The sequence below is a fragment of the Vipera ursinii genome (assembly GCF_947247035.1).
Source record: "Vipera ursinii genome assembly, chromosome: Z".
NCBI lineage: Eukaryota > Metazoa > Chordata > Lepidosauria > Squamata > Viperidae > Vipera > Vipera ursinii.
The window spans coordinates 15,643,918-15,698,960 of NC_139517.1; the positions used below are offsets into that span (position 1 = coordinate 15,643,918).

Consider the following 55,043-nt stretch of genomic DNA (forward strand, 5'->3'; position numbering starts at 1 on the left):
AGTCATTTGAGATGGTATAGGTCCTCCTGCTTGAGCAGGGGGCTGGACTAGAAGACCTCCAAGATCCCTTTCAGCTCTATTTCTATTTTATTCTATTCCTATTCCTATGGTAAAGGTAAAGGTTACCCCGCACATGCGTGCTAGTCGTTTCTGACTCTAGGGGCCAGTGCTCATCTCCATTTCAAAGCCGAAGAGCCAGCGCTTGTCCGAGGACGTCTCTGTGGTCATGTGGCCGCATGACTAGCCGCCAAAGGCGCACAGAACACTGTTACCTTCCCACCGTAGTGGTCCCTATTTTTCTACTTGCATTTTTTACCTGCTTTTGAACTGCTAGGTTGGCAGAAGCTGGGACGAGTAACAGGCGCTCACTCTGTTACGCGGCACTCGGGATTCGACCCGCCAAACGGCCAACCTTCTGATCAACAAGCTCAGCGTCCTAACCCACTGGGCCACCGCGTCCTATTCTATTCTAATATTCTAGTAGCCAGCATTGTAAAATCATAATTTAATCTGGCATTTTCCATTGCTTCACAAAGAATCCAACGTGGCTAAGCCATTTTTGCAGGCTTAATCATGCTAGCCAGTATTCAGGAGGTGAAATTCTTTTAGTCTTGTTTTGTTATGTAGCAATATAATCTGTTGTGCAACCCTGTGACCTGAAACCATTATGACCGAATAAGTTCTGAAAACAAAACATCAGTACCTCCAGGAATTGCCAAATGCTTCCTCCAATGGGCAAAGACAAGGAATCAAAACCTTTAGGGAAAGAGTTAAATTTGTAAAAACATCAAATAAAAAATGAAAACAATATTGCTAATAGACTGACCAATGTGAGAATTCTTTAAATATTTAAAATAAAAATCCAGAAACCAGCCACAGATTTACCTAGGGACCTAACAAGTCTTTAAGGCAGATGTAAGGGGACAGGGTCGCGTGTGCTTACTAACAGCGAGGTTTTTGCTCGTTATTCTGTAAATGCAGCCCTGCAGCTCATGCAACAATAGGATTCAGCAAAGCAAGGGGTTATAATTTCACTAGTGAAGTTGGTCTCTCTCTTGGATTATGCCTGTTTTATTTGGATGCTGAGATCCTGCACATATCTCTCAATAGCAGCAAAGTACCTTGACCGAATAAGTTCTGAAAACAAAACATCAGTACCTCCAGGAAATGCCAAATGCTTCCTCCAATGGGCAAAGACAAGGAATCCAAACCTTTAGGGAAAGAGTTAAATTTGTAAAAACATCAAATAAAAAAATGAAAACAATATTGCTAATAGACTGACCAATCTGAGAATTCTTCAAATATTTAAAATAAAAATCCAGAAACCAGCCACAGATTTACCTAGGGACCTAACAAGCAGATGTAAGGGGACAGGGTGGCGTGTGCTTACTAACGGCGAGGTTTTTGCTCGTTATTCTGTAAATGCAGCCCTGCAGCTCATGCAACAATAGGATTCAGCAAAGCAAGGGGTTATAATTTCACTAGTGAAGTTGGTCTCTCTCTCTTGGATTATGCCTGTTTTATTTGGATGCTGAGATCCTGCACATCTCTCTCAATAGCAGCAAAGTGCCTTCATTTTATCAGCTCGTGAACACTGCTGTGCCCGCCTAAATCTGGGACAAGCCTTTTGTGATAGCTGGATAGGAAATGCTGAAATAAATCATTAAACCAAAGCCCGAATAGAATCTCTACCTTGGGGGGGGAAATCGTTCTTTCTTCCCTGATTGGATATTGTGCGTTTAATTGACAGCTTGCCTCTTAAGAGTTTCCTGCAGATTGTCCCGCCCCGACCTCCTTTTACCTTAATGCAGGGGTCTTCAAACTTGGCCCTTTTATGACTTGTGGACTTCAACTCCCAGAATTCCTCAGCCAGCAAAGCTGGCTGAGGAATTCTGGGAGTTGAAGTCCACAAGTCATAAAAGGGCCAAGTTTGAAGACCCCTGCCTTAATGTAACTAGCTTCAAAACGTGCATACCAATACAAAAGGGGAAGGTTCTACGGGGCGGCACAGCCGTCCAATGAGGAGACAACATGTGCAGGCTCGCTTGTTTACAGCCAATGGGGAGACACGGCCTCGACTCTTTCGCGCTCCCCCCTTTTTATTAGTTTCAGCCAAATATCAGCACCAAGCAATGAAATGACAAGGCTGCCATCCAATAGCCTTTCTTCCTCTTGCCAGTATTCGTGTACAGGAAGCGATAGTCAATCAAATAAGAGGGAGATTGGAGGGACAGCTTTGTTACCCATTAGGAGGCAGGCTTTGACGTAAACTCCGCCCTCTCGGCTTGTTTTTTTCGCGGAGTAGTAGGCGTAGCGTAACTGCTCCATCTGCGCCTCTTCAACCAATGGTAGCCCAAAAAGTCCTTTGAAGGACACCACCTCTCGACAAATCGATCCCCTGCATTGCTATCAATGACAGCCGCGGCTGCGCCGCGTCGTCCCACCCTCCCCGTTTCCCCCTTCCGTCCAGTTGCTTATTATCCAATCGGAATGGTCAGAGGCTTGAGGAGCGGGAGGGTCAGCCAATGCAGTTCAGGGGAGGGCGGATCGAGAGAGAGTAGAGGGAGGGGGGAGGCTGCCGCCATCTTGGATGCCGCGGAGCCCGAGAGACGGGGGCGAGAGAAAGAGAGAGGGGAAAAAAGAGGGAGAGAGAGAGAGAGAGAGAGAGACCCGAAGACGCCGGAGCTGCCGGTGAGACAGCGGGAGGGGGCGGGGCCTAACCGAGGGGCGGGGCTTGCAGGTGCCTACGGAGCTCCGTAGGGGGCGGGGCCAAAGTGTTTGTTGGGGGCTCCATAGGGGGCGGACGGTGTTCAGGGCAATGCTGGTCCTATAAGTGTTGGGCAGGGGGTGTCCTATAAGCCAGCGTTTCCCAACCTTAGGAACTTGAAGATGCGTGGACTTCAACTCCCAGAATTCCCCAGCCAGCATAGCTGGCTGGGGAATTCTGGGAGTTGAAGTCCACGCATCTTCAAGTTCCTAAGGTTGGGAAACGCTGCTATAAGCGTGGGAAGGGAGCTCCTCCGGGGGCCTCGAGTTTCATGGGGCGACGATCGGTGGGGCCCCGGAGAGGGGGTTGGCAGGGTTGGGGTTCTAAAGGGGAGCCCCTCACCTGTAAGCATTGGGGCTCCTTTAGAACCCCCCCCCATGGGACAAGGCAGAACCGGTGTGGGCAGCCTGTGGTGGAAAAGCCTTGGGTGGGATGCGGTTGGAGTGTGGGGTTGCTCCAAGTGGGATGTTTTTAATCTTTCCTACTGGTGATGCTGAAGGTGCCCATGGAGGACCTGGAGTCTGTGCAGCGAAATCACACTAAAAGTTGCAACCTTTGTAAGGAGGGTCAAGGCACTCTGTCTGGAAAGAGGATGGTTTCTGAACAATCCCTAACCCATTTCAGTCTTGCATGGAGAAAGAAATCTGTAGGAAGTTTTTTTTTTCTTTCCCCAGAGGGTAGTCTTCCGCGATTGGGGTTAGTTAGGCCCATTAGCCTGTCAAGGCAAAGATCCCTCCTAACTACAAGAAACTCCGGGAGGTAAGAATACCTGTCAGTGGAGTTTCTCTTACATGCTTAGATGATGCAGAATACATAGATAGATCCTTATTTGTTTAGTCCTTCCAGGGCATTCTGCCCTGGTTAAGATTTTAGTGGGCTTTGCCTACATGCTTTACAAAGCCAAGAGCTAGAAATCTTTCTACGGCTCTTTAAGATGCAGAATTCTGCACTCTGCCTGATTTCTGCCTATAAATAATAGTGCTGTAGCCTTTGGATATCCCCCTGCCAGAAATGATTGTGCTTGTTGAAGGTTGATGAAGTTTGAACGCAACTGGAAGATTCCAGACTTCTGGAGACCACCATCATAAATAGAATTTGCCCCTAATGTAGAAAATACTTTATGTTCCTAGTCTCTTTATCATCCTTACAAAATTTATTTCAGAAGGAAAAATGGGGGAAAGTCTCAACAGTGTAGTTACTTAAAAATTAAAGCAATGTTGCAAGATTTTTTTTTTATAACTGGGAGCTGTTTGGTTGATTTTAATCTAAGAAATTCTCTCCCCCTTTGATAGCTCATTAATATTGAACATAATAGCAACAGGGTGGTGCTATACAGACTCAGTGCTAGATTTGCTGAATCCTAGTTTCAAATGCACAGTAGATGCTTTCAGCAAACAAACACACTTTCTTTTCAGGTATTTCTTTTAAATTCTGCTTACCAGCTAATATCCACCCACAAAAGTAGCTTAGGGCAAAATTGTTAAAAACAAACCATGTTCTGTGTTTAAAGAGAAGTAATAATCACTGTCAGTGTGGGAATTGTTTGGACCCCTTGGGTTTCTGTAACTTGGATGCTGCCGTTGCATAGAAAGACTTTTTCATACTATCACCAGCCAGATTTCTGATGAAAATTCATAAGGGATCTGAATGGGTAGATAAGTTCATAATGCCCCAGCATCGATCCCCGCATCATCAAGTTAAAGCAGGAATCTTCAGTCTAGATCTTGTCTGATACTTTTGCTTATAACTCTCATCATTCTTGACTGTTGCCTATCCTAACCATGTTTGGTAGTTTTGGTACAACGGACTGGAGGGATTTGAATTAGGGAAGGTTGAGTAAAAGGATCTCAACATGGGAAATGCAGAAGGACCATCAGTTGAGGCTAGAGATAACCAATGCCATCTGGAAAAGACAGGCAGGCCAATATAGTAGTCTCATTTCATATAAGGTAGATTAAATACAGTGTGTTTGATAGTAGCAGACAGGAAAAGTTCAATATACTGAGTTGCCTGTGAGGATACACAAAGCCTTAACTGTGGTGGGATTTGAATTCCCAGGTTGACTGGACCATTTGCTATAACTTAATGGTGGCTTGTATTTTTACCCAGAAAGTTGGGCTACACTTCAAAATATAGTCAATAAAAAACTTACATGATTTGATTTCCTTGAGGAGGAAAGCATACTTCCAAATGGTTACGCTATCAAATCATAAGATCCCAATGATATCATTTGAAGTTACAGTGTTGGTACAGGAAAGTACCGTAACACTTTTTCCACACACAAAACATACAGCTAAGGAAAATGTCATATTTCCTTTCCACGCAGCATGTTAGTTACATTTGTGTCTTGAATGTAGAAACACTTCTAAAATGCTGTGTAGCACTTTGCCCATTGTACGATCCTATAAATGTACCTCCACCCTGTGCTACAATGAAAGTTATTCTTTGGCTGTGAAATCTTTAGAGATCCTTCATAGAAAATAAGGTTGCGGGGGATTATTTAGACCAGGGGTAGGCAACCTTGGCTCTTTTATGACTCGTGGACTTCAACTCCCAGAATTCCTGAGCCAGTCTGGGAGTTGAAGTCCACAAGTCAAAAAGAGCCAAGGTTGCCTACCCCTGGTTTAAACAGTTGAATCCAGCAAGATTTAGCAATTGAGATTTAAGCATCGGCAACAAATGCCTATCCAGCCTCTGCTTGGACAACCTGAAAGCCTGTGAATACATTAGGATCACATCTGTACAGTTTTGGTCAGCACAATACAAAAAAAATTCTGAGACCCTAGAAAGTGTGCAGAGAAGAGCAACAAAGACAATAAAGGGTCTGGAAGCTAAACTGTATGACGAATAATTGAGAGGGAGCTAGCCTTAATGAAGAGAAGGATTAGGGGAGACATGATAACTGTCTTTCTGTACTTGTGGGGCTGTCACAGAGAAGAGGTGATTGACTTATTCTCCAAAGCACCTGAGGGCAGGACAAGAAGTAATGGGTGGAAGCTTGTTAAAGAGAGATCCATCCTAGAAGTAAAGAGAAACTTTCTGGCAGTTAATGAGTGGAATAGTTTGCCTGCCAGAACTGTGAGTGCCCCATTACTAGAGATTTTCAAAAACAAACTGGACAGCTATTTGACCAGAATGTTATAATGCAAGGGTCTTCAAAAGTGGCCCTTTTATGGCTTGTGGACTTCAACTCCCAGAACTCCTCAGCCAGCGTGGCTGGCTGAGGAATTCTGGGAGTTGAAGTCCACAAGTCATAAAAGGGCCAAGTTTGAAGGCCCATGTTATAGTGTCTCCTGCCTTGATAAAGGGATTGGAGTTAGAAGGTCCCTTCCAGACTTAAAATTCTGTGTTTTCTATGGATATTCTGACTAGCCTCATTCAGCTGCAGTGGTCCTCCTCTGATTCTTTGGAAGGTCAGTGATAAAACAACTAGATATGGCAACAGCTTGAAGCAAAGGTATTCTTATTTTTACAACGTGCCTCCTATCCTGTTGGAGATATTGTTCAACTTTTGTGCGCTTCTGTTCCCTACAGTGCTCTGTTCAAAAGGGAACAGTCTTGTCAGTTTCACCCTTTTTCCTTTTATATCTTTATCCCCACATCTTGGAGGAGCCTGAGGGAAAGCATTTTCTATTAGACCACCGAGTGAGTTCCTAACAGGGAGGAGATTCATAGCCAGATTCTTAATCCACAGCTCAGCCCCCTTAGCTGCTGCACTGTTAGGACTGAGAGAAGCAAGGCTGTTTCCATTAAGAAAAGATGTCTCTTCTGAGAGGTCATACACCAGCGAAGTACATGCTGGCATGCCCTGAATGCTGCCATATATATGGAAGCCAGGGTTAAGGAAATATGGAAGAACGTTATGTGGATGAGGTTCTGGTGGAGGAATTCTTTCTCATTACCCTACAACACACTGTTCTCTGCAAGTGGCATTTCAGTCTTAGCATTCAGGCTTGTTTGTCATTGCAACAATTGTATTCATGGTATGTGCTGCAGCAAGTCCCCATTAATATCCGTATCTTACGTTGGTTGCTTAGAACAGAGGTCCCCAACTTTTTGGGCACCAGGGACCGGTCCCGTGGAGAGAGGTTTTTCCACGGACCGGAGAGTGCGTGGTTTTATGTGGTGCCTGCATCTCACAGATGGGGCTTGGCTTGCTTGTGCGGACCGGTGGCTGGCATGCCACGGCCCGCTACAGGGCCACGGACCGGGTGTTGGGGACCCCTGGCTTAGAATGTCTGCATAGAGGAGAATATGGAGAACTGCATAATTACAAAGATGATTAGGGGCCTGGAGGTTAAGACATATGAAGAACAGTTGCATGAATTGGGTATGCCTAGTTTAATGAAAAGAAGGACTAGGGGTGACATGATAGCAGTGTTCCAATATTTAAGGGACTGCCACAGAAAAAAGATCAACCTGTTCTCCAAAGTACCTGCAGGCAGAATAAGGAGCAATGGATGGAAATTAACCAAGGAGAGAAGCAACATAGAACTAAGGAGAAATTTCCTGTCAGTTAGAACAATTCATCAGTGGGGTGAAGCTATGGGTGCTCCAACACTGGAGGCTTTCAAGAAGAAAATGGACAACCGTTTGTCTGAAATGGTATAGCACCGTGGTGGCGAACCTATGGCACGCGTGCCACAGATGGCACGCAGAGCCCTCTCTGTGGGCACGCGCGCCGCCGCCCCAGTCCTAGGCCTTCAGCTGGGTTTTATAAAACCTTTAGGCTTTAGGCCTCCGCCGCCGTGGGCAAAAAAAAAAAAGGTTCAGTCAATCAATTTCAACTTCTTGCGGGGGGGAAAAAAAAGATCTCTCAAAGTTGGAATTGATTGATTGAACATTTTAGTCCCACCCAGTTTGCCATTACCACCGCAGCCACACCCACCCAATGGGCCATGCCCACCCGGCACCCGACGATACATAAGTGGGTTTTGGGTTGCAGTTTGGGCACTCGGTCTCTAAAAGGTTCGCCATCACTGTTATAGGGTTTCCTCCCTGAGCAGGGGGTTGGACTAGATGACCTCCAAGGCCCCTTCCAACTCTGTTATTCTGCAAACTGTATCTAAATAAAAATGAAGCTGAAGTGGTCTTTGTAGGCCCTTGTTGGCTAAATTTGTAAAAAAAAATCTGTCTCTATAATGGACGAATCAGGAACATGAAAATTTTACTTCAAGTCCAGTTTGGACTTACGGTACTGTGATACTGAGTCACCTTTGGGGACACTTAGAATAGTGTTCATTTCTGAAGTTAAGTTTGTTTCTTGAGCTTGTTTCCCTAGAATCAATTCCCATTGTTCCAGTTGTGCATCTTTTTTCTCCCAGATGTTCCACTATAATAAGGTAACTCCGATCCTGTCAGAATGTTTCTGACCTGGAGGACAATATCTTATAGCAAACCATCAGCTTCTTGAATTGAGTTAAATATGTTAGTCTAGAGCAGAGGTAGGCAACCTTGGCTCTTTTCTGACTCGTGGACTTCAACTCCCAGAATTCCTGAGCCAGAATGGCTCAGCTTGGAAACCTCTCCCTTTCCCCTCAGCATAGCTGACTCAGGAATTCTGGGAGTTGAAGTCCACGAGTCAGAAAAGAGCCAAGGTTGCCTACCCCTGCTCTAGAGAGAATAGATAAAGCAAGACTCTTTAAACGCTATGCTTGTAAGCCCGTGTTTCTCAGTCTTGGCAATTTTAAGATGTCTGGACTTCAACTCACAGAATGCCCCAGCTAGCCGTGCTGGCTGAGGGTTTCTGGGAGTTGATGTCCATGTATCTTAAAGCTGCCAGGGTTGAGAAACAGTGCTGTAAACACACTATTTGCTCAGCAGGGAAATTTGACTGATGGCAGGACAGAGAAAAGAAAGTGATTCTGTGTACAACAGATTAGTAAGCTTTCAGATTCTGCTGCCACAAGTTTTGGCAATGGTGTATGACAGACGTAGATTTTTTTTAAAAAAAAAAGCAGAGAAAGCAACCTACGAAAATAGGCTTATCAGATACATCTGCAATCACTCCTTTCTACAGTTTATTTTGCTGTTTATTGGTATTACTGCAGCATTTTCCAGACTGTTACCTTTCAAATTTATTTCAACGATCTCCAGTCGACAAGCTAGATATTAGAGGAATTAAATCCAAGAGCAGCTTCATTATTATAATATCGTCTCGGGGCAAGAATGGAGAACCTGCTGCTCTTTAGATGTTTTAGGCTAGAATTCCCCAAATCCAGTTGGCTGAAACTAATGAGAGCTGGATTTCAAATATTTTACAAATTACCAGATTGTTCTTTCCTGGTCCAATATTACAATTTTATCCAACGTATGCTTCATTTTTTGCTTCCACTGATTTTGGGGAAACTTGCGCTGGATTTACCTTTTCTCTCCGCTCCTTTTTCTAAGTCACTGGGACTTTAGAAAATGGGGATTCAGTGGTCCGATATTATAAATATGGTAGCTACATTTTCTACTGTTCTCTGTTGGGTTTTTTCAGCAGTTGTAATCAATTATTGTTTTTTGTCTTTTAAATAAAGCACCATTTTCAAGACTCCCATCTATTCTTTTCCTTATCTTCAAAATAATATAGGAAAATCTGAGTTAATAGGATGGTGAATAATTGATTAAAAAATAAAAAAATATATAATTTTATATATCATGGCTCCTGACTCCTCCTCCCCCCCGCCCACAGTTAAGTAGCTCTTTTACCACATAAAAGAATGAACTAGAGCGAAACATAGAGATAGGATACACACATCTGCATAATAGATCACTTAACTGAATATTATTCAAATTATCTCTTGTTTATAGTAGATTACCTCTGAATAAATATGGTTGCATTATTGGCTTATTAGCCAGTTAATACATTCTTTCCTTGGAGAAACACTAATGTGCCCAGCAATTAATACAGTAGCATTTTCTTCTTCATGGTAATATTTTCAAGCAGGTATGTTGGTGCCTGTCAAACAGACATCAACTTTCTGTAAAGTAACAAAAATCCCTCTGAAAAAGAGGCCTAAGGCCTATACAAGCAGCAAGTATGGATTTATGCTCCTGTATCTGTGTCTGTGTGTTGATGGGTAGATAGTAGCTCTAGCAACTATTTAATGTGCACATTGAAGAATAACTCAAATCTTTTTGTTTGTTCCTCTGAATTCAGAGAGGTACCTAGGACTAAGCCTAAAACAGTTGGAAATAAGGTGTGAATTAGCCTTGATACTTGGCAAATTGAATCATTGATTTAAATTGCCTTGTTTTAAAATTGATCCACTTTGGCTGAGGCCAAGTGTTTGGGCCTGCACAGTAAATAACGATTCAGCTTTGTATGCTAGGAAGTTTTCCTTTTTCATTTTTCCCCCCAGAAACCAGTCAGGAACTCTTCTTTTAAGAAGTGAGAAGAAAAGATTCCTAAATAACAGAAATCTGCTTTCCAAGTCACCGTTAAGTAAAGCTTGAGAGAGTTCCTCAAGCAGGATGTCATCTATATAATTTATTGTAGATCAAGAAGGATTTATAGTTTCTGGATGAAAGCTGGGCCAAAATGCGGATGGTAAATTTGTGGCTCTGTGAATATTCACACAACCCAACCCATAATGAACCTTGTTATTTGCATAGCACACAGACCCATAAATGGAACAACTTTAGTTTGGCAAAAAGTGAATGCAGACATTTCAATAAACTATAGTTAAGTTAGCCATGGGTTTAGCATATTGTGTAAACACAAACAGTGTTAAAAGTGCTTTTCCCTTCTGTTCCTTTGATTGATGAAAACCATGAAGGCCTTTTTTCTGCAAACTGATAGTCTAGACAAATTAATGGTCAGTACTCAGATGGCCCAGCATTTTAATTTTTATTGTATGCTCATCTGCCAGATGCTTCATACTTGACTCTCAGTGGGGGATCTATAGTCTTTGGTAAATGCTAGAATGGTTTGGCCATGCACTGCTTCCTTAACAAATAAACTTCCCATTAAAATTTAGAATATTAGGAAACCACTAAATTGTTTAACAGAGTAGGTATAAGTAATTTAAAATAAAGATGTAACTAATTGATTTGATAAGCAAAGTGGAAATCTCTAGCAAAATACCCCCCCCCCCCAGTTCCTAAGTTTCATAGGGCTTATCCCACGGTGTATCATTTTCCAGTCCAGTGTCCTCCAGATGTGTTGTTGTACACTTTCATAGTATCCATTGTGCGCTAACACAATGTTTTTCATCCTTGGCAATTTTAAGGTGTGCGGACTTCAACTCCCATAATTCCCCAGCTAGCAGGACAAACGCCTCACTAACCAAATTGCCTCTTGATGGACAAATCACTCAGTTTTCTGAACAAAATCCTCCTTTCAGCCAGTTGTTTGTTTTTGTTTTGTTTTTGTTTTTTTTTGCTTAAATAGATCAGCTTTCTTCCCCAGCCTTTCCAAAGAATGGGAAAGCTCTCAGGATTTCATGCTATATAGCCCAGCGTTTCCCAACCTTAGGAACTTGAAGATGCGTGGACTTCAACTCCCAGAATTCCCCAGCCAGCTATGCTGGCTGGGGAATTCTGGGAGTTGAAGTCCACGCATCTTCAAGTTCCTAAGGTTGGGAAACGCTGATATAGCCCATACTGGCTGATGATGAATCCTGGGAGCTGAAGTCTTAAGATGGCTATATGACGTTAACCTGAATTTGTAAATTAACTCAAGAGGAATTGACCTGACTTCCTAACAGCAGTAATGTGCAAAACTTGTCCAGTAAAGCTGGGAGATAAGAGAGATCAACACTTGCTAATGACAGCAAATGAAGCTGCTCTTAATGGTCTGGAACAACTATTGGGGAGATAAAAGGGGGGGGATGAAAGCTTAGCTGTGTTCCTTCAGTGGCAGATTTCATGGTCCACTCTCCACCCCAGCTTCCTGTAATTAGCAGTATTTTGATGCTGCCTCTCAGCAGAGAGAGAGAGGAAGAAGAAGGGTTTGCAGAGCAAGAGTGCCCAGCCTGGTTAAAACCGTAGCTGGAAGATTCTTCTTTTGCAGAGACTGATTTTTAGAGGTATAAACACATTTTCCCCCATTGAGTGAGAATCTGGGCTATTTGGAAGTGGCAGCTCTCTAGCCGTGCTCACAGGACACACCAAGCTAAAGGCAGGTTTCATTCTTTGTGTTTTAGTGCGTTGGGTGAACCAGGAAATGTGGTTTGCAAAACAGGTTTATACTTTAGAACAAGGGTGGGCAGCCTTTTTGCAGCTGGGGCTGTAATGGGTGAGGTGAGAAGCACAGTAGCTGGAATCTGGATTGCATTATACCTTTTTAGTCTCTCTCTCTCTCTCTCTCTCTCTCTCTGTGTGTGTGTGTGTGTGTGTGTGTATTATTTACTTCCCACCTCAAAATGGGAGAGAGTTGTGATGTGTATTTCTGGCAACTGCAGTCAGTTGTGACTAATGGGGCTACTAAGGAGGAGGGTTGTGGGGCTCTGTGTAAGTCTTTGGATCTCAAGGTTACCCGTTCCCGATTCAATGTGTTAGGTGCAGAGATGTGTAGGGAGATAAAAGAAATTGGAGGGGGGAAGCTTTCCTGCTGTTTTCCTTTATATTTTTTGTTTTCTTTCCTAATGGATTATGGAATGTTGCTTGATTGTTTTTTAAAAGAAATGTTCCTATGTTGCCTCCTAATGTTTACCCCCAAATGATTTATGAAAACTATATAGTAAAACTTTATGTAAGACTAATTACATTATCATATAGTACAATTATACTAGAGAGTATAACTCTGAAATACCAAATGTTAGAGGCATAGACATTTATTTTTACAGGAGAAGAAGGAAGGGCTCAGCCTATCTTTGATAATGGGCTTCCTTCCTCTTATTGATGTAGAGATTGCTGGATTCTGGCCTGTCCTTCACTAGTCCTCAAAATCCCGGGAAGGGGTAAACATTGGCAGTAGCATCCATTTATCTATGCTTGTAAAGGGTGCTAAACATAAGCATTTCATGTGTTCACATTCCCTTTTGCTCACCTCCCCCCAAAATGGAAAAGCTTCTGAATTGTTTTCTAGGAGTTTTATTTTTCAACACTTGTGGAAAGTTTACGTCCTTGGTTGGCTAAATGTGCATAATAGTAACTTATTTAGTAGACCAGGGTTAAGCAAGCCCGTATTTATAATGTGTGGATATATCTTGTGCTTGCTTTATTGTACATTCTTTCTCTTAACTCTAATTTGTTCTGAATAGATAGATATGAGTGAAGACAAAATTGTCTGCATTCAAAATGCAGCTAGGCCTTTGATTATCAGAGGCTGGGATCACTGGACTAAAATGTGGTTAGATAACTTGGCATAAAATGTATGAGCCTAGTTGCTGTGGTTTATGGATCACTATATTGCTCAAACTAAGGTTTGGTTGATTATTCAATCATGGCTTCGCCAGATTGTCCCAAGGCTTTGTGCTACTCTCAGATTTGTACATTAAGACCCTGTTTAGCACTAATTTGTTGAATAAACCACAATAGGCTGGGTTCTCACCACATACTAAGCTATCTAGACTGAACTATATTTTGGTCTAGCGGCCTGTTGTCTACAAACTCATATTCATGAAGGAAAAATTATCTGCATGGGATGGAGACAGAGATGGGAGAGCTGTTTTGGACTCAAAAATTCCCTTGACAAGTTTGGGATGGAATTCAGTTATTAGCAGAAAAGGAAAGATCAGTTTCAAGAAATTTATGCCAAGCCAAGTGGAGAATTTGGGGAAAGAAATGGACTCTTAGCAGTCCCGATTCGATCTAGAACAGGGGTAGGCAACCTTGGCTCTTTTATGACTTGTGGACTTCAACTCCCAGAATTCCTGAGCCAGCTATGCTGAGGGGAAAGGGAGAGGCTTCCAAGCTGAGCCAAGCTGGCTCAGGAATTCTGGGAGTTGAAGTCCACGAGTCATAAAAGAGGCAAGGTTGCCGACCCCTGGCCTAGAACAAAATGATGGGATGGACTGGTAATGGTATCTTCTGCTTATGCCTAAATCCACCAGATTTGAAAACTAGCAAAGCAGAGAGCAGCACACTGGGTTAATCTTCTTATATACCACCTTTTAAGTTTAGGGACTTTAATAAAAAAAATGTATGGGGATCCACCTGATCGAATATTTCTCCAAGTATGAACTCGTCCAGTTGATCACTCCAGGACGTTACTGCATTTATGCAATAGGCTTTAGAGCCAAATTCTGAGAGACTTTCTAAAAATGGGAAAACATCAACTTCATCCATGATATTTTGAGAGGGCCGGGGGAAGCAAAACTTGTTCAGCCAGGGAAATTAGTCCCTAATATTCACCAGCCTTTCTCGCACAGGCACATCATGGTTTTTATTAGCACATCTTCAGTCAAGCAAAAGGGAGATGTCCCTTTGGTGGCCACCTGGAGGCTTTTCTCTTATCACTGTCCAGAAAGCAAGCAAGCAGCTGTTCACACTGGAGATTGGAAGGCTTGCCAGCCTGATTCTCTGCCTAGCAAGGAAAGCTTAGCCTGCTCACTTCAGCATGGCCAGTGGCTTTTAAAAACACTGAAATCCTGCAGGGAAAAAGAAAAATACTGCACACGTGAGGGATGGTGACCTAGGCCTTATCTTGTGGTGGGGAAACAAGCTAATGTTTTTGTGATGTTCTGTTCTTTACCCAATTCTGTAACAGCTGGATTTGTGCAGAACCCTGGGCTCCAACACTGGGTAATTCAGAGTCGAGTCTAAGTAATCCTCGTAAAAATTGGGTTAAGTCCGTGAGCCGTGGCTCAGTTAACTATGGATAAACATGTCTCAGAAATATATACGCTGCAAATCTCTCATCTCCCTTCTGCCCCAATTGGCAGAGTTTGCAAAGAGCATTCAACATATGGCGGCCAGTTAGCATCATAGCCTGTTGAGTAAGCCCACCCACCGTGGGGATCTGTGTAGACTTTTATCTCAAGCTTCCTGGTAGGGAAGAAGGTGAGGTTGGTCCCTCCTGCTAGCCATATATTTTCTCACCTTTATAGGAACCTGGCTTGGAGAGTAGGTCAACAGCAAGTGCCCAGGGGCCTCTAGGTAAGTGCAAGATTGATCTGCTCTCTTCAGAAGGCCCCAGGGCCTCCCAGCTAAAGCTGCTCTGTCGAATAACTTAGACTAGAAATAACAGCGGCTTGCTGATGCTTAAGATGTAACTCCTGCTCCAGTTGTAAATGTACTCAAGGTACGGCTTTCGGTTAAGATTCCTCTCATTTTCATCCTGAGTGTGGTGTGGTTTGGTTTGGTTTGGTTTGGTTTGGGTTTTTTTTTTCTGACTGAGAAAACAAGAAGTTTGAGCCGTGCAACCAGCTGCGCCATTTGCCCTTTTGAGAGGCCTTTTCTGAAGGACTAGTGAGATTTAATGGGCAACGAAGCCTGGAAGACGTTAGGGAGGCCAGTGGCAGAGTCTCTTTTTCCACTTAGGGTCCGTTTGGATCCAGTAGGTTAAAAGAAGCGCGAGCAGGGAGGGATCTTCAAACTTGGCCCTTTTATGACTTGTGGACTTCAACTCCCAGAATTCCTCAGCCAGCGTGCCTGGCTGAGGAATTCTGGGAGTTGAAGTCCACAAGTCATAAAAGGGTCAAGTTTGAAGACCCCCCTGGGCATGAGAAAGGAAAGGCACAGTCTCTCTCTTTAAGGCTCAAAAATGGCTTCTGTGACTGAAAGGAGGAGGGGGGCGGGCGGCGTTTCCTTCCTTGTATTTTTCCTCCTGAAAACGCACCTTCTCCCACTCCAAAAACCTCAGCCTGGCTGATGAGGTGAGATCAGCCCCCCCGAAGCTGAACGTAATAGTTCTAGAACAGGGGCGTCCCAACTTTGGCAACTTTGAAAACTAGTGGGCCTCAGCTCGCCGAAGTCCCCAACCGTCATGGCCGGCTAGGGAATTCTGGGAATTGGAAGTCCACAGAAGTCTTTTTCAAGTTGCCAAGGTTGGACGCCGCCATTCTAGAGCGAAACCGGTTGGACCCAAAGTGAAGGGACAGATAGAAAATGGGAATGCTGTTGAAATCCATCCCCCAATCCCTCCCACCTAGGCGTTTTGTCGTGGGACTGAAATAACCTCCCTGTTTTTCTTCCTTTCTACCCTCCCTCCCTTTCTCTGTGGACATTGGAGCTTAGAAATGTCAGGAGGAGAGCACCTTTTCTGACAAACGCATTTCATTCAAAGGCCTAAGCTTTGCAGAGTCGTAGTTATTAATAACATTCATTATTCAGGAAAGAGGCTACCAAGCTCTCCCTGATTTTACCCCCTTCCCCTCCCCCCTTTCTTTGCAAACCTGTCTTTTCTTTCTCAGGTAGATTTTATAGATTTTCTTTTCTTTTATTATTTTTATAGAAGTTCTATATCTTTCATTCACACACACACACACACACACACACACACACACACACACACCGGAGAAAAGTTTTCTGGGACATAGAACGGGAAAGTGCAGGTGGTCCTCGACTTACGACCACAACTGAGCCCAAAATTTATGTTGCTAAGTGAGACATTGGTTAAGTGAGTTTCCTTTCCCCACCCCTCCATTTTTACGACCTTTCTGGCCACAGTTGTTAAGTTAGCGATCTGGCTTCCTCGTTGGCTTTGCTTGTCAGAAGATCACAAAAGGCGACCCCGGGACACTGCAACCGTCATAAATAGGAGTCAGTTGCCAAGCGTCTGAATTTTTGATCACGTGACCACGGGGATGCTGCAACGGTTATATGTGTGAAAATGGTCGGGTTTTTTTTCCCCCAGAGCCATTGTCAGCTTTGAACGGTCGCTTAAACGAACTGTCGAGGACTACCTGTACCTCATCCCTGATTTTTCTACTTTATGCTGCTGTTTTCAGAGTCGATTAGATGGGGGGAGGATAGTGGGAAAGTGGCCTTAGGGCACCTGCTTTTTTTCCTTTGCCTTATTTCTTGTAATTTTTTTCCCCCTTTCTGCTTGTTCTCCTTAAAAGTGTCAACGCTCTATAAAGTATGAAGAGAGCCCCCCTATAGTGAAGGAAACATGGCAGATAAGAGGAAGCTACAAGGTAAGCTCCGCGGCTGGGCCAGGCGCCTGGTTCTCTTAGCAGAGGAGCAGAGGATCTGTTCACCTCGGCTTGGCGCCGAAGAAAGAGGAGGACATTAAAAACTTGAGCAAAAGGCAAACCAGGATTCTTACTTTTGTAGCTTTGAATACCTGGCACAGGACGCTGCAGTTTCCAAACGAGTGTGGAATTGGATCAGGGAAAGGGTGAAAAGAGTTAGGGGGGTTTTTTTTTTTGGGTTGATTTAGGAAACCATTAAAATGGGGGCAAAGGTGTTGGTATTTGGGAAGAAGGAGAAACAGGCAGCGTTTCGAAATTCCAATGGTCGTTTCTTCCCATTTTAGCTTCCAGGGAAGGGAAGGTATGAAGCTTTTAGTTTCTGCGATTTGCTTTCAACTAATTTATCTCCTCTTCCCGCCCCCCCCCCGCCCCCCGCCCCAATTCTTGCAGGTGAGATTGATCGGTGTCTCAAAAAGGTATCGGAAGGTGTGGAGCAGTTTGAAGATATCTGGCAGAAGGTGAGGGCTGCTGTCCTCTCTCTGCCCAGGTTCTGTCCAAACTTCTTGATTATCACCCCGTGTAGTTTCTTATCCTAAATTTATTTGGGGGAAGGGAGGAAGAAGTTCACTTGCCTCCTGCTTTTCCTTTATCCAGTTTGATTTTCCCCTCCTCTACTCCAGCCTTGATCACATCTTGTTCTCTCTCTCTCTCTCTCTTTCTCTCTCTTTCTCTCTCTCTCTCTCTCTCTCTCTCTCTCTCTCTCTCTCTCTCTCTCTTCCTCTCTCTCTCTCTCTCTCTCTCTCTCCTACAGCTCCATAATGCAGCGAATGCCAATCAGAAGGAGAAATATGAAGCTGATCTGAAAAAGGAGATTAAGAAGCTTCAGGTAAGAATGAGCCAGCTTCAGTGTTCTTTGACACCCAATCTCAGGAGATTAGTTATGCAGACTAGTCTGAAATCCAGGAAAGGCAGATGGGAAGTGTAGATAAAAGGAGGGGGTGGGGAGTTGTCAAGTTGCAATGCAATGTTTCCATTCCTCTCCGGAGACTGAATCAGTCTCAGTTTGTCAAAGACTCTTACTGCCAAGCGCCCGGGAAATCAAGGGATCCAGGCAGTTCAAATGGGTGTAAATTTATTTTATTTATTCCAAGCTTTCAAGCTCTCTACAAGAATATGAACTATGGTAGTTCACAGGAATTCAAAGTGGGCTTAGATCTCTTGTGGGCAGGAAGGGATTCATGACCGATGACATATTTGATCCCTCCCTCGGGCTCAGCCTGGTCATCTCCTACAGGTCTAGAGGTTTCCAATTGTCAAATAGTTCTTTGACAATTCCCATCATTCTCCACTATTATTATTTAACTCAGAAGGGCTATTAATAAAAATTCAGATAAATAATAGAAGTTCAGGGAAACGTACGTTGAAACCATCACTCCCTACGTTTTTCACGAAAAACAACCATGTTGGAAAAAAGCAGAATCTTGAGCGACAAGAGAAAAGAAAAGGTAGCAAGCTATGTTTTGAGCTGCTGATTGCTTGGCTTCTAAATAGATGACAGTGAAATCCAGTAGTTGACTGGTAGTCCTTGACTTACAACCATTCGTTTAGTGACTATTTGAAGTTACAACAGCACTGGGGGGAAAAATGACATGACTGGTCCTTGCACTTAGGACTGTTGCAGCATTCCCACGGGCACATGATCATGAAAATGTGGGCATTTGGCAATCGGCGTGCATTTACGACGGTTGCAGTGTCCAGAGTCACATGATTGCTGTTTGCGATCTTCCCAGTTCACTTCCAGTAGGCCAAATCAGTGTGGGGAACTGGATTCACTTTTAACAGCCATGTGATTCACTGACCTGTACTGATTTGCTTAACAACCGTGGCAGAAAAGATCGTAAAAGTGAGTGTGATTCATTTAACAGCTGCCTCACTTAGTTGTTGGTTAGAAATTCTGTCCCAATTGTACTCATAGGTCAACTGCAGGTGGTCCTCGACTTACAACAGTGCATTTAGTGACTGGAAGTTCACTGTGGCACTGGAAAAAAGTGATTTATGACCGTGGCAGCATCCCCATGGTGATGTGATCAAAATTCAGACGCTTGGCAACTGGCTCATATTTATGACGGTCACAGTGTCCTGGTATCATGTGACACACACACTCCTTTTGCGTCCTTTTGACAAGCAAAGTCAGTGGGGAAGCCAGGTTCACTTCACAACCGTGCTACTAACTTTAACAACTGCAGTGATTCACTTAATGACTGCAGCAAGAAAGGTCGTAAAAATGGCAAAATTCACTTAACAAATGTCTCACTTAGCAACATAAATTTGGGGCTCAATTGTGGTCGTAGGTTGGGAATTATCTGTACCTGTGTAGCATTGGGGTATAGAAATGAGTCCATACTCATTCTTTATGTGTGACCATTGCTGTAATCACAAGCTTTCCCTAATCTGGTGTCACCCAGAAGTGTTGGAATTTGTATAATTACTAACCACCATGATGGTTGGCTGGCTGTGGATTATGGAATTCGAATTTGATATGTTTAGAAGGCATCAAGTTGGGTAAAGGCTGTTCTAAAAAGTTTCACTATTATGAGTGTTACTCTAGGGCTAGTTTCTGCTGAGAAGATCTACTAATAAAGGGAACTCATTTGACCATGGAACCATTTTTCTCTTTCTGCAGAGATTGAGGGACCAGATCAAGACATGGGTTGCATCCAATGAGATTAAGGACAAAAGGCAGCTAATAGACAACCGGAAACTCATTGAGACGGTAAAAATCAAACTGAGAGAAAAGAATCTTATTAACCATTATGTAGTCAATGCCAAGCAAAATTTCAGGTGAAATTGATGTTTTTCAAGGAAACTCTGTGATTTTGGAGGACTAAATGAACCAGGTTTAATTTTGTCCACTTTTAGGCTAGTTCTTACCAGCTCAGTCAGTTTTGGCACTTAAGACTTCTTGATATTTTTATGCTTAGCTCCTCCTTAACAGTGTTCCCATTGGCTGCTAGCAGTGTGACCTCATAAAGGTGAGCCACCTGGCCATCTCACGTATTACTTAAGCTGAGTGAGTGACAGAAAGGGGTTCTCTGTCTTTTCTACACAACCTTCCTTAGAGTGACAACATGGAGTAGACGGTAAGACCTTCTTAGTTTAAGGGTTTAACTGGTAGTGCTTATGGAAGGTCTTCTAAACTTTGAAATCGGAGGCTTTGAAATAAGGGACTTTGCAAAGATCAAGCTGTATCTTGTATTTCCTAGGCAACCTGAATCAGTAGACATTTTACACATTTTGGAGGGGGGAAGGCACTGTTGTCTTTTCCTGGCGTCAAATCCAAGCACTGTGATTAAAAAGCACTGATGGGTGGCGATCATCGGCATCTGAGGGGACAAAAAATGCATATTTGCTGCATCGTTCATGATTGGGGATTCTCTGTGTTACATGGCTCCATGTGACACTGCTTTGGGTATTTGTGGACAATACTCATTATTCAGTTGGTGATTGAAAATGCCTTTGTGTGCCTCACTTGTGTGTATATTGCCATCAGTGTCAGTATTCTATAGAATCAGTGAAATATAAAATATCAATTTTTAAAAAAGCATTTGAATTAGACAATCCGTGCCCTGTTGGGGAATTGTTTCAGATATACTTCCTTTCCTAAACGGAGAAGCAGAAAGAGTATGAGCAGACAAAAAAGCTGTGGGAGCAGGAGTGACTTCTGACTTCTTGCTCACTTTTCCATTGAGTTTGTGGGAATTTGGCAGGGATCATCGGAAATTTTCCTTTCTTCTCTCCCTTCCCTGCTGCTCCTGGGTGGAAGAAGGAGCAAGGGATTGCGAGACTGGCTGGGAAACTGTTATGAAACGTGAAAAATGTCGATCTTTTTGAGTGCAGCAGCAGCAGCCAGTAGCATTGAAGCAGCTACAGTTTCCCCAAATTTCATTTCCCCCAGGAGTCATGGGTCCCAGATTTTGGATACATTCTGTAAATTAGCCCATTTGAGGTACTTTGGTTCAAAAAATGTTGCAACATGATGCATCGTTTTGACTAATTAAAGGACACGACAGTGAGAGTATTAGTAGCATCTAAATGGGCCTAGCGAAACCATTTTTTTTTTGATAACTTTCAATTAGGAAAAAAATTAGTCCCGCTGTAATAGCACCATGTTAAATGAGATTCACTAGTTTGGGTTGGCCTGCTTATTTGAGTAACTCAGCATTGTAGACAAAACAGGCTTATGAATTTTGTTAAGGAATTTACCACAACAGTTCAGGAGCCAGTATTTCTGGATAGGAAGAAATAGAGTGACTCTTTATGATTAGAAGACTAAGGTACTGAATTCAAGGATGGGCAGTAGAATTTTATCTCTGGACAAGATTCCTCAGCAGGATTCCCTTGTTTTTTTAGAGCCAACTTTCATCACCTCCAAGCAATATCAGGTTAAGGGTGGTTTTGAAACCTAGTCTATGAATGGCAATCAAATAGAACATTAGAATTGAAAGCAAAATTACCTTCCAAGATGCAGATAAGGAAAAGCCATTTTACATGGTCTGAGATCTCCCACTTGTCTGCTCTGCAAACATCCTAATTGCTGCTTCTCTTTTCCGCAGCATTCAGCTTCTCCTCAGCTGGTCAGGAATCTCTCCAACTAATAGGAGACTGCAGAAATCCACATCTAGTTAATCCTGTGTCCCTCCCCACATCCTAGCGCTGTGGTAGTGAACCTATGGCACGGGTGGCACGCAGAGCCCTCTCTGTGGGCACGCACACCGTCACCCCAGTCTGCCGTTACCACCGCAGCCACCCCTACCCAATTGGCCATGCCCACCCAGTGGGCCACACTCACCCAATGGGGCACGCCTACCTGGCACCCAACAATACATAAGTGGGATTTGGGTTGCAGTTTGGGCACTCGATCTCTAAAAGGTTCGCCATCACTGTCCTAGCGTTTCTTCCCACCTGCCCAGTGATTTTCAACCAACCAGACTGGTCACCATGGGGGGGGGGGGCGGGGGAGGTATTCATTTGTAAAAGAGAAAATGAGAGCTTGTAAAAGGAGAGCTTAGTAGTATCTCGGTATCTCGGTGGCTTAAATGTTCCTGAGGATGTAGAATTTATTGGAGACGCAGTGAGATGCAACCACCAGCTCAGACTCCAGAATTCATTCTGCAAATTCATTCATTCTGTCTTTGTGGTGACTTTGCTTATCCTGAAACAGAGCCAGAAGTTAATTGCAATGGAAGGAAGTATCTGTGGGTCAGGGTTGAACTGTGGGGTCCTTGGTGCTCTCTGAGCTTGGTTGTTTGCTTGTTTACAGATGTTTCAGTCCCCAACTCGGTAACAATGGTGTGGATGTTGCCTAGATGGGCAATGAAATGTCTGCAGGCAAACATCCAAGCTCAAAGAGCACCCAGGAGTCCCTATAAATTAATTGGTTCTGCTGCTCAGTGCAAACAGTGGCGGCGTATATGTTCGCACAACTTCTGAAAGTTTGAAAGTGGCACAGCTAACAAGATATGGGGGAGCCCTGTGATTTGATGACTGTAAGCATTCTGGGTTTTCTCACCCTACTTTCAGATCAAAAGTTGTGGTTGAAGTTACGTTCATCAGAGCACTTGATTTTTCGGTTTGTTGCAGCGTAGACGTGCATTTCCATGGAAAATGCCCGCTAGGAGCTGGATTTTGAGCCCTCCTGGGAGCTGTTTCCTGCTTTGCATGAACTCACTGAGACTTGTAACCTCTTTTTCCAGCAAATGGAGCGGTTCAAGGTAGTGGAACGTGAGACCAAGACAAAAGCCTACTCCAAAGAGGGGCTGGGCCTCGCCCAGAAAGTGGACCCAGCCCAGAAGGAGAAAGAGGAAGTTGGGCAGTGGCTGACGGTGAGAACCGGGGGGCGGGGGGGAAGACGACTGGATTGGATGGCAAAGCAGCTTCTGGAGAAATTGGGGAGCAGAACTAATTTCCCCAACCTTAAATTCAAAATATAATGGGTCCATATTAGAAATTACTCGTGTGACTTATCAGAAGTTACTAGGTAGGGCAAAGAGCATCCTGAAACACTGTAATTTTGCTGTGGTTGATGGTCTTCAGGTCTGAAAGAGCCCTTTCCCACATCCCCAGCTCTTAAGGTTAAAGGGTGAACCCGGAATTTTTGTTCTTCCAAGAACTAGGCTCTTGTACGTATTTTGGTGGTTTGGTGGCAAAAAAAGTCTCATGACAACCCGAAAAGAAATTCTCTTGCCTGAATAAGGAAGAAGTTCTGGTGATGATGACCCTTGGCTAAACAGTTGCACAATGAGAAGAAGGCTGCCAATAGCTTTGAACTCATTGAATGCAGAACAGAGGTTGAAGCTGGCCATAGAATCATAGTGCTGGAAAGGATCTCGGAGGTCCATCTGGATCTCTCTTCTCCTCTGAGCCCAGAGGCAGTTTCTTCAACTCAGTTCATATCAGTTGTCAGTGACCAAACACATGTAATTTGGGGAAATAGGTCTGGGGTTCCATACTGTTGGAAAAATGGCAGTTTGTTAACAGAAGTTGGGCATCTCCATCTCTTGGCCCACTAATCCTTTTATTAAAAAAAGAAGAAGAAGAAGAAGAAATTGCATCGATTAGGAAAACTAATAGTTTGCATTACAATCTGGCCTGGTTTTCCAAAAGCTAAGAAGCAATTTGCAAGAGCTGGTTTCTGTTCAAGCTCGGAAATGGGAAAAATCGAAAATGTTTGACCGTGAAGGTGGTGACTAACAGGATTTACCTTTGCGTTAGGCCAGACATGTCAAACACAGGGCCCGGGGGGCCAGATCCGGCCCATGAAGTGGTTTCATGCGGCCCGCAAAGCCATCCTGGAAACAGTGAGGGAACGGCCCCCACTGCCTTGGCCCTGGCCCAGAGACCCTCCTCCTGCCAGAGACCCTCAGATCTGTCCCCCTCCTGCCCAGGCCCCCATAGGCACCCTTGATGCGAACGATGTAGAGCTGGCCACGCCCACCCAGTAGGCCATACACACTCTAGCCATGCCCACCCAGTAGACCACGCCCACCCAGGCCACACCCACCCGGCCCCCTGAGGGCAACCGCAATGCTGATGCGGCCCTCAATGAAATTGAGTTTGACACCCCTGCGTTAGGCCTTTGGAGTGTGCTCCAGACAAACGATAGTGCCAGTTAAACACAGGTTTGTGTAAATCCTTCTTCCAATGCAGGAAAAGCAAGCTCAAGTGGCACTCGGCTGCAACCTTTGTGCACACAGGTGCACAGTTACTCATTTATTTCTATATTGCACAACACAATCATGCCCCTAACGGCTTACCCAACTTAATGGAGCAGAGGAAATAAAAATAGTGTCAGAAGGGATGAACGTGCAACAAGGACTGATATTGACGAGACCAGCATCTCCAGTTAGTTAGTGTTAATATTGGACCCTTCTGGCTATAGACAATGGAAAGAGACTGGTTAGGAAGAGCTGCAAGATCCATTGGCCAAATGGTAGTTTATAGCTCTGAGATCCTGGCATTGGCAAGCTGATTAATGCACATAGTTTTTTTAAAGAATGCCATCACAAACAACTGTAGGGAGCTGGCTGCTTTTAGTAATACCTAATTGTCACCATCTGTGCTTTCTTTATTCTGTAGTTAAAGGAGAAAGAGAAACACAGCTCAGAAGGAAATTAAATGAAGAAAACGCAAAACACCTCCCACATACATATACACCTACAGACATGCAAGTAGAAATGGTAGAATACAATAGACCAGAAATAAAAAAAATCTGTCGCTAGTATTCAAAATGGCCCAGTGCCCTGCAGAAGCCTCATCAGGAAACAGCCTCTGCATTTCATCAGATCTATGGCCCAGGAAATGTTATTCTTAAAATAAATCGGATGGTCTTTTTAAGGAGCCACCAGAGACTTTTCTATTGTACAAAGGTGTGCTATGTGCTATTATTGCGTATTAAGATTACCCAGCAAATGATACGGATAAAACCTCTCTTAGAAAATAGACCGTAGGCAGGAAGTTAGTACAATTGCAATTCTGAAGAAGGTGAAACCTCCAACTGGCACACAAGGTATTTCACCTTATGCTCTCAACCTTTTGCAGATCTCCCGGAATTTCGGGGACTTTCTGTTGGAAATTCCAGGCTGTAGATTCTTTTTTTTTTCCCCACCATTGGGTGGTTGGCAGTGATCTGCTTCAAGGGTTATTTGTATGTCTCCTTAGTTCTTATTACTACCCTAGTTACTCCTTTTTTCCCTGCATAGCTAAATAGCCTTGCAAGTGTGTTTGCCTATGTCACCACTGTCTGACTGGATAATGATCTGTCTTGCTACCTCTCTCCACCCTCCCTTCCTCCCAGAATACAATAGACACCTTGAACATGCAGGTGGATCAGTTTGAGAGCGAAGTGGAGTCGCTCTCGGTCCAGACGCGCAAGAAGAAAGGAGACAAGGATGTGAGTTGATGAAGTGTCTCTTTAGAAGGCTGTGCGTATGACGCATTGGGGATTAATGAATGGAGCAGTCCTGTGGCTTCCTATATTAAGATGTTCTGGTGTTGAAAATCCAGGCATTTGAGGGTTTGTCAAATCCTTTATTGATTAGATCCTTCCTTTCACTCAGGAGCTCAAGGCAGTGTATTGGGTACTTCTATTTTTTCCCCCACAGCAAGAGCCCTATGAGGTGAGCTGGGCTGGAGAGAGAGAGAGAGAGAGAGAGAGAGAGAGAGAGAGAGAGAGAGAGAGTGAGAGAGAGAGAGTGTAACTGGCCCAGGATACTCGAAGGAACTTCCGTGGCTGAGGCTGGATTAGAAACTGGGTCTCCTTGGAATCAGTCCAATATCGGAGACAGGTTAACTGAATGATTTGGCCGTCAACTTGCATTGCAAGAGGGTAGCCTAAGTTTTGTGTCCGAGCTGGACTTAGCATTTCAGAACAGGATGCGAAATTGGCAATTGTTTCAGAGGCATGTTTTACCTGTCTTTTTTTAAAAAAATTCTTTCTTTCAAAAAGTTTGAGCAGTCAATAACATTTCTCCCAGCCTTTTCCAATGTTGTCCTCTCCAAAGACTGGAGAGAGAGAATTCCCCTTCTAGGAGTTTTGCAGCACCAACGCATGGGGAGGGCCCGAGGCTGGGAAACGGTGCATTGTAAAAAAGGTCCACCTCCGCATCCCGACCCAAAGAGCAGGAATTCCCCGTCAGAACTCAACAAGCCTCATGACGACTCGGCCCAGCGTTTCTCATCCCTTGGCCACTTTTAAGATGTGTGGACTTGCAACTCCCAGAATCCCCAGCCAGCATTTTAAAAGCGGCCGAGGTCGAGAAACGCTGGCTTAGCGTGTGCCCTCTGTCCTTCCCACGCAAACAGAAGCAAGACCGGATCGAGGGCCTGAAGCGGCATATTGAGAAGCATCGGTACCACATCCGGATGCTGGAGACAATCCTGCGCATGCTGGACAACGACTCGATCAACGTGGACTCTATCCGCAAAATCAAGGACGATGTGGAGTATTACGTCGATTCTTCGCAGGACCCCGATTTTGAGGAGAATGAGTTTCTCTACGATGACCTCGACTTAGAAGACATTCGTAAGTGTTACCTCCTCTGGGTGGACAGTTGTGCGGGAGATTACAGCTGAAGGGGTTGCAACAACATCAGCACCATTTCCCTCCCCTTAAAACTCGGGACCTTGTCAAAGTAAAGGCGGCATCTGCCTTCCTCGGAGCTGCCTATGTTTCTCCCAATGTTCCTGGCAGATTCCCTCCGAATTCTTGAACGGCACTCAGGACTTGTACATTCACATTCCATTCCGACGGCTGTTAAGCAAAATGGTCACTAAGTGAATACTTAGATGCTGTTTGCTGTCATCTCTTTCAGATAAAATTCTCTGAACAGTGTCGTGTGTCTGACCCGTTTTTCCCCCCCTCCACACAGTTTTTTGCCTCCTCACAGAATGGAGAGAGAGCTGAAACAAATGGTTTCTTGCTGAGCTCCCTTTGTCCCCAGCCCAGTGTTTCCCTAAAACAGTGTGTGTGTGTGTGTGTGTGTGTGTGTGTGTGTGTGTGTGACTTCAAACTTGGGCCTTTTATGACTTGTGGACTTCAACTCCCAGAATTCACGCTGGCTGAGGAATTCTGGGAGTTGAAGTCCACAAGTCAGAAAAGGGCTGAGTTTGAAGCCCCCCGCCCTAAAACATGCGAACTGCAAACTAACCAGCTCAGTTCTGTGATCTTAATTAGCTGATTGCGACCTAAAACTGACCAACTCTTAGATCAGTTTCGCACTGATGGCTTGTGCTGTTAGGCACACCGGTGGGAAAATGTATTTTTAATCCTGTTTATTACTACTGTATTTGCAAATAGTCGCCAAGGAGGACAGTTGCAAAATAAGGAGTAGCTGTGATTTTTGCTTAGTTGTCGGAATTTGTTTTTCCCTCCAAGAAATAAGGGGGGGGGGTGTTTCTCTAAAACAACCGAGCTTTCTGGCCTTAGCTCTCCTTTCATTTTTATGTACAGGTGATTCTTGACCTACAACCACAGTTGAGCCAAAAATTTCTTCTTGTTAAGTGAGTTCCCCCCCCCCTCATTTTACAACCATTCTCGCCACAGTTGTTAAGTTAGTAACAGAGTTCTTAGGGGACTGTGGCTTCCTCGTTGACTTTGCTTGTCAGAAGGTCACAAAAGGTGAGCACCTGACCCCTGGACACCGCGACTGTCATAAATAGGGACCGGTGGTCAAGCATCCCAAATTTCGATCGCATGACCAGGGGGGATCCTGCACTAGTTGCAAGTGTGAAAAACGGTCGTAAGTCACTGTTTTTGGGTGCTGTTGTAATTTTCAACAGCCGCCAAACAAGCGGTTGTAAATTGAGGGTTACCTGTTACGTTAAGTGTGATCCGTGCAGGTAAGACACTGGTTAGTCTTTCAAGTGCAAAAGACCTTGAGGATATAGACAGACCTCCAAGTGGCCTCAACGTCTTCAAAGAAAAACACAAGGCCAGTTGCCTCCTGCAAAAAAAGCACCTTTGGGACAACCGTGAGCCGGTTGACTGAGAATCTCCACGAACAGCTGGCCATAATGTTTCCGCCTGCTTGCAGAAATGTCCCTCTTCATTTGCTCTTCCTCTTGGTCTTCTAGCACAGGCACTGGTAGCCACTTCCCCACCCAGCCATAGCCACATGGAAGATGAGATGTTCAACCAATCCAGCAGCACCCCCACATCGACCACATCCAGCTCCCCAATCCCACCCAGCCCTGCAAACTGCACAACGGTAAGGAGGGCCCTTTGTGAGGATGGTGAAGGAACATCCCTGGGTCCGTGGGGATGAAGCATGCACGTGTGAACTGATGAGGGCTTCAGGAGGTCAGCTGGCCATCTTTGTTCACGGGGGAAGCATCTTTTCCTGTGACGATGCTTTAAAGATGCCTTTGAGGTGCCCTCGGGGCCCGCTAGCTGCATCCACCCAGTTCACACAGCAAGGTTACAAATGCGCGTTGCCATTGCCACCACCTGGGAGATGCTGGTCTGTTTGGCCAGTCTATCCAGTTCCCTCAAATACCCAGACGGTCCCCCTCCAAATACGAACCAGGACTGAACTGGCTTCCCATCTCAAGACAAGTTGGTTAAGATGCTGCTTTGTGCTGAGATACTCAACCTTTTTTTCTTCTTCTCCTTTTTAGGAGAACTCCGAAGACGATAAGAAACGAGGACGGTCAACAGACAGTGAAGTCAGCCAAGTGAGTTTGAAAGCCTGGGTTCGTCATGACGAAAGAGGCTGGAAACTCTCTGTTTTGATTAAGGGGAAAGATGTTAGGACTCTTTAAGGCCTCTTGTGGAGGAAGAAGTGCTGGACCTGGTTAGTTAGAGCTAACTATGGCGGATTGTTTCTGATAGTACAGTGTGATTTTAATGACTGAGCCACTTCTCGAATTAGCTCGGAGAAATTGCTTTGAGAACTACGTCCGTATGAGATCTCTTTGCATGCAGAAATATTGCACGTTGAGGCACCGTTTCTCTCTTGGGCCTATTTGCACCTGCTTCTAAGAGCCAGGCGATATTAATGTGGGAATGCATTTCACTTTACCAATTCCATGTATGAATTTCAAAGTTAGGTAGCTCGGTAAGAGAGCTGCACGTCAATAAGACTGAAATGCTTCGCTTGGCTATTTATGAGAAAGGACAAGGGAGTCAGAATTTGGAAACTATAGAGCAGGGGTCTTCAAACTTGGGCCTTTTATGACTTGTGGACTTCAACTCTCAGAATTCCTCAGCCAGGCATACGTTGCCAACCCGTGGCGTAGACAAACAAACGAGCAATCTTTCCTCTGTTCCATCCTCTCTTCTGCCTAGTCCCCAGCAAAGAACGGTTCAAAAGGCCTCCACAACAACCACCACCAGCCACCTCCTCCCACCATCCCTCCCAGCTACTCGATGGGCAGCAGCTCGAGCACATCGTCCTCCCTGGGCAACGGGCCCGCCTCCAATAGCAACGGAGCCGTCGCAGGCAGCGGGAATGCAAGCAGCAAAGCCAACCCTCCGGCAGGGCACGCCCCGACCACCCCAACCCCTTACGCGCAGGCTGTGGCGCCCCCGCCCCCCAGCACCAACGCCTCACAGCCCCGGCCTCCCAGCACCCAGCAGAACGCCAGCAAGCAGAACGGGGCAACCAGTGAGTGAGCTGCGGACGGCCTCCGGGGTCGCAGGGGGTGGCTGCTCTCCCGGGTCTCCCGTGCTCCCTGGGATGCGGAACCTGGTAGCCTGTGAAGAAGCGTCTCGCCCTTGTTGGGACACCTGAGCGATCTTTCAGTTGTACCGGTAGTCCTCGACTTACGACCCCAATCGAGCCCAAGTTTTATCGTTGCCGAGCAAAACATTTGCGAAGCGAGCTTTGTCCCATTTTACAACTTGCCCTGCCACGGTTGTTAAGCCAGTCGTTGCGTTTGTTAAGTTGGCAGCGCGGCGGTGAAGTGAACCTGGCTTCCCCATTTGCCTTTGCTCGTCAGAAGGTCGCAAAAGGAGGGGGGGGGAAATCACACGACCCCGGGACACTGCAGCTGTCACGAGTCAGTTGCCGAGCGTCTTTGAATTTTGATCATGTGACCACGGGGATGCTGCAACGGTGCCAAGTGTGAAAACCAGTTGTGTCACTTTTTTCCAGTGCCGTTGTAACTTAGAACGGTCACTCAACAAACTATTGTAAGTCGAGGACCGCCTGTATAAGTGGTCCTCGACTTACAACTATAATTGAGCCCAGAATGACAGTTGTAGGTCATTGCAGTCATACGTTGAGACATCCACGTGACCAGACTCAGTTTTGCAACATGTTGGGGTTTTTTTTTTTTGCAGCAGCAGCAGCGGTTTTTAAATGAGCACTGCTGTCACTTAAGTGAACGCCACAATAGTTAAGCAAATCCATTCTCCCCCCCCCATGGGTGTTTTTTTAACTGGAGAAAGGAAATAGCAGAAAGCAGCAAAGCTGCAAAAAACATAAATTGTGGGTCCTGTGACTGTGGGATGCTGCAAACGGACATAAAAGGACATAAAATTCCATCATGTGCCCGCAGGCGGGTATGTAGCCGTTATAACTCCGCAAACAGGTTATACGTTGCTCTGGGGAGGCCCGTTGTAATTTCAGATGGTTATTAAGCAGTCGGTCGTAAGTCGAGGAGTGCTTGTATACAGACGGTTGTTTTACCTGAGAACCACTCTTCTGCAGTCGGCTGTCCTCCAGATGTGTGGGATTCAACCCCCATAAATCCTGTCAGGCTTGGCGAATGCGTTGAGGTCAGCCAGCTGTGGAAAAAGCTGGCGTGGGATAAGCAAGGAATCAAGAGGGGAGATCCAGAGCTTCATGTTAGAGAGAATTTAGCCTGCCTCTCTCCTGCCAGGTTACAGCTCCGTGGTAGCCGACAGCAGCTCAGATTCGACACTAAGCAGCGGCAACCAGTCGTTGCCTAACCAGACAACGTCACACAATCCACCCAGTGCTTCCACGTGAGTATCCTCTTCCCGGGTTTTTCTGTGTCCTCTTCCTTCCTCTCCATAGAACTTTTTTCCCTATAAGCCCGGCAGCTGGACCCAGTAACCGCAGCCAGCACCAGCACCACCATGTTTTTTTTCCCCAGGCTTAGATTCAGCTTTTAACGTGTTTTAAGTTCTAGGTAGTCCAGGGTCCAAATAATTCCCAAAATAAAATCCGTTCACGTTAACCCTCGGGAACTGAGAAACAGCTTCCGACATTTTGCTACTTTCTTCTGTCCCCTTTGAAAATACCATCCGGTAGGTTCCCCCACTCCCTAACGTTCCCTTTCTAGACAGGTTTTTCAAGAGCAGTTTGGGAATCATTCCTTGTCCGGTATAGCTGCAGAACATCTACAGTAGACTGAATAGCCTCAAGTCAGTTTTTGCTGGATCGCTGCAAAGTCGTTAATAGGCAAACATGCCAACTATTCCTCAGAAATAAGAGGATTTTCACCTCCGTGTGAAATTGTAGCGTGCGTATGCAGCCTGGAACGTGAATAACTTGGAGAAAAGGAATATTCATAAAGAGGGGGATTTAGCTCAAGCGGTGGTTGTTCAGTCTTTATTCCTTTGCCAGATCCATGCTAGCGAGGGACAGATGCTCCTTGACTTACCACCATTTCTTTAGCGACCATCCCAAGTTACAACGGCACTGAAAAATTGATTTACAATTGGTCCTCTCACTTACGACCATTGCAGCATCCCCACAGTCAACGTGATTAAAATTCTGGCACTTGGCAACAGGCGTGTATTTTTTTTTCCCACAAGAGTTCCAGAGTCCTGGGGGTCATGTGATCACCCTTTGTGACCTTCCCAGCCAGCTTCCAACAGGCAAGCCAGATGCACTTAACGGCTGCATGATTCACTGAACAACAACCATGGCAAAAAAAAAAAAAGCGTAAAATTGGGCATGCTTAACGGCCATCTTGCTTAGTAATGAATATTCCGTCCCAACTGTAATCGTAAGTCGAAGCAGAGGTCCCCAACCTTTTGGGCACCAGGGACCGGTTCCGTGGAGAGAGGTTTTTCCGCGGGCCGGAGGGGGCACGATATTGAGTGCTTGCCTGCATCCCGCACATGGGGCTTTTGCTTGTTTGTGCGGACCGGTTGCTGGCACGAGGAATACACTAATTGGCAGTTGTAGTTATTTCTTTTTAAAAATCTTATGGCTCTTCTGACTCTTTTTCCCAAAGAAACGGGGGTCAAGCTACCCCAAGAAACATCTTTCCCTTGCTTCATTCTGACAGGAAAGAGCCCAGTGCGGTTCCTCAGCCATCAAGTGTCGGCAACAGCACTGGATCCAGCCTCCTGGTGCCTCTGACTGCCAACCCACCTGCCTCACCCACACCCAGCTTCTCCGACAGCAAATCTGCCCAGACGTTGCTCAACGGGCCACCCCAGTTCAGCTCCACACCTGAGATCAAGGTTAGAAGCCCTCCGGGTCCTTTGTGCCATACTCAAAGCCTTGCTGTGGCTTGCACAGAAGACAGTTGAGCTGGGAGAATTTTCAGAACCTGAAAAATAGCCATCTGGGACCCACCAACAAGGCCTGTGCTAGAACCAGAGTTTTCTAACTCGTTAATCAGTTGGGCCGGTGTTTGGGTGAACAAAAAGTGTTCAATTGTTTAGGCGTTTGGAGTTAAAACAGGGACAGCACAAGGTTCCAAGAATAGTTTGGGGATAGGGACAATAAAATGACAAACCTAAAGGAATTTAAAACTTTAAATGAAGGGGGGGAAAAACCAGTAAATGAGCTGGTGATGGTCGGCTAGGAAACAGGTTGAGTTTGCGATACACAGCTAAATAAAGCTCTCAATTCTGTGAGGATTTTTTGGGTGAAACTGCGAAAAAGCCAGATTCCTTATCGGGCAACACTAGGAATAAAATGAGATGCTGAACTGCCCATTTCTTAATTCCCCTTACAGTGTTCATTTCCAAGCATCGTGGGCTGAAATTGGTACCGCAATCCGAGCAAAAAGGGAAATGAGCAAAATAATACAGTTTTCCAAGCAGAAGTAATAACATGTTGTTTTAACGAGAGAGAGGTAAAGGAAGTGTAAGGGAGGACACAGAATGTATAAAACTCCACAAGGTGCGGAGAAAAATGGATAGAGAAAAATCTTTTTATCCCTTTCCCATCGTATTAAAACTTACATCCTTTCACTGAAGTTGAGCGGTAAGAGACATAGGACAAAAGTTTTGTTTTTTTTAAATCAATGTATAGTGGAATTGACTGCCACAAACTGTAGCTTTGAAAGAGGTTAAATGAAAAGGTAAACGTATCAGTGGCTGCTGGCCATGATACAAAATGTATTTCCTTCAGAACCAGGGGCAGCATGTTTGTGGGTCTTAATTACCGGGGAAACGCAAGAATACTTTTGTTCTGATTGCCTGCTGAGAATATCTCAAAAATATTTCTGGTTCGTCCTCCTGGACATTGCGAAGGCCTTTGCTGTGATTCGGCATGGCTTAAAGAACCCCTTGGGCTGATACACGGAGTTGGACTTCTTGCATGTTAGCTGTTCAGCAGCTCTGTAAGGCTTGCAAACCAGAGATTGGCTTGAGATCTTCCACAAACTTTGCTTATTCACTTTGTTTTTCAGCAAGAGTTCTTAAAGACATATGTGTGCCACCTTTCTCCATTACCTCCTTTCCTATGGGTCTGTCTTTTGTTCTGTAGGCGCCTGAACCTCTAAGTACATTGAAGTCCATGGCTGAGAGGGCAGCGATCAGTTCTAGCATAGAAGACCCCGTGCCATCTCTTCACCTGGCTGAAAGGGGTAAGTGAAAAAAGGGACATCTCCTCCCTCAAGCTGTGGGTCAGGAGCAGGGCCAAACCAGTGCAAAATGTCTGCAAAATGTCTCTCTCTCTATGAGAGAGAGAGAGAGAGATCCCCAGTAAATCCAGTAACTGTATTTCCCAGTACCTCGAAGCAGAAAGTACACAAAACTGTAATTTAAATCCTGACGTAAATGCAGTTCTTCCATATCGGGATCAAACTTTAAACTGCCAGGATGAAGCCACCCTCCTGGCTGTGTCATTGGCCCAAAACTAAGTCACTATTGGTACGTGTTTCTGTTAGTAGCCGACATATCAGCAGATGGGCTGGGCTCTGCGTTTCTCCACATTCACACAGCGTGTTGTTGCCTGCTAAGAGCACCCACTTGGTTTGACACTTGGGCACTCCAAGTCTCAACCTATCCAGGGTGCTCCAAGTAGTATAAGGGAAGCCGGATTCTTCAGCCATATCCTCCTTTTATGTTATTCCTTGCTTGGTCTCCTTCCTCCACCTTTAATTCAATTTTGTTTTTGTGTACTATCAAGAATGTTTGTTCTTAAATGCCAAATTACACACACACACACACACACACACACACACACACACACACACACACACACCCCTCTTTGAAAAATCCCAGCCCTGTTTACATGTGGGATGAAGCCCCATTGGATGGATGGATGGATGGGTGTATTTAAAACATTAAAATTAACAAGATGAGGTAGAAAACTAGAAAACCAAAATTAAGAACAGTACCTTGGTGGCATCTTCCCTCTTAGTCCACCAGCCATCTCAAGCATAGAGCGCCCCCATCAGGACCCCAAGCTAACTAGCAGAAGCATGCTTCTGGAAGGCAGAAGGGGTGGGGGGCGCAGACCATACTTCCATATGCAAGATGCTCCAAAGAAGGGAGGGGCCACGGCAGAAGGGGCTCTCCTTCAAGACACACTCCTTGACTGATGCCTGCAGCATGGCCCTTCTGCGAAATTTGAGTGGGGTGGGCCAGTCCCCTTAGGCCAGGGGTGTCCAACTGCCAGCTCACGGGCCAGACGCGTCACATGGAAGCCGCGCCCACCCGATTGCCAGCAATGGTAAAACAGTCCCGATACATCGCGCGACGTCGCGAGTTTGGCCCGTCTGCCTTAGGCTATGACGGTTCCTCGGATAACCTGGTCCCATTCATTGTAGTTGGATCACTCTGTCCCCAGCAAAGTTAAATATAGCCACGGCCACGAAAAATTAACCCCTGTGCATATGCACACACAACCACCACCACCCCACACACATACACACCTTCCCCAATAAAGGATCAGACCCAAGTAGTTCTCATCTTCCTTGCTCCTGAAATGTTTCTTCTTCCTCCGGCCATCCATTATATTGGCAATTCTGGAATCAATAGCCTTCCGCTTTGGAAGGAAAACAGGATATCAATCAAAGCAAATCTCTTCGGGCCAGGTGTTGGCCCGTGACTTGCCCACTGCTGTTTTGTTTTTTATCCCTTGGATTGTAAGAAACAAAAGAGAATATTTGACTTATTGTGCACAGCAAAATAAAAGAGTCTTGGTGAAACTGCGGGTCGGGGAAATTAAAGAGAAAGGGATTGGGGTTTTCAGGAAAAACCCACCAAAAAAACGGGGGTGGGGGGAGCTGTTCCCTCCCCGTTGGCCTTCTCCACCTTGGTGTGCTCCAAAGGGGTTGGTTTGCAATCGACTTAAATTATTCCCAGGTTAGACCCTGAGGATCAAGGATAGACAGCGAAGTCTGGTTTACGTTTTCACCGGTTTTTGCTCTTAAGCGATTATTGCCAAGCAAATCTTTCTAGCTGGATCAGCTTGTCGATGAGAAGGTCGGCAGTTTGGCGGGTCGAATCCCGAGTGCCGCTTAGCAGAGTGAGCGCCTGTTACTCGTCCCAGCTTCTGCCAACCTAGCAGTTCGATAGCACGTAAAAATGCAAGTAGAAAAATAGGGACCACTACGGTGGGAAGGTAACAGCGTTCCTTCCGCCTTTGGTGTCCAGTCATGCCGGCCACATGACCACGGAGACGTCCTCGGACAAGCGCTGGCTCTTCGGCTTTGAAAGGGAGATGAGCACCGGCCCCTAGAGTCGGAAACGACTAGCACGCACGTGCGGGGGAACCTTTACCTTTACCTAAGATATGTGGACTTCCAACTCCTGGAATTTTCCCAGCCAGCCAGCCAGCCAGAATTCTGGGAGTTGAAGTCCATGAATCTTCTTCAGGTTGCCAAGTTTGAAAAAAAAAAGGGGGGGGGAAATCTAGGATCTCGGAGAGGAGTAGGACTTGTCGAAACAATGACAACCCTAAGTGTACAATTTCTGAGTGGTCCTTCCTTCTTTCTTTGCTCCAGCTGACATCTTAATTACTAGCACAACATCTCAGCCCACCTCCAACCAGCCCCCCATCCAGCTGTCGGAGGTGAACATCCCTCTTTCCCTTGGGGTGTGCCCTCTGGGGCCCGTGGCTCTCATCAAGGAGCAGCTGTACCAACAGGCCATGGAAGAGGCCGCCTGGCACCACATGCCTCATCCTTCCGATTCGGAAAGAATCCGGTAAGGGGGAATCACCGGGGGGGGGGAGCCTGAGGACACGAGGGCATTGGGAGTAACCAAATCCATCCCCTTTCAGAAAAAGGGTGAAAGATGGTGGACAGAATGGCAGTTCTCTGAAGTTTATATTGCTGTAGTTTTCAAATGAGTTCAGAAACTTCCTCTAGTCATTTCTGAGCATAGAGGTAGAGCTCGACTTAGCAACCACGATCAAGATCAGAGTTTTCTGCGGCCGAGCAAGCTGAGTTGCTCGGCCTGATTTTATCACCCTTTTTTTTTTCCCACGGTGGTTAAGCAAATCGTTGCGGTTGTTAAAAGTGAATCACGCGGTCGTTAAGCCAGTCCGGCTTGCCCCATTGACCTCGCTCGTTGGAGCTATGTGGATCACGTGGCCGTGGCGATCACGTGGCCGTAGGGAGGCTGAGATGGTTGCAAACCCAAGAGCGGGTGGTGAATCATTTTTCCCCAGTGTGGTCGTTAACTCCGAACTGTCATTAAACCAATGCTTGTTGTAAGTGGAGGACTGCCTGTAGAGCCAAGTCTCCCTTGTCAAATGCAATAAGTAGGTTAAAGGCTGTTGACCCCAAGTGTGCAGAACCACTGACCCAAAGAGAAACCTTGGGAACGGGTTCCAAAAATGGCTGTTTTGATGGACAAAAGGAAATCCTTAAATACATTGGGGATGATCTCATGAAGCGTAATCCTGATAGAAAAGAATATTTGTGTCTCAGGGTAGAACTGGGAAGGTCCCCTGGGCTTGGTTGTTTTCTTGTGGACGTTTTATTACCAAACTAGGTAATATCATCAGTGCTAGAAGGCAGTGGGATTTCTCCTTTTTTTATATTCCACTGGCTTGCCCTGTCAGCGTTGGTGGGGCTGGCTTGGTGGTTCCTATTTGCTTACTGTTAGCTTGTTGGGCATTTCCTTGATTGGGGTCTCGGGGTAACACTCAAATATGCATTTTGATCTACTGATTTGTTGGAAACCAGCTTCAGCGCAGCTTCCAAGTAGACTGTGGCTGCTAGACACAGAACAGTTTATTTATTTATTTATTTATTTATTTATTATATTTTTATACCGCCCTTCTCCCGAAGGACTCAGGGTGGTGTACAGGGCAATAAATATAAAAAACAGAATATAAAAGTTAAAATACAATTAAATATAATGCCCAAATTTAAAATTTAACACAATAATTAAGAACATGTTTAAAACCCCAAGTTGCATGTCTCCGCTGTTGTGTTGATCATGTGCTCTCAGAAGAGCCCAGAGGATGATGGGAAACCCAGTGTCGGTCCTTTCGTGGCAAGGGAGGAAGCATTAGCAAGCCTGCATCCAAGACAAAAGATTCTGACACTTTGCAATGCTGTGACACCCCCCCTTAAACCAATATATGCATTTGTGTCACCCTCTGACAGAAACTAATGCTTTCATAGAGGATAGGGTAAGGCAAGAAATGAAGGCACCATTTTAATAACTCAAATGGAATCTGAACGTCAAGTAGAACCGTGACGGAATCCCACCATTTTATAAAATAAAATATTTTGTTCAAAGCCACCTTTTTTTTTAATCAGAAGGATATAGCCTGCTGTAGTTTCTCATAATTCCTGAAATATTGGGTGTTTCACCCTTGCTTTTTGTATTTACATTAGTTTATAGCATCGTCTGTTAAAAAAAAAATCCTCACTTTGCGAATGGTTTGTCCGGACAGCACAGGAGCTAATTTTGGCAACAACCCAGCTTTACGTGTGTAAGCTACAAGGGTTGTGAATCCGGAGCAGGGGCCTGGCCAGGACATGTTCCTGCACTGCCTGGACGAGCAAACGGGAAGGAAAGCGCACCCTTAACAGAGATCCTAGTTGTGGGTCTGTCGGCCATCAGGGTTGGCCTTTCAACTGTGACCTTGCTGAAGCGTTCCGTCCTTGAGTCAGTGACTTTCTGTGACCCTCTCGCCATCCTGGCCTGCTTCTGATAATTGATCCAGTTGCCACTGCGCCTTCATGCAGTCAGGAAATGCCGATGAACCCCTCAGGTAGATAAACCAGACGTAGAGCAACGCCTGGCTGCCGTTAGAAGGCCATGAACAGAGCTGCAGAAGCCGCCTTCTAGCCGTATCCCTGGGATTGGCGGAGGGAGAGATTGCAAATGACACGCTAGAGGCAAGGAAAAGTGTGCCGATGGTTGGACATTGGGGTAGTCCCCGAATTACAAGAGTTCATTTAGTGACAACGGCACAGGGGGGAAAAGGGACTTAGGTCCATTTTTCACAGTTAGAACCTTTTCAGCATCCCCAGGATCCTGTGATGAAAATTCAGATGCTTGGCAACTGGTTCCTACTTAACGACCATTGCTGTGTCTCAAGGTGACGTGATCCCCTTTTGCAGCCACCTGACAAGCAAAGTCGAGGGGGAAAGCCAGATCCACTTAACAACCGGGTTGCTAACTTTGACCAACTGCAGGGATTCACTTAACAACTGTGACAAGAAGAAAGGTGGCAAAATAGGGCAAAGCTCACTTAACAAATGTCTCACTGAACAACAGAAATGTTGGGCTCAGTTGTGATCGTAAGTTGAGGGACTACCTGTGGGTTGAATGCAGTTGGATCCTGTCAGACCGCATTTCTGCTCTTCTTGATAAATGCTTGTTAGGGCACTAGAAGGAGCCAGTTCTGGCAGCCATTTTGCTTTGCTTGTTCCATTCCCACAAAAATGCATCCTCTGCTTCCTCCCCCCTCCCACCACCACCCCCAAGTGTCATGACTCAAGAGTTTGACAACAACTTCAACTTGCCACAGTTCTCATCATCCAGACAAAAGTGTTCCTCTTGCTTCCTTTGGTCACTTCCTAAAACCCAGGTGGGCCGGCCTGTTTGGGAGGGACTCGCTTCTCGTGTCGTGAATGAGAATTCAGGCCATTGCGGGAAGAGGGAGGAAATGGATGCTTGGCCACCATAGGATATCCAGGCTTCTGATGGCCACCAGTTGAGGAAGGATTGAGGCCGAATATTGTTGTTCCCTACACCAGTGATGGCGAACCTTTTAAAGACCAAGTGCCCAAACTGCAACCCAAAACCCACTTGTGTATTGTCAGGTGCCGGGTGGGCGTGGCCCGTTGGGTGGGTGTGTCTGCGGTGGTAACGGCAGACTGGGTGGGACTAAAAAGTTCAATCAATCAATTCCAACTTTGCGAGATCTTTTTTTTCCCCGCAAGGAGTTGAAATTGATTGATATTGATTGAACGTGGGGGGGTTTTCCCCCCCACGGCGGCGGAGGCCTAAAGCAAAAAGGTTTTCTAAAACCCAACTGAAGGCCTAGGACTGGGGCGACGGTGTGCGTGCCCACAGAGAGGGTTCTGCGTGCCACCTGTGGCACGCGTGCCTGTTCTGTTCCAGTCTACTACCGGCCCTGCAGAAATGTCAGGGACAACCCCTTTTCAATAGTCAATAGGCTGAAAGTAAGCCAACCAAATTTATTTACACAAATGAAACGAAACAGATCCAAAACAGACCAAGACAAATACTAACCACGACTAAATCAGAAGCTGTTCAAACGGTTGCCTTCAGCAACCAGCACCCCCCACACATTCCCCTTTTAAACACAGTTTCAAGGCGTGGCTTCTCTTTGCCTCCTCCCGAGGTGCCTCATTGCCCTCCTTTGTTCACTCCTGCTTGTCTGCCTCCTGCTTCGGGCGTCCTTGAACAAAGCCAGCTGTGAATCATCTTTGTCCAAGCTGTCAGGGTCACACAGCTGGGTCTGAGGAGGAACAAGACGGGAGGGGCCTGGCTGAGAGTTCTGCGATGCCGCAGAACTTTCCTCTGCAGGCTCTCCAATCCCCTCCTCCTCCTCCTCCTCAGAATTGTCCGATTCAGCTGCCGTACCCGCAGGCTGACACTGAATCACAACAGTGCCATAGGCTCGCCACCACGGCCCTACACTTAGGAGTCTGTGTCTACACGTAGGGGAGAATTCACAGACATCTTGTGAATTCCCCCCCCCTCGGAGTTCCTCATAGGCTTACTTTTCTTTTTTCTGCTCTTGTTCTCCTTTCTCGCCCCCAACCCTACAGGCAATACCTGCCTCGCAATCCCTGCCCGACTCCTCCATACCACCACCAGATGCCTCCTCCACACTCCGACACGGTGGAATTCTACCAGCGCCTCTCCACAGAGACTCTTTTCTTCATCTTCTACTACCTGGAGGTAACAGACAGCTCCTCCTTCCGTCCCCTTTGGTAGCTTGGAAGAGGAATCGTGCTGCCTCTCTTTGCTGCCCACGCCGGGTCACTCCTGAGGATTCCCTTGCGCGTTGTGCGAGATAATCAACACCTCTGCCCTCGACCTGCAAATCCCGCTGCTCTGATCCGTTTTCCCTCTTTTCGCTTCCAAGGGTACGAAGGCACAATACCTGGCAGCCAAGGCACTGAAGAAGCAATCGTGGCGCTTCCATACGAAGTACATGATGTGGTTTCAGCGGCACGAAGAACCTAAGACCATCACTGATGAGTTTGAGCAGGTGAGGGGGAAGGTGACGGACGACGGGAGCCCCGTGGATGTAATTTCACCCATATTAGCAAGGACTGGTGGTCCGTTGGATCGTAAGAAGAACCCAACCGTGCGTGCATGTCTCCATTTCGAGCAGAGCGCTTCATACAACATGGCATTTTGTGAGGGGAACGGAAGTCACAGTCTTTGGTTGTTGTTGTTGTTGTTCAACAATCAGTAAATTATACTTACACGTAGTCCTTAACCCAGAATTATGGTAGTTAGTTGTGCCAGTCACTGAGCAGGTCACCCTGTGACTACACCTGACTTTACAATATTTTCTGCAGTGATCGTTAAGCAAACTCTGCAGTCGTTAGATGAATCCATTGTCCACAGTGGGTGTTTTTTTGCCAGAATCGTAGTCATCTGATTGCAGGATACTTCTAGCGGCCATAAATGTGGGAGGTGGTTGAGTGCTCAAAAGGCAATCATGTGGCCATGGAGTGGGGGGCGTGAGGGGGGGTTGAATCTGAGTTGTAGACCTGGGAAGGTCCGTTGTCAATTTGAATGGTCCCTAAGCAACCTGTTGTAACTCAAAGAGTATCTGTAAACAGTTAAAAAGAAGAAAAAACAGCTGTATTGAGATTAGCATCAGCCATGATCTTGTATTCACTGCAGCAATGTAGGATTTAGCTACCACATAGGTCATAGGGGCTTTCTTTTTTATCTGAAATAGAGGTTCAAAGGATAATTATCCATTCTCCCTTGGTATTGACATAGCAAGGATAGGCCGTAACTACTCCAAATATCCCTACAGAGCTCGGAAGCACTGTTGAAAGTCATGATCAACTTTTCTGCACAGTGAAATAGTAGCTGTGCCTTCATCGGGGTTAAAAATGTAATGTTTCTTTACAACTTTTATGGCCAGAATAGAGAACCTGGATGGGCACTGGAGGAAGTCAGAAGAAGAGTTAACCAAATCAGGTTCCCCTTTGGGAAAACCTGGTACTTTTTTAGTTAATTAGCTATTCTTCCATAGAATTAGAAGTTGCTTTTCTCTAAGCCAGCCATGTCAAAGTAAGCCAGCCATATCAGAACTTTTTCCCCATTGCTGGCAATGGGGTGGGCATGGTTTCTTCGTGACGCGTCCGGCCCGCGGGCCAGCTGTTTGACACTTCTGCTCCTAGGCCAGGGGTAGGCAACCTTGGCTCTTTTATGACTCGCGGACTTCAACTCCCAGAATTCCTCAGCCAGCCATGCTGAGGGGAAAGGGAGAGGGTTTCCAAGCTGAGCCATGCTTTCTCAGGAATTCTGGGAGTTGAAGTCCACCAGTCATAAAAGAGCCAAGGTTGCCTACCCCTGGCCTAGGCTATGCAAGCTCCACTGTGACTCCATGTATACATTTACGAATGAGGTGGTCCCACTTGTCTCTCTGCTGCAGTCACCTGTGTGGATGAATGTCTGTAAAATGCGGTAAATTAACTGATAACGATAGCTCTGGTTCACATTCCGTAAAGAAGACAAGATGGGGGTTCTTTTGAGGCTGATGTCGTCCATCAACGAAAAAGTGATCATGCCATTTTCCCATCACCCAAAACAGCTTTTTGATTCTTCCGTGCCTTGCATGTCTGATGTACTTTTTTTCCTCTCGGGGGAAAAAAAAAAGGCGTGAAGAAACTGCTTCCTCCTAAATTGCCGAAAGTTGTAAACTTCCAAGTTTGTGTAAAGTTGTAACGTTCTGTGAGACTCTTACAAGAGAAGGCCCACTTAAAAGCCACAGGACTCCTGCTTTCATGTGGAAGGGCAACAGGTGTCATCTTGGCAACAAGAGGCCAGGATTCCTTTAGTCCAGGGGTAGGCAACCTTGGCTCTTTTTTATTATTATTATTATTATTATTATTATTATTATTATTATTATTATTATTATTATTATTATTATTATTATTATTATTATTATTATTATTATTATTATTATTATTATTTTAATTCCATTTATATCCCGCCCTTCTCCGAAGACTCAGGGCGGCTTACAAACTTAGCTTATGACTCGTGGACTTCAACTCCCACAATTCCTAAGCCAGCCACACTGAGGGGAAAGGGAAAGGTTTCCAAGCTGAGCCATGCTGTCTCAGGAATGCTGGGAGTTGAAGTTCACGCGTCATAAAAGAGCCAAGGTTGCCTACCCCTGCTTTAGTACAAGTAAATGTGTTCGGTCAGGCAAGAGGTAATGAACTCTTGTTGTATTTTCCTGTTTCCGCTCAGGGCACTTACATCTACTTTGACTACGAGAAATGGGGCCAGCGCAAAAAGGAGGGTTTCACCTTTGAATACCGCTACCTGGAAGACCGGGACCTGCAGTGATGCCCTGGGGCCAGCAGGGGGTGCCAAGTTTTCCTTCCAGAGACAGCTGTGGTGGTGTGCTGGGGGCGGCGGCAAAGGAAGACCCACCTACCCCTCACCTCTCTTTCATCTTCCCGCCCCCCACACAGATCACAAGCGGGGTGGGAGGGGGCAAGCCGCACGTTAAAAACACAAACAAAAAAACAAATGCATGCAAGTTTTAAAAATGACCGCAGGACGGAGGAGGAGGGGCAGCGGCAGTGGCAGGCTTCTCCTCTGCCTTTTCCTTGCTCTCTTCTGCCTGTGAAGAGGTCAGAAAATGGGGAAACGCCCTTCGTGGGCAACCAGGTTTGGGCGCCGGAATGGAGATTAAAAGGAAAAAAAAGAGAAAAAAAGAATTTGAGAATCCCAACCAAAAGAGTGACTTCCCCCATTCTCCATTTTGTGTGTGTGTGTGTGTGTGTGTGTGTGTGTGTGTGTGTGTGTGTGTGTGTGTTCTGCCCCGTACCTATTGGCAGCAAACACAAAAACACCCAACCGCCCTTTTGCCAGCCCTCCCCAGATTTTTGGGTGCAAACTCCGTCCCCCCGGTTTGGCTATCATCAGATGCCCAACGTGACCTTGACAATGTCAGGTCCCATGAACCTTATATGGTGACCGTTCTCCGACCCCCTCGTCCACTCGCCATTGCTGAAAATGGCACATTGGCAAAATAATAATAATAGGATTGCAAATTTGGGAGCGTCGGCCTCAGGTTACAAAGGCCTCCCGGTCACCACGGAAATTCGGGTGGACTGGCCCCTCTCAGCTTTTGGCTGCCATAATTTTGACTTGCTTTTTCTGCAAGTTGTAAGGAGACTACCCTAAAGGCCATCTACACTCATCCTGCCATTAGTTGTCCTAATTTGGAAGAGTCCCTTTCCTGACTGGAACAATGACGTTAGGGATTCTCCCCCATTCCCAACGCTGCTGCTTCTCCTTTCCAACGTTCCAAAATATTGCCACCGTAAATTTGATAAGAGCTTGTATCTAATCTGCTGCTCCTCCCACAGGAAGACACCCCCCCTCCCCAATATGACTTGCAATGTATTCCTAATTGGAAAGGGTGACATTTGGGAAAACTTGGGGGTGGGGAGGTGGGACTGACCTCTCTTCTCAACCGGCCCCCTAAACTGGAGCATCCTGCCCACGCCGCTGTTAAGATATTTTTTCGTAAGCCTATTTTCATTTTGGAAAATATTTATGAATAAATAGTTTTATATGAGTGTTCTTCTTCTGTTGTACGGGGGAAGGGAGACGAAAACCACCAAACCTTGGCGGGGGGGGGGGGGGAGAAAGGACTCCCTAATCTTTTGGGATATATGAGCTGCAAGTCAGAATGACACAGAATATATCCAAGCCCTGTCTGAAGGCTCCCTCGAATATACAGGTAGTCCTTGACTTATGACCACAGTTGAGACCACTTATGACCACAGATGAGCCCAGCGTTTCCGTTGCTGGTGGTTAGGTGAATTTTGCCTCGTTTGGTGACCTTTCTTGCCACTGTTAAATGAATCACAGCAGTTGTGAAGTTAATAGCGCAGTCGTTAATGAATCCTAACTTTGCTTGTCAAAGGGTCACAAATGGTGGATCACGTGACCCTGGAACCATCATAAATATGAATCAGTTGCCAAAGTTTTGGTTATGTGACCGTGGGAATGCTGCAATGGCCGGCGGTGTGAAAAATGGTCATAAGTCACTTTTTGCAGTGCTGTTGTAACTTCAAATGGTCACTAAATGAGCTGTTGTGAGTCGAGGACTGCCTGTATTGCCTCCAGTGAGCCCATTTAAGGGCTGGAAGCCACAGGTGTGCATGTGGTGTTGATGACCACCTTTCTCTATCAAACCTACTTAGAAGCCTAAACCAAGAAAATTTATTTTTATAAATACGACGAAGTAAATTTCCTTGGCAGGCTTTCCAGCCACGTGCCAGTTTTTGACAGTTTGTAATACTCCAAAATAATACAGCTTATGGCTGATCAGGACGACAATTTAATATATTAAAAGGGAAATGTTTATTTGGATAATGAAGCAGCAGCCAGAGAACAACAATTGAAGCAAATTGTGGCCACTTATTTCACAATCAATCTAGGGGAATCCTGCAGTAATCTGATCACAGACAATAAATCATGACTGTTTCCGGTAGACACAGTGTGCTAAGCTTTTAAGTCGTGAGTTGCAAACCCATCTTTCTCACCGTGGAATAAGCCAATCAAAAGTAGGTGACTATTGTTCAGGAATGTGGCCTTGAGGTTTCAAGTCATGGACGACCTGCACAATCCTATTTTTATATAATTTGGCTAATTAGCACATCGTAACCTTTCCTACCTCACTTAGCCTGCATTACTGTGAAGTGCGCCAGTCTTTCACATCCAGAGAATGTACCTGTAACATTACAACGTGCTCTTATTATAGGGATAAATCTTCACAGTGGTCCAAAATCATTCTCATGCTCATTTCCCTAATGGCAGAAGATCACATACAAAGATGAGCATTGAATTACAACAGCAGGAAACTGGCAATACTAATTTTCTTAACTAACTGGACCACGTACAAAAAATGGAAGAATGATCCGTCCAGGATCTTCCACCATTCGCTCTGGAAGAACTCAAAGTCTATCCCAGGTTTGGTGCTTTTAACCAATACCTTGGTCCATCTCTTAGGGCAGTAAACTAATATTCTGAGACAGATGTACATGGCACTGCCTCAGTTCTCCATACTGCGTGAGCTGGGTTTGCTGCTGCTGCTGCCGCCATTTAAAATTAAATTCAGAATCATCCACGTGGTGCCTTATAAAAACATTTTTTATTTTCCTTCAGGAAAGCTAATAAAGAATTAGGCAGGCAAGTTACTGGATCAGGAAATGGTATCCTTTTATCAATCCAGCTTTTATCTCATTTTCTGGCAATTCAAGGCAAACGGCCAAAATAAGACTGATTAATCGCTTGGCCGATTTTCCTGCTCAATATTGTGTTCCAAGGACTAAAAAATAATTGAGTAAAAGTTGTCCTGGAAGCCATACAACAAGAAATCTTTGGCCTGATTTTGCAGGTTGATGGCCAGGAATTCTATGAAGCAATTTTGGACTGAACATTTTTCATCTGAAGAAAGTGGGTTTGACTAACCAGATTTCCCGCTTTACACCCACTCGGTTCGACTGTCTCTCGCTGCCCTCTTTGCCAGCTGAGGGTTGAACTGTGAATTGTAGCCACGTTTCCTTTCATCCATTTCCTCTTCTTCCTCCCGGTGTGGGCCCATTCCAGATCTCTGGGCAAGAAGAGACTCCGTTCGAGCTCGTTCTGCCTGTTCCCGCTGCAACCTCTCCTGGCGCAGCTGTTCTAGAGAGCGTGAGGTGGAAGAAGCTGGAGGTCTGTAAAGGAAAAGAGAAAATATAGGAAGGAAAGTGAAGAGAGAACGGGACCCAGGAAAGTTCATCAATCCCTTGTTTTTCTAAGTGAGGGGAGGCAAAGATATGGCTTGCCTAAATTGCCTCTCCTCGAAGGGACACGGTGGCTCAGTGGGTTAGGACGCTGAGCTTGTCGATCGGAAGGTCGGCAGTTTGGCGGGTCGAATCCCGAGTGCCACGTAGCAGAGTGAGCGCCTGTTACTTGTCCCAGCTTCTGCCAACCTAGCAGTTCGAAAGCACGTAAAAATGCAAGTAGAAAAATAGGGACCACTACGGTGGGAAGGTAACAGCGTTCCGTGCGCCTTGGGCTTCTAGTCATGCTGGCCACATGACCACGGAGATGTCCTCGGACAAGCTCTGGCTCTTCAGCTTTGAAATGGAGATGAGCACCAGCCCCTAGAGTCGGAAGCGACAAGCACGCATGTGCGGGGGAACCTTTACCTAATGATCAGATGTTTTGGGCTCTCCAGATATGTGCTGAATTTTAGGGAAGAAATTACAAGTTGTAGGAGCCGTGGTGGTAGAGTGGTTAGAATGCAGTATTACAAGCTAACTGCCCATAGCCAGGAGTTCGATCCTGGCAGCGCTCAAAAGTTGACTCAGCCTTTCATCTTTCCAAGGTCGGTAAAATGAGGACTGAGATTGTTGGAGGCAAAATGCCGATATCTGTAAATCGCTTAAGACAGGGCTTTTCAACCAGTGGTACGGGTACCACCTGTGGTACACTGGCACCTGGCAGGTGGTACGTGACCATCCTAGAAAAGTGGTAGCGGGGGAGGGGAACGAGCAGAACCGGTGGCAGCATCACACAAGCCTGAGCGAGAGACGGCTGGAGTTGCAGGGCTGTCAGGGCTCAGCGGAAGCATCAGGATCAGCGCTTCTTCGGGGCTGTCAGGGCTCAGTGGAAGTGCCAGGATTAGCGCTAGGCTCCAGCTGGAGCTCAGCGCTGATCCTGGCACTTCTGCTGAGCCTAGAAGAAGTGCCAATCAGCTGGAATGTTGCAGCATCTCCAGAGTCTTGTGATTTACATTCAGATGTGACGGTTACAGTGTCCCAGGGTCATGTGAAGTGACCAAAATCTGCTGCAACCGCCCAGCAGACCGGGGGGGGGCAAAATAAAAACCAAACACCCCCCCAACTCCACCCCCGCTGCCAATCCTCAACAGAAATGCTGACAACAATGAAAACCTCGGACAGGAGGAAGAGTGCCGCCGGGCGGGCAGGCAGGCAGGTGTCTTGCTCGGCTGTGGCTTGGGGGGGGTACTTTTTTCAGTGCCATTGTAACTTCAAACAGTCACTAAGCGAACTCTTGTAAGTCAAGGACTACCTGTGCTTCATCACTTTTTTTTTTGTTCATCAAGTTTTTGACACCTTGCTGGGCGACTGGTGGTACTCGGATGTTGCCATATCCTAAAAGTGGTACAATGGGTGAAAAGGTTGAAAAGCCCTGGCTTAAAAGAGTGCTGTAAGGCAGTATATGCTATGTAAGTGCTATTGCTAGTCCTTGACGTACAACCATTCGTTTAGTGACTACTTGAAGTTACAGTGCCATGGTCACTTGTTCAAAATTTGGATGCTTGACAAGTGGCATGCCTCACACCTCCCAAAGTCATGTGATCACCATTTATAACCTTCCCAGCTAGCTTCTGACAAGCAAAGTCAATGGGGGGAGCCAGATTTGCTTAAGGACTGTGGCAAAAAGATCATTAAATGGGATACAACTCGCTTAACTCTCTTGCTTTAGCAATGGAAATTTTGGGCTCCACTGTTGTCGCGGACTACCTGTATAGCTGCTTTTGTTTTCCTAAAGGCCCAGTTCAAACGAGCAGATAATATAATGTCAGGCATAGAAAATGAAGTCCTGGAGCATTAGAATGGCTGTTCTTTTAATCGGCTTAACTCCAACACAGCTGATACCGTCGCGCCCTGTGATTCTATAACGGCTACACATAGCTGGCTTTATTCAAGACAAGTATTTATTTATTTTTATTTTTATTCCATTTATATCCCGCCCTTCTCCGAAGACTCGGGGCGGCTTACAATTTAAGCACAAACCAATGTGCTTAGCAGTAGCCTTCATTCTATGTATATGCCTGCTTATTAGGGCTTTCATACACCCCCCAAGCGGCATTATTACAAAGTCAGCTTAATTGCCCCCAACAATCTGGGTCCTCATTTTACCTACCTCGGAAGGATGGAAGGCTGAGTCAACCTTGAGCCTGATGGGATGCGAACCTGCACTAATTGCAGGCAGCTGGTGTTACTTAAGGAGGCATTAGCCCACTGCTCCACCAAGGCTCTTAAGTAAAAGATGCATCCCAATAAAACACCTAAAACACTGGGCTCACAAAGGTAGCTTGAGAGCTATATACAAAATCTGACCTAATCCTCCAACACCAGTAGGCCCACCGTTCTATATTCTGCTTTCCAGAGTGAGATCTCTTCCAACAACATCAGGAAAAAAAACACACACAAAAAAACCAACCATCCAGATTCCCTAAATATTAACCTTAGTTTTGTTTCTTGCAGGTTGATATTCTATTCTGCGCCAAGCAAGGGCTTCAGTTTAGAATCAGCTCAGTTTCTGCCTGCTTCTTCTCCAAAAGTCAAAGCTATCTGGCAAAGGAAGAGCAGTTGACTCGTGGGTGCTCTTAAAAAAAAAAAAAAAAACCTCCATCACGGTCCCCGAACAGCCATTTCCTGCTTGATATTGGCAATTTTCCCCGAGTGCGCAACAAAAAGGATACCCACCTAACTGCTAGCTTTCCTTTGCTTTCTTTGTGCTTGGGTTTTCCTTTTTCTTTCTTTTCTTCCTTTTGATGAGAGCACTTCTTCTTGTATAAATATTTCCCCATCTCAGCCAGGGGGTCCAGCCTTCCCTTAAGTTTCTCATCCTTGGCAACGGCTTTGTTCCGATCTGGCAGCTCGTGGTACCAGGGAATAGAGGTCTGAGATTCTGCTGAACTTTGGCCCAAGTAAGTCAGGATGCCTAGAGCTTTTTCCTTTCGTTCCTGTAAGGAATCAAAAGCCAAGGAAATTAGTCATGCTATCTATCCATCCATCCATCCATCCATCCATCCATCCATCCATCCATCTTTATGGGCACACTCTGGTGATCCAAGTATATAATTCTCTCCAAAGAAGTATTGCCCTATTCTTCTTCTCTAAAGCAAACTGCTTATCGTGGATTCAGTGGACTCCTTGGGATCCAATGTAGAATATAATTAATTGATTATGATCCCTCCCTTCTCCTGACAGGTTTTAGTTAACAGTAACCAATAGGCATTGGGCTACTCTGGTTTAAGGTACAAGCACCTGATTATTTAGGATACAAAATTTAGCTGAAGTTGTCTGAAGGTTGAATCATGGTAACAGGACTATTTTTATTATTATTAGTGTGAAATAGCAGTGTTCCAATATCTCAGGGGCTGCCACAAAGAAGAGGGAGTCAAGCTGTTCTCCAAAGCACCCAAAGGCAGGACAAGAAGCAACGGATGGAAATTAACCAAAGAGAGAAGCAACCTGGAACTAAGGAGAAACTTCCTGACAGTTAGAACAATTAACCAGCGGAACAATCTGCCTCCAGAAGCGGTGAATGCTCCAACACTGGAAGTTTTTAAGAAGAGACTGGACAGCCATTTGCCCAAAATGGTATAGGGCAGTGATGGCGAACCTTTTAGAGACTGAGTGCCCAAACTGCAACCCAAAACTCACTTATGTATCGTCGGGTGCCGGGTGGGCGTGGCCCATTGGGTGGGCGTGGCTGTGGTGGTAATGGCAGACTGGCTGGGACTAAAAAGTTCAATCAATCAATTCCAACTTTGTGAGATCTTTTTTTTTTCCCACGAGAAGTTGAAATTGATTGATTGATTGAACCTTTTTTTTTCCCCACACGGCGGCGGAGGCCTAAAGGGAAAAGGTTTTATAAAACCTAGCTGAAGGCGTAGGCCTGGGGCGACGGCACGCGTGCCCACAGAGAGGGCTCTGTGTGCCACCTGTGGCACACGTGCCATAGGTTTGCCACCACGGGTATAGGGTTTCCTGCCTGAGCAGGGGGTTGGACTAGATGACCTCCAAGGTCCTTTCCAACTTTACTATTATGAATTATGATTTCACTGCTCCTCCAAGCCGCTTCATCAGTCAGAGCAAGCTAGTTCGGCAGAGAGTCATTGAAATGTACCAACTCTTGCCACAATCTCAGGGCTTCCTCTCCAAAATGTGTTGCGATATGTCAGTGAAAACTCTCAGTCATCCAGACAAAGGTGTCCAAAAGTTGAATCCAGTTGCCGTGTTTCAACTTGCAGACACCTTTGCTTGGATGACTGAGAGTTTTCATCGACATATTAGCCTGAAGTTGTTTAGATTGTCAGGAAGGAAGAACACATTCAGTGTAAAAAAAAACCCTGCTAAATCAGGATTCTATTTACCAACAAGCAGATTTATTTAACATATTTAAAAGGCCTAAATATTAATGCTACTGTCCATTCTTCGTCCTCAGAACCCATAAACAGGAGCCTGCCTATCTCAAAGTTCTCGGTGCCCAAGTAGGTAAACTAGAGAAAACAGAATTTTGGCAAACTCCAATCTTACGCCCCACCATTACCTTTTCCTGCTTCTTCTCCTCCTCGTATTCTTTGTTGCCAACCTCTTGCAACCCCTGAAAGAGGTTAAGATGTCCTGAGGGCTTTTCTGAATCCAAAGAAACAAGGTCTGAGCCACTCTTATCACCTCCTGGAGCCGACAGACGTGCTTTCTTCCGTAACAATTCAGTCCGGGCCTAGAATCAAAGGCAGATATCTGTCCAAGGCTCATATTTAGGTCAATGCTTCTATTTGTCCAAGACAACATCCTAAATAGCGTGGAAGCCTCTGTGTGTTTCAAGTCAAGAGCAAGTAAGATCGTAATAAAAACAAATCTAACACATTTGAGCCATAGAGTCTAAATTTAATTATTGTGTTTAAGTAAAAGGTGGATAAAGCAGCTATCCTCTAAATTAGACTCCTCCCCAGACTAATATAAGGTAAAGGTAAAGGTTCCCCTGCACATGCGTGCTAGTCGTTTCCGACTCTAGGGGCCGGTGCTCATCTCCGTTTCAAAGCCGAAGAGCCAGCGCTTGTCCGAGGACGTCTCCGTGGTCATGTGGCCGGCATGACTAGACGCCAAAGGCGCACGGAACGCTGTTACCTTCCCACGGGAGTGGTCCCTATTTTTCTACTTGCATTTTTAGGTGCTTTCGAACTGCTAGGTTGGCAGAAGCTGGGACGAGTAACAGGCGCTCACTGTTATGCGGCACTGAGGATTCGACCCGCCAAACTGCCGACCTTCTGATCGACAAGCTCAGTGTCCTAACCCACTGAGCCACAACATCCCTCCTCAGACTAATAGGACTACAATAATACAATCAAGGACACAAATAATGGCAGATCCTTGATTTTGAAGATGTTCCTTATCATCTTGTAACATTATTCTCTATGTATCAAGAATCGCTTTTCCAACTTTTTAATTTCTCACATCTATTTAATTTACTGCATGATAATTGACTTCCTGTTGTAGTAAGGATAAATCGTTTCAATTCAGGATATAGACTGTGTCATTAAAGGCAAAGAAAAAAATATTAAAAGAGTCTTAATGTAGGAGAAGTCCAGAAAAAGGCACTTTAATAAATGATGCAGCGCTAGTAGTTCCCTCCATATTAACATGCCTCAGATGAAAGGAAACAGCAGTGGGATCCTCCAGCTTTAGAAAAATAACAAAAATAGTCCTGACACCTTGTCAGTTTTCTTCTTTCCTCCACTGACTTAATAACAGCAGCAGATACCCTGATTTCAATCAAATCCCAGACTAAGTAAAATCAATTTTGGCAAAGAATTTAGTTCCTCGGTTTAAAACTAGGGCCTTTCAGACTGGCTTTTCTTAAATCAGCCTTTTCTCAAATTTAATCCATTCAGGCCAGATGTATAGAAGAATCCCAGCTACTGAATGGTGTTTCACATTCACAATTAGCTACCAATTATAACCTAGGATAAAACTGCTGTCTTTCATAAAACTCCAAAGACCTGGCATTGTGTTCCGAGTCTGGAGCTCCAAGTGTGCCAAGTGATCGGTCTTCTGCATCGTTGGAATTGTCAAAGTACAACCATGTATACATTGAGATTGGCTGAGCCTCCCTTCGTGCCCCACCACCACCACAATTCAAGGTGACAACAAACCCACCATCTTGTTACACCATGTGAGCTAACTGCACAACACACCGGCCTCGCAAGTCAATCATACATAAAATTATAAAATTATTTCCCGTTCAAGAGCCTGACAGCCCATGGACAGAAGCTGTTCTTCAGCCTGTTGGTACGGCTGGCTGTTGATTTTCTTAGCTGCTGTGTATTTTGGCTTGTGTGTGTGTGTACTGTTTTAATTTTATCACTGACCCACACTCAGAGTCATTGTTGAGATGGACAGTTATGTAAATTGAATCATTAGATAAATAAAACTATATCAGGCTTTTCAACAGATGGCACACATCATTAGAATATCTTCCCAGCAGAAATGTAAAGAAATCTCAACCTTGGAGACACCTCAGAGGCTCAAGTCATCTTTCTGATTTGTTTAAATGCATTCCTTTTAACTGAGGATGCTTCTGTATTACAGAATAGGGAAAATCTGAACAAGGAGGCAGGCAGTTTGATTCTGACAACAATGGAATTTAACTGTTGTCAAAACCAAACTGCCTGCCACCTTCTTCAGGTTTTTTTCTAAAAGTCTGCATAAAATTCAGGTTTGGCTTGGTTTCTTTATTAATACATGCAGGGAGATGAATGGAGGATCATTCTGTATGCAGAATGCACAAGGAGACAGAACGTTTAGATCCCATATAAAGCTTTTTCTCTAAATGTACTCAAAGAGTTATTTTGACCTCACTTCCTCGCTAGGGAGTTAGTTCTGTCCATTTGGAAGCACTTAACTTTTATGGATTTAATTAGATGCATGTACTAAAGCAGGGGTCTTCAAACTTGGCCCTTTTATGACTTGTGGACTTCAACTCCCAGAATTCCTCAGCCAGCCACGCTGGCTGAGGAGTTCTGGGAGTTGAAGTCCACAAGCCATAAAAGGGCCACTTTTGAAGACCCTTGCATTATAACATTCTGGTCAAATAGCTGTCCAGTTTGTTTTTGATTTATTTATTCAACTTATATGCTGCCCGTCTAGCATTATCTTGAAGTATTGCTGATTAAGATGACAAAGGTGTATTCTGGTAGACATTTCTTGTCTTTCACTGGCTGTTCTGAAATCCGTTTCACGAGGAAGAACTTGTCCTGACCCTCCTGAGAGAAAGGGAACATTGAAAGCAATGAAGTCTCTCTCACGATTCGAGAGTGGATGAAGCAGCTAAGAGTACATAGACAACCACAGAGATATGGATGAGCCTGAGGTGTGTGGGGGGGAAGGGGGCTTCCCCTTTCTGAGGTATACCCACCTGGGTTTGAGTGGGGCATCAGCCACAGCCTAGGGTAGAGGGGCAAGATGGCAATTGTCATCCATGAAACTCATAACACAGGGGTCTTCAAACTTGGCCCTTTTGTGACTTGTGGACTTCAACTCCCAGAATTCCTCAGCCAGGCACGCTGGCTGAGGAATTCTGGGAGTTGAAGTCCACAAGTCATAAAAGGGCCAAGTTTGAAGACCCCTGTACTAAAGTATTACCACAACCGCAAATTCGACTTAAAAAGAAATAAATTTGACATTCATTTCCCTCCCAGAACTGAGAGATTTCCTCCAGAAAAACCAGATGGACAGAAGCCGCATGCGCAGTGCGACTTGGAATACAGCGCACGCGCGATAATTCCCAACCATAAAAGTGCGCTCCTCTTTGCGCATGCCCTTTCATGACTATTTACCTCCTGTTCAGCTAAGAGGACTCGGGCCTCCCTCTTTTGTCGCTGTACTTCAGCCTCCGCTTCGTCCCGTCGTACGCGAGCCACATTGTCTTTGTTGCGGACGTGCCACGACTTCTTAGGAAGAATATTCATCCCCGCAGCTTATGACAACGCTAAAATCTCCACAAATGTCCTCCGTTTCCTGAATCGTTCTTCACCGGCTGCCATCGAGCTCCGCCCCCTTGCCGTATTTAGGGGCGTTACCGTTGTCTACGTACCGTACTGCATCCAGTCATGTTTGCTTGCACGACCGTTGATCCGGAGCTGCTATTTGATTGGTTTGGACCAGTGTCCTTCAAACTTGGCCACTTGCTGGCTGGAGAATTCTGGGAAATGAAGTCCACACACATGTTAAAAAGTGGCCTGGTTTGGAAAACCGTTGGTTTGGATTGACCGTACTAAGAGTTGGGAATGACGTTTGTTGAATGCTGAAAAAATCTGTGGTTGTGAGTGGTGGTTGCTTTTTAAAACACACTTTACCATTTCTCCCTACATGCTAGATTATTTATTTATTTATTTATTTATTTATTTATTTATTTATTTATTTATTATATTTTTAGACCGCCCTTCTCCCAAAGGACTCAGGGCGGTGTACAGGGCAATAAATATAAAAAAGCGGAATATAAAAGTTAAAAAAACAATTAAATATTTAGCCCAGTTTAAAACAGTATTAAAACATATTAAAACCCCAACCCTAACCCATCAGACCAGGTCAGA

General features: G+C 45.4%; 2 protein-coding genes across 8 annotated transcripts; one reads left to right on the plus strand and one right to left on the minus strand.

Moving 5' to 3' along the window:
• The first annotated feature begins 2,568 nt into the window (after positions 1-2,568).
• CNOT3 (CCR4-NOT transcription complex subunit 3) lies at positions 2,569-44,214 on the plus strand. Of its 4 annotated transcripts, XM_083377224.1 has the most exons (19): positions 2,569-2,691; positions 14,746-14,794; positions 16,702-16,776; positions 17,224-17,291; positions 17,585-17,659; positions 19,457-19,546; positions 22,527-22,655; positions 25,127-25,222; positions 26,134-26,353; positions 27,904-28,037; positions 28,447-28,503; positions 29,117-29,435; positions 30,655-30,760; positions 32,035-32,212; positions 33,468-33,567; positions 35,935-36,136; positions 40,195-40,327; positions 40,515-40,640; positions 42,872-44,214. In XM_083377224.1, the coding sequence occupies exons 3-19, from the start codon at positions 16,752-16,754 to the stop codon at positions 42,968-42,970; spliced, it is 2,157 nt and encodes a 718-aa protein (XP_083233350.1). In that variant the 5' UTR covers positions 2,569-2,691; positions 14,746-14,794; positions 16,702-16,751; the 3' UTR covers positions 42,971-44,214. The 4 variants fall into 4 exon arrangements, with proteins under 4 accessions (XP_083233350.1, XP_083233348.1, XP_083233351.1 ...); XM_083377222.1 differs by lacking the exon at positions 42,872-44,214 and having other exon boundaries at positions 40,515-41,202; XM_083377225.1 differs by lacking the exons at positions 22,527-22,655; positions 42,872-44,214 and having other exon boundaries at positions 40,515-41,202.
• LENG1 (leukocyte receptor cluster member 1) lies at positions 43,155-54,525 on the minus strand. Of its 4 annotated transcripts, none has more exons than XR_014494199.1 (6): positions 54,288-54,525; positions 50,999-51,172; positions 49,147-49,406; positions 46,115-46,359; positions 45,318-45,374; positions 43,155-43,250 (listed from the first exon to the last, which is right to left on the minus strand). XR_014494199.1 is itself a non-coding variant. In XM_083377230.1 (6 exons), the coding sequence occupies exons 1-4, from the start codon at positions 54,417-54,419 to the stop codon at positions 46,128-46,130; spliced, it is 798 nt and encodes a 265-aa protein (XP_083233356.1). In that variant the 5' UTR covers positions 54,420-54,525; the 3' UTR covers positions 43,155-43,250; positions 45,318-45,352; positions 46,115-46,127. The 4 variants fall into 4 exon arrangements, 3 of the variants coding, with proteins under 3 accessions (XP_083233356.1, XP_083233357.1, XP_083233358.1); XM_083377230.1 differs by having other exon boundaries at positions 45,318-45,352; XM_083377231.1 differs by lacking the exon at positions 45,318-45,374.
• Positions 54,526-55,043: the final 518 nt, after the last annotated feature.

Coding starts and splice junctions, on each gene's coding strand:
- CNOT3 (XM_083377222.1), top strand. CDS start 16,752: ATGGCAGATAAGAGGAAGCTACAAG. Junction 16,777..17,223: donor AGATAAGAGGAAGCTACAAG/GTAAGCTCCGCG, acceptor CAATTCTTGCAG/GTGAGATTGATCGGTGTCTC. Junction 33,568..35,934: donor TCTTCACCTGGCTGAAAGGG/GTAAGTGAAAAA, acceptor TCTTTGCTCCAG/CTGACATCTTAATTACTAGC.
- LENG1 (XM_083377231.1), bottom strand. CDS start 54,419: ATGAATATTCTTCCTAAGAAGTCGTGGCACGTCCGCAACAAAGACAAT. Junction 49,407..50,998: donor AGGAGAAGAAGCAGGAAAAG/GTAATGGTGGGG, acceptor GATTCCTTACAG/GAACGAAAGGAAAAAGCTCT. Junction 46,360..49,146: donor AAAGGAAAGCTAGCAGTTAG/GTGGGTATCCTT, acceptor TTTCCTTTACAG/ACCTCCAGCTTCTTCCACCT.